The sequence below is a fragment of the Cololabis saira genome, chromosome 1 (genome assembly GCF_033807715.1).
Source record: "Cololabis saira isolate AMF1-May2022 chromosome 1, fColSai1.1, whole genome shotgun sequence".
Lineage (NCBI taxonomy): Eukaryota > Metazoa > Chordata > Actinopteri > Beloniformes > Belonidae > Cololabis > Cololabis saira.
The window spans coordinates 33213752-33285840 of NC_084587.1; the positions used below are offsets into that span (position 1 = coordinate 33213752).

Genomic DNA, 72089 nt, shown 5'->3' on the forward strand with positions numbered 1-72089 from the left:
GCCTGCAGGATATTGAAGTTTACCTTTGGATCTACCTTTGAATGCATAATCTAATATGTGTATGTGTATGTGTGGGTGTGTGTGCGCGCGTGTGTGTGTATGAGTGTGTGTGTTTGTATGTTCAAATTGCACTCAATAAATGTCATGCTCATCTGAAAGGTTGTTTCGAGCTCTTGCCGAGGCCACATCATAAATCTGCCTCCCAATAACTTTGGATACTCAAAAAATTCCCTCTGTAAGGCAAACCTCCCTCCGTGTGTGGCCGTGTGAGGAGGGGAATAACAAATGGAAAAGAGGACATATGCGTTACTTTCATTTAAATGATTGTTATTATGACCAGAATGTTAACTTACGTCAGCAGGTGGTCACTTTCAAAAGGTGTGTGCATCTTATTTGATATTTAGGTCACTTATAACCTGTGGGCCATGAAAATCATGCTATGATTAAAAATACATAATACAGTCCCTGAAAAAGGTTCAACTATAAACTAAAACCATGAACGTATGTTGTTACGATAACATGAAAGTAAAAAGTACCTTAATCGAATAGCCAAGTTCACTTTTTTAGTTTGTGTCCGAGGCTCCTGAGATGTGCTTATTCCTGTAAAACAGCAATAGAAATATTGTTTTCAACCTTTTAAAATAAATGAAAATAAGCCAGAAAACCTCCCCAAACATTCACAGCAGAATAGATCACCCTCTATCTGGAGATGTGAATAGATAAAGACTGATCACACTGAAGTGTTTTATAGAACCTGAACAAGGTTAAAAGGTGTTATATAAGCATGGCCCACTTATCACTCTGGTATATAGATCAGTATTAGTCAGTCTGTCATTGTGAATGTATCACTACTTATAGCACTTTAATCACATCCTTAAACTCTGGCAAAAGTTTTTAAAGAAAATAAATTACAAACCTCTCATATAAGAATGCTTTTGTAAAAATAATACACGATTGTGGCGAATGCTTTCTGAGATGCAGTGTATTCACCGGACTGTGTGATCAAGTAATACTCAGGGATAAATGGTGATGATGACACACTAAACATGTGTAACTTTGATAATCCAAATGTGGGGTTCTTGCAGCTGGGTCATTGGTTGGGTTGGTTTGACCAAACCACAAATTTCAATGATGTTGACCCAAGTAATTCAGTTCATGATGACACAAATTCAAATTCAATTAAAATATATATTTTTCTAATCCCTATTAAACTGTTGAAGTAGTTTTCATTTTCCTTTCATGATTTAAGAGGCATCCAAGTGTGCCTTCTGGAGTTTCTTATAGAGTGATGCAGGCTGGATGGCATTAAATGCACTGGAGAGATCAAAGAACGTGATCCTCACAGTATTACCTGCTTTGTCCAGATGACTGTGGGCCAAAAATAGTCTCTCTCCAGGACTTTCTGTGATGTGGGATGTTCGGGCTAGGCCTACAGTTATTAGGAAAAGAAGGATGAGATCTTATTGGCACTGGGACAAGGATGTCGTCCGGAGTACTGGAACCTTCTCCTGGCTCATGCTGAGGTTTAAAGGGTGCTGCAGAATCCCACATACAGTAGCTGTTCCACACAGCCTTTCAGGACTCTGGGGCTGATGTTATCTGGACCTGCAGCCTTGTTCTAGTCCAGCGTCTCCAGTTGCCTCTTTACCTGATTGCTGGAGACAGTAAGGCAGCTGGTGTCTCAGTGAAAGGCATAATTCTACATTGCTAAAACTCCAGGTTTGTCCTAGTCAGTGCTTCCGACTTGTCCATCTTATTTGCAAGTAGGGCTGTTCGATTTTGCCCAAAAATAAAATCTCGATTTTTTTCTCTCAAAATCCGATTTTCGATTACGATTACGATTATTTTGTGAATTGACAAAAGGCAAAGAAATTATTTCAAATATGCTGTTTTTTTATTGAACATTTGCCCCATTGGGCTTTAAGTGCAAACTTTGCTCTTATTAAACCAAAAATGAATGAATAAAGTGCAAAACTCTGTAAAATAAGTTGAAAAAAAGTTTTAAAAAATATAATAAAATATAAAGTTTTATCTCTGAAAAAAAAAATCAGCAAATCAGCACTTGCAAACATACAGTAAGTTATATTTCCAATTAAATAAAACAAGACATTTTCTAATTAAACTAAACTGGGTCTTTGCATGCTAAATAATAATGCAACCCATGAAGGGTTATCAAGTGACCTTAAAGCAGCACAATGTAACTTTCAGCTTTTGTTGAGTTTGGCGGCTCCTTTGGACAAAAGCGGTAGTGCTTTACCAGTAGTGTGGCAGGGTTCCTACCATGCACCTCCAAGTTACATAGTGCCAGTGAAGGCGATACAGACCCCTCAGACCATGACAGAGGTGTCATTAAACCTGTTGTAAGTTGATGTACCATCACAATGACTCTGGAAATATTATATTAAGGTGGAAAAGTTAAATTGTGCTGCTTTAAGTTGCCGGAAATCACATTTGGAAGGGCTGGTTTAAATTTCCATCTTTTCTCTCTCTCATCACATTGCTCCTGCTCCACATCCGCGATGTCTCCCCTTCAAATCAAATCAAACTTTATTTGTATAGCGCTACAGTAAAGTACAAGAAAATGCAGTACAAAGGGCTTAAAAGCAAAAACAGCCGCTCCCACTGGTTCCCCCTCCACCCTTAAATCCCTATACCAATGATAAAACATGCTCAAAGATAAAAGGAAATAATAACATGGATAACATGACTGCACACAGAAGAACCAGAGTGGGAATACAGGATCACAGGAAGCTGTCTGCTTCTGGAGGTGGCTGCTACACCCAGGGGCTTCCTGGCCATAACCCACCCCCAGGCAGGGTAGCACTGCCAAATACCGCTGTTGTAAGGATATGTGGACCCCACCACAACCCAGGGGAGAGCAGACCTGCGCTACCACAGTTAGAGTTAGAAACTAACTGAAATGACTAACATTAGAAAAATACTGGAATATACACTAACTAAAATAGGAAAATTAAAGCAAAGTAAAATATGAAATACTTCAGTATAAGATAATATATGAGAAGAAATAAAAAAAATACTTAGATAAATAAAAAATAAAAGATTATAATTGTAAATATGATTATATGCAACGCAATAGAAATAGATAAGCAAAAAATAAGATAGCCATTAAATTACAGCAGTGTTTCTCAATCCTGGTCCTCGAGTGCCACTTTCCTGCATGTCTTAGATGCTACCCTAGTTCAGCACACCGTGATAAAAGTACCTGTGTCATCAACAGAATTGTGCAGCCATGGATGACAAGCTGATGACGATGATTAATTAGAATCAGGTGTGTTAAAGCAGGGTAGCATCTAAGACAGGGGTCGGCAACCCGCGGCTCTAGAGCCGCATGCAGCTCTTTAACGCTGCCCTGGTGGCTCCTGGAGCTTTTTCAGAAATGTTTGACCTTTTTTTTCCTTTTTTTCTTCCTTTTTTAATTTTTTTACCATTTTTTCTCTTTTTTTCTTCTTTTTTTTCCTTTTTTCTTTATCTTCTTTTCTTTCTTTCTCGAAATTTTGACTTTTTTCTCGTCATTTCGACTTTTTTCTCAACATTTCGGCTTTTTTCTCGAAATTTTGACTTTTTCTTGACATTTCGACTTTTTTCTCGAGATTGTACTTCAACATTAATCTCGACATTTCAACTTTTTTCTCCAAATTTCAACTATTTCCTTGACATTTCGACTTTTTTCTCGAAATTTCAACTTTTTTCTCAACATTTCAACTTTTTTCTCAACATTTCGACTTTTTCTCGACATTTCACCTTTCGCCATTTGCCTTCATTCTAAGGCTTATACAAGACTTTTCATTTTCATTCATTTGCGGCTCCAGACATTTGTTTTTTGTGTTTTTGGTCCAATATGGCTCTTTCAACATTTTGGGTTGCCGATCCCTGATCTAAGACATGCAGGACAGTGGCACTCAAGGGCCAGGGTTGCCTACCCCTGTTTTAGATGCTACCCTGCTTCAACACACCGTGATAAAAGTACCTGTGTCATCAACAGAGCTGTGCAGACCTTGGTGACAAGCTAATGAGGACCTTTAATTAGAATCGGGTGTGTTGGTGCAGGGAAACATCTAAAACATGCAGGACAGGGGCCCACGAGGACCAGGATTGAGAAGCACTGCTTTACAGTAAAAATGTAAAAACTGGGCTCATGAAAAATAAACGTATTGCTTTATACGAATTCTTTTGACATGGTGAAAAAAAATTCCCCAGAACCATAGGTACTGTAAATATGTTTATTTCTGGTCTAAAGTTGGTCATTTTAAAATAGGAATCAAAAGAGATCGACTTGCCTTTGCAGCTAACCTTTAGTGGTTAGTCGAGGAACTGTAACACATTTTAGCTGCGGATCAGAATCAACCCGGCAGTTAGATGCTTGGCGCCTACGTTTAGCTTGGCTTCTTGAAATCTCGATTAGCATGCAAACAACTCATTCATTGCTATTGTTACTAATCAAAACACCTGGTAAAAAAAAAGGAAAAAAGGAAGGAAGGAAATTGCTTTACACAAAAAGTTACATGCAGTTGAACCTGCAGTCGTATTAACTACTCCCCTGAACTACAAAGAACTGCTAGAATTGTCTGAAGCATCTTCTTCCTCCTTTATTTAACAGTGATTTATGTCACCCCCCCCCCCTTTTTTTCAAGATCTGGTTTGCCTGTGTCACCCTTGCTGTGTTTTTTCTCTTAATGTGAAATTATTTTTGGGCTCTCAGGCTATTTTAATTAACCTTTTTAGATGCACAGCTCTGTGTATTTTTGTATTCTTTTTTTTCCCTGGATTGGACGATAAAACTTACTTCAGAAAACCTATTTGTTCACTTTTAATCAAGCTATTTGGTCCGCTTCATTCAATGTGTAACAGATGGTTACATGAATTGGCTTTGTTGTAAACTTATGACACTAATGAGCTACAGTAGATGTAGGCACATCAGAGAGTACATTTCCTGTGGTGGCTGAAAAGAGACACCTCAACCCTCCCATCCTTACTACCTTCAATAGGGGTATGTGTGCTAACCAGGAACCTTTCTCTTCGGTATGAGAACACTAACAACACAGACAGAAAAGGACTTTTCACAGTTGTGAGGGCAACAGGAAAAAAATTGGGGTTACACTGCCTTTGATGGAGGATCTCGCTAAAAAAAATGAATTTGTCAAGAGCATCCTGTATTGTGACGGACCCCACTCGTCCAGGTCACCAACTGCTCTCCCTCCTACCTTTGGGCAGGAGGTACTGCAGCCTGTCGTGCAGCATTGTCAGATTCATGAACAGCTTTTATCCTGCCGCAATCAGATGGCTCAACAATAAATAAATTATCGGGACTGTGTTTGTATCTTCTGGGCAGCTGCTAAAATGTGCAATAACATAGCACTTCATACGTTTTAGATATATCTATTTATCTATTTCAGGTTATTAAAAAAAGAAGACATTTACATTTTTTAAAGCTCTTTATCTGTATTTTTGTGTGGGTGCAAAATGGAATTTCGTTCTGCACTTCATCTGTGATGTTTTGCTGAATGACAATAAAGGAATCTTGAATCTAGATTATAACGCCATGGTGACATTTACTAATATAAAGGGGCCTGAAATAAAACTAAATACACAATAAAAATTGTTACATGTCCGTTAACACATATTCTGGGTTGTTCTTTTTAACCCATTCTTTGGTAGCTATAGTTCTAACCATTTATTTTAGGTGAAGACCAAGCCCAATGGCCTGATGAAAATCCATAACCTAACCTTGCTGCATTGAAACAACCTATGGCTTGAGTACATCCTTTTGTCCCAGCCCTTTGATAGGAAAATAAACCAGACTGTTTTTTAACAGGCAATATTTAGAAAGTACAAATTTAACAGTAGGCTACTGTGCAGGGTGCATTTAAAAAAAATAATAATTAAAAAAGCAATACATACAGTACATTAGTGACATATGATATGTATTCAGTGACTGGCCAGGCTTCAAAATAGTTCCACCTTAGCCTATATGTATAAATCAGCAACAGCTGATTGTAAATGTTAAAGGTAGATGTGACAGAAATTTCAAGACACTCTGTGAGTTCATTTCAGGTACACTCAGGTCAGACCAATATTGTGTCTGTGCAGTTTGCTTTCAGCTGCAAAGATGTTGTTTTGATTACTGCTTATTTTGTCAAAAGAGCAAAGAGCTCTGTACTGTGAAACTGCTGCACTGATGACTTTCTGTGTAATTCCTGCATTGAATCCTGAGATGTACATTTAGACCCTTTTGCATGCAAAATATAATTAAATAATTCACTAATCCGAACCATATTGCCAAGTCTTTATTTGAGATTGCTATTATATTATTTCAGTCTTGAGTCACCTTGAGTGGTTAAATGTGTTCATACGAAGGTATAAGATACTTTTCCCCCACAAGAGTAGATTTTCACATTTTTGATATATAGCAGTTTAGAATGTCACGATGATTGATAAACCTGTCATTATCATTTGTAAAGCGACAACAGGTGCTTGATATAGTAGAGTAACTGAATAGCGCAAGGGGGTCTCTAAAGCTTGAGAGACAGACGAGTGAAAAAGCCTCATATAAAGATACTCTTGTATTTTTGTGGTCACTGTCTCTCTCTTTCTCTCCCTCAACTACTCGCATGGATGTGCGGAGCGGAGGAGCTGCCTGCGCACAAAGTTGAACGAGAGGCGGCGGAGCCGCTGCTGACATGCGGCAGATCACAACACGGACAGCGAACGATCTCCGAGGCGAAATCCCATCGATATCTGTCAATTGATGGAAAATCCGAAGATTTAATTCAATACAGGGAAATAAATTCGCCGATCTGAACCATTTAAATGTGATTCTAAAAATACTGGGACTTTTCCAGCTTCCGTCAAAGTAAGCCTGTTCTTGTTTTGACCTCTGAATCATTTGTGTGCTGTAAAATGTGTGCAGTGTAGGTTAACTGTCTCTTTTCATTAAGTTAAAAGCTATGTCATGTTTTTGACACACATTTATAATATTTCTACTACAGACATTGCCTTTGTATTGTGATATACAATCATCCAAACAGAGTGTGAAGTCAAGCAGATCTCACGTGCGTAAAAGCGATGGCACCATTCCCAGCCTAGTCCCGTCTGACGCACGACAGGCTGCATGATTTAGCTGTGTTTTATTTGCAGAATCAGATCAAATACACAGTAATAATAAGTGGAAGTAAATAGGGAAGGAGCTGCAGCGCTTACAAGAAGATATATCATCATCAGTGCCTCACAGTTTGTGAAGTGTGTTTATTTGCAGGCTGCGACTCCACGAGGAGCTACGTGTGCTAGAATGTAGGACATGACAAGGCATTCCTGTTTGGATCTGGCTCATTGCGCACAGCGCTCAGGGAGACTTAGTGCCAGACAGAGCCCTTCCAAATTTAAGAGTTCTAAACTGTGGTTCAAGCCTTTTCTATTGCTCCTACAAGGTGTACAATTTTTTCTGTCAAACCACACATTCAGTTACAATGGTTAAATATATATTTGACAGATATGAACTGTGACTTCTAATTTTGTCTTAATTCAAAAGTCAGGAAGGGATGTAAGGTATTTTTTCCAAATCACAGGAATCTAATCTGCATGTGGACTGCACATAATGGAGCCACTTAATCAAAACTGGTCCTCCCCTTCAAACCTTAACTCCTCTGGAACCACTGCCTCGCCCTTCCTCTTTTCCTACCCTCGTCTCTTCAACATCTCCTCAAACATGTCCACTCAGAGTGTCCCCTTTCAGGGCAGCAGCACGCTGGTGACAGCAGTCATCTCCTTCACAGTCTTTGTGGTGGGTCTGACTGGCAACACTTTGGCCATCTATGTGGTGCTACGCTATGCCAAAATGAAAACTGTCACCAACATTTACATCCTGAACCTGGCTGTCGCTGATGAGCTCTACATCATCGGACTCCCCTTCCTCACCACACAGAATGTACTCTCCTATTGGCCGTTTGGTTCCTTCCTTTGTCGTCTTGTCATGACTGCAGACTCCATGAACCAATTCACATCCATCTTCTGCCTCACGGTCATGTCCATGGATCGTTACCTGGCTGTGGTTCATCCAATCCGCAGCACCAAGTGGAGACACCCTCGCGTGGCCAAAGTGGTGAGCGCAGCGGTGTGGGCCGTGTCCTTTGTTGTGGTCCTGCCAGTGTTCATCTTCTCTGATGTACAGGTACCTCAGCCTTTGTTACCAATGTTGTACCAGAAAAATGTGAGCTTAAACCTCTGAACAAAGTGAGCTAGTACATGTAAACCACTCTAAATCAAACTTTTAGTTTTGTATGAGAATTAGGGAGCTTCATAGGCAGAAATGCAATGCAGTGTCATGTTTTCATTGGTGTAAAATGGAATGAAAGCTGGTTGACAAGAACAAAAAGAGATTCATCCCACCCCACCCTCTGCCGTGCTACTGTGATAGTTCAAAGTGGCCATTGTAAATCAGAAAGGTGTATCCATTTTGTTGCAAAATGGATTTCCTGACACAAGATGCCAGTTCATCCTACGCAGATGCTGGACCTTTACTAAGATTGTTATTTTAAGTGTGCATAGATAGTGGAAGATAAAGAGGAACTAACTATTAAAAAAACAAAAAGGGATAAAAAAAACAACCAAAAGAACTTGTGTTAAAAGCTCAAATGCCTTTCAGCAAAACTGGACTGAAAACGTGCCAGACAGCAAGCAATGACATCTAGTCTGGCTGACAGCAAAAAGACAAAAAAAAAAAAAAATCTGTCCCCCAGCTGAAACAGTCTGTAATATTTAAGCAAAAATGTCTCAGATAAAAGCTACAATATTTTGGCCTTCAACTATTTAACATATTCTTTGGCAGAATCACAGACTGTATAAAACAAGGGATGGTTTGAAAAGACCAGTTTTGAAACACCTTTTTCTTTGTGTAGAGCACAGCCGTGTTGCTCGAGAAGCTGACAGGAGAACACTCACCGTACATTAATCAAAGTTGGCTTCGACCCCCGGGACCTTCAGCCGAAACCAGCAGTGATGATCCGCAGAACTGCTGCCAGACGTTTACAGCAAAATATATTGTTTAACGTGTTGACTCAACGGCTAGATCAAAAATGACAGTCATGTTTTACTGGTTAGCCATTGGCTGAGATGCCTGTCAATCGATCATATTAGAAATACATCCATTGCTTTTTTCTAAATTCTTCTGGCCCGGTAAATAAAATGTCATGGGTGTTGAATCAAACGATCCAAACCACATTGTCCTTTTGAACCAGGCTGAATCTATGTTTTTTTTTGTTCTAAAGTTTGACGTTTTAGGAATCAAAGGAGATTGACTCGCTTTTGCAGCCAGCCTTTATCGGTCAGTCGAGGAACTGAAACAAATCTTAGTCCCGCATGAGGCTCAACCCAGAAGTTAGATGGTTGGCACTTGGGTTGAATCTTGCAGCATGCTCCCATGTGTGGGAGCATGTCCTTTTCACAACCCCCTCTTCCCATAGCCCTGATAACCTAACCCTGCCATCTGATACCCTAACTCAGACTCTAACCTCTCATAAATAACAGCCATCTAAGCAACCACTGTGGATCAGTCAGCATTAAAGGATGTGGGAAGTAGGAACATGTAGGCTTTCTTCTCTGTTTCATTTTTTCAACACTGTGAAATAGAATCTTTTAAGGCACACGCTGATTTTTGTTTCCCCAACAAGTTTTTTTTGTTGTTGTGTCTGACCATGACACATTTTTTTCATTTTTTTGCCTAGATGGAATTAGGTGCTGTGTCTAAAGGTGTACAAATCACTAAGATGCAACACCAACAATCTTCCAGGGTACTCGCAAGGGACTGAAAGTGTTTTCTTCAAGCCTAAAGTAATGGGAAACAAAGGTTCCATAAGGGAGTAAAATCCAGATCTTCCTAAGGAAAGCCCCACAACTGTCCTCACTGTTAGCTCAAAAAATCCCTGCACGTATCTCCCATGCAGTCAGATCAGAATGGCAAAAAATCACACCTTTATGCACAAGGGCAAAGTGGTGGGTAGGAGTTTGATTGTGGGCACATGTATGTCTTTGAATATCAGTACTGTCAGTGAGTGAATGTGGGTTTGGGCTTGTCAGAAAATGTTGTTTTTTGATATCACCTTTTCTCCTATTATTTCTTAAAGTGGACCTATTATGAAAAACACATTTACGCTTGCTTCAACATATATAAAGTGGTCTCCCCTCAGCCTGGCAACTCAGAGAAGGAGGAAAGCAACCAAATTCTGCAGTGTCTGTACAGCCGCCCGGATGATCCATCCAGTGTGATGTGGCTTCTACGAACCGTTCAGATTCTGCTCCCTTTCGTTACGTAACGAAAATGCGATTTACATCGGTTGGCCTCTGATACGTGAAAACCCGCCCACAACTAACTCCGCCGGCCGGAGCTTCCGCCATTTTTCTGTAGCGGTGTATCGCGTCATTCAGGCAGCCAATCAGCACAGAGCCTCATTATCATAGCCCCGCCCACTCAGAATCCCACATAGATAATGAGGTTAGAGAATGGGAAGATAAAGACATGGCTCAGAGGCTGAATTTCTAATTTATTTAGCAAAAACAATCAAAAGCATGTTTTTAAGACATTCAAGGCCTGTTTAAAATAGGTATTAGATGCCATAATATGTCCCCTTTAAATGAGAACTTGCAATCAAGAGATCTTCATTCAAACATGTATGAACACTGTATGTTCATATTAATTATGTAATTGCTGAATTTTGGGTAAGGCTGTAAAAATAATATGTTTTAAAGCCTTGAACTACCTACAAAGCATTAAACAAGAAAGGGGCCAACAATTGGAAGGTAATGCTAACTGGTAAGGAACTAACATGTCAAACCTGCTTAAGGCTACATTGAGCAATATTTACAAAGTGATTTGACCCAATAGAACAGGGGTGTCGGACTCCAGTCCTCGAGGGCCGGTGTCCCTGCAGGTTTTAGATGTTTCCCTGCTTCATTGCACCATGATACAAGTGACTGTGTCATCAACAGAACTATCCAGACTTTGATGACAAGCTGGTGACGATGATTAATTAGAATCAGGTGTGTTAAAGCAGTGAAACATCTAAAACATGCAGGACACCGGCCCTTCTGGGATTCAGTTTGACACCTGTGCAATAGAACAATAATTTGATAAGCAACTGTTTGCCAACCTGTTGACTGTATGAGTTTAAGAGATCTGTGTTGTTTTTTTTATGTTCAAAGCTTGCTTCTGCGGCCATGAATGACTGTGATGGCATGAATGCACAATTGCTGATGAAATAAGAAACACAGGGAGTGATGCATAATGCATACTGGCTATTTGCACACAAAAAAGAAAAAAAAAGAATTGCAACAAGAGAGCACGGGTGAAAAAAAAGCTTTTTAGGAGAATGAACTCCCGAACAATGTTTCTGTTTTATAATAGCGCACATCTGCATTGTAATGCAGAGCCCCAATTGTTTAATAAATAACTTCCACCAACTGAAAAGGAGCTTCATTAGATTCACTACTCCATCAACTACACCCCTCAAGTAATGTCAACAAACATGATTCAAAGCGAGAGAAAAAAGTTTTGTTGTTAAAGGTTTCATGCGAGCCTTCTTGTGCTTTACTTTCTTCACTTTCTCACTACCTTCTGAACAATTGTGATTTAACTTTTACTTCTTTCCAAAACCATTTTATCTATCTGCATTTAGGACACCTTTAACTCCTGCAACATGATCTGGCCAGAGCCGAAGAATGTTTGGTCAACAGCCTTCATTATCTACACTGCTACAGTGGGCTTCTTTGGGCCGCTGCTCATCATTTGCCTTTGTTACCTGCTCATCGTTATCAAGGTAGGTGTGTATCTGTGTGAGTGTATTTATGAATAAGTGGTTAAAACAACTCATGAATAAATTCATACTGTACCGGAAATCTTAATCAATGTAATGATGATTAACATCCTTATTTTTAATACCAAGCATCCCCTTCACCATCATCGTGATGTTTTTACTGCAGGTGAAATCATCAGGGGCGCGAGTTGGCTTCACTAAACGTCGACGTTCAGAGCGCAAAGTTACACGTATGGTGGTGGTGATTGTGGTGGTGTTTGTGCTCTGCTGGCTGCCATTTTTCATCATCAACATGGTCAACCTGGTGGTCATCATCCCCGAGTCCAGTGTCACTGCTGGAATATATTTCTTCGCTGTCATCCTGTCCTACGCCAACTCCTGCGCAAACCCGCTGCTCTACGGCTTCTTGTCAGACAATTTCAAACAGAGCTTCAGAAAGGTTGGTTGGTTGGTTGAACATCTTTTGGCTGTAAAATCTGCACTGGCAAAGCATTCTCATGAATTGTTTGCAGAGTGATATTTATTTTGGCATATTTTTCTATGTCTTGAAAAACAGTGGTTAGAGAGGGCCAACCTCTACTGAAAAGCTGGGTTATTGGTACAATAAGCACAATTGCTTTCTTGGTCAATGTAAAAACTGTAAAAACACTTTAGCACAAAAACTGAAGCAAGAAGCAAAATAAATCCACAATGAAGTACCCTATAACACTTAAATAACAAAAATAAGTATAAAAACAGGTATAACAAAGATAAGTTCTGGTTTAAGAAAGTCAAATTTCATGAAGGCTAAACCAAAATGTCAAACCTTCTGTACAATGTTTCGCATTGTGAGTATGGAGATGAACCAAACAGGTTAAAACACAGGACGAGTTCAGTTAGTCACAATTCATTTTAATCGAACAAACCCAATTCATAACAAAATTATTCTTGAGACACTTAACATAGAAAGCAAATTGTTTAGTGCAGTCCATTAAATAAAGAACACATTCTGTATTAATATAATTCACTTTTATTACAATTAAAGGAGCTTGAGGCCGGATTGTGGCAGGATTTATGAAAAAAATCCGTATACATTTTAAGTTTTCTAGTAATAATGTCAGATGAAGCGTTCCAAACCCAAAAGAATGAGCCCTCTAGTGTATCTCTCCTTTGCCTTGAACAGGCTGTGTGCTGCAAAATGTGCTGCAATTCGGTCCCGAATTTCCCGCGCTGGGCTGCGGATGTGACGTCACATGACGCTGCATGTGCCTTCTCCCCGTTCTCCCGTGCAGGCTTCGCTGTTGGCTGCAGTACCCCCGACGGCCGTCGTGGTGAAGGGTGGCGCTAGAGAGTCTCATTTCTTAAAAGGAGCCTCATGCTCCTTTAAATGAAATTTGCTGTAATCATAGTGCGAATTAATTTTATTTTAATCCAACTTAAATTCAAATTAGGGTCCCCCAGTACTCTACTCCTATACCAGCAAAACTAAAGATGGATTTAAGCTCATCATAGACATCCCGACTATAAGTTTTTGTCAAAAATTTGAATTTTAAGACTAATCTTAAAGGTAGTGATAGTGTCTGTTATCCAAACACAAACTGGGATTATGTTCCCCGAGAGAGGAGCCTGATCACTGAAGACTCCTGCCTTTGATCTGCTTTTGGAAACTAGAAGAACCACAAGTAAACCTGCAGTCTGACAGCGACGTGGTCCATTGGGATAATATGACAATGAAATCTTTTAGATGAGGTGGAGACTGGCCCTTAAGGGTTTTATATGTGAAGGGAAGAAATTAAAATTCTAGCCTGGTTTTCAAAGAATGTGAATTAAGTGAAGCCAAGAGAAAAGAAGTATGATCTTTCCTGCCAATCCTAATCAGAATTTTTGGCACAGCATTTTGGAATATCTGAAAACTTTTCTAGTAGATAGTGGAAAGAAAAAAAACATTATTTATGTATTAGCTTAGAATATAAATGCTGTGAAACATTGAGATGAGATAACACTAAAGAAGCTGCAAAACTGCCTTTGGTAAACTACTATTCTTCAGTCGTGTCCAGAAAAAAGCTTTAAGTCTAATGAAGAAAGACAAGGAAAAAAAGCATTAGAAGGGACGTCAAAGAAGGTAGTTAGGTAAGATGGGGGGAGAAATGGATGCTCTTTTGGCCACTGAAGTGCTGTGACAGACAGCCATCTTGTCACCTTCATAACATAAGGACAAGCATGGTGGTGGCAGAATCGTACCGTGTGGATATCAGTCAACCTGCTTAAAAGCTTCTGGAATAGCCACATTAATACTCACACAACAGATCCTTTAAGCATTGGTATAGTAGTTCTACACCAGTGCATATTAGGGTTGGGCTGTATTCATTTTTTCCATACCCTGGTATATTCCTGACTAAATACCCTGATATGCTCGTATTTATGTTTTATGTGTTTTGTTTCTCAGGCCACTGTTCTTGTACCGTACTTTGTTGTCTATTACAATGGAATTGTTGAGACAAGTTGTATTGTAATAGACACTATATGAATTAAATTAAAAAATGGGTAGGTTATATTTCACATACCCTTTTGATTTGATTTGTTTATTTGCACAACATAAAAAAAAAAGGTACAAAAGTTGAAATGAACATAAAAGCATGAAAATATGTGCAGGTGAGAAAGGAAGCCCTAAATGGGCTTATTCAAAGTTCTCACCAAGAAAATACATTGTATTGAAATAATAGCAAGAACAAAAAACAAAAAACAAAAAAACAGCGTTCCAAAAAGATGGATATAAACAGACAATTTCTCAGTTGAGTGAGTGCGTGTGCTTGCATGTGAGCATGCACATGTGTGTTTGTGTGTGTGTGTGCGTGTGTATGTGCACGTGCAGAAGTGAGTCCACATTAAGTGGAAGCACTTCTAGACGCTTGATCAATAAGGCTGGTCTTCAATCTCTGTTTAAAACTATTAATAGACAGTGAAGATTTTGCGATAAGTACATGAGAATTCCAGAGTGAGGCACCTCTGTCTTTGATGGAGAACTGACTGCTATTGGTACGACTGAATGAAGAATGGAGATCCTCAAATTGTCTGGTATTATAGTTATGAATTTGTGAATTGGTCTTAAAAAAATCTTTGAAAGTACTTGGAAGCATATTTGCAAGATAAGTGCATTTGTAAATGAAAGCACATGATTGGAGTATGTTAATATCATAGATGGATAATAAATTAAATTTTTTAAACAAAGGGGCAGATGGGGCCAAATAGGAAGCAGAAGTAGCTATTCTTACAAATTTCTTTTGAGTAATGAGTAATTTGTGTAAATTTGATGAATATGTACTTGCCCAAACAATGTTGCCATAAATGAGATAAGGATAAATTAAACTATAATAAAGAGTAACGAGACAAGCCTGATGGACCAAACCTCTGATTCTTCTGATGATACCAAGGGATCTAGAAATTTTGTTAGTTACAGAATGTATACCCTTACCCTTCATATTCTATATTCTTCTACATTATTTTAGTTATATTTGCCAGATACTCTGTATTTGACCTCATAAAACAAAAATTTGAAGCATTTAAGAAATGTATTTAAACTCTAAAATGACTTGCTTTTGAGCATATTGCCAAGCAGACATGCAATAGCCTACGGTACATTAGTATATCAATGTTGGAAGAACCAAGGTCTAGTACCATCTTTGGGAAATCAAGTAAAAACAGCCCAGTTGAAGCAACAAATATAGACTACAATACTGCCAGTAGGCTGTACCCATTAGAGGAGAATTATGAATGTACTAAAAACCCTTATCTTTACAGTACATACAAATTCCTTATCAACCTTAACTGAGTGATTGCGGGGAGAACTCCAAACTTCTTCTGGCAATGTCATAGTGGAACGCTTGCTTTGCTACAATAATCCAAGCTAGAAACAACAACTTTGGGAAAAAAAATAAGAAGGGGCCTTTGCGCCCATTAATAGCCTAATAAATATATCTGACTCCATTCTTCTCTCACTCCTGAACGACACCCTGAGATAGTTGAACTCTTCTTGGGCCAGTATTTGATTCCTGACCTAGAGAGGGCACTTCCCCCTCTCCGGGTGCTTCACATTCAGCTGCAAACCACTCCAGCGAGAGTTGCAGGTCTTGGCCTGATGAAGCCAACAGAACCACATCATCTGCAAAAACCCAATTCTGGGCCCAATTCTGAGGTCACTAAAGTGGACCCCCTCCACTCCACCGCTGTGCCTAGAAATTCTGTCCATGAAAGTAATGAACAGAATCTGTGACAAAGGTCCAACCCCCATAGGAAATGAGTCTTACTTACAGCTAAACATGGGAACCAAGCTCTGACACCACAGGTAGAGGAAGCCGACAGCCCGTGCAAGGGATTCTAGCACCTCGTACTCCTGGAGAAATCCCCTCAGGAGTCCCAGAGGAACGGTCAAATAGCTTCTCCAAGTCCACAAAGCACATGTGGCTGATTGGGTAAACTCCCATGCCCCCTCCAGGACCATACTGTGTGTGTGTGTGTGTGTGTGTGTGTGTGTCTGTGTGTGTGTGTGTGTGTGTGTGTGTGTGTGTGTGTGTGTGTGTGTGTGTGTGTGTATATGTGTGTGTGTGTGTGTGCTTAAAATTCCACTATGACCCCAGCTCACCCTGTAGGCAAATAATATGGTTAAAGTTAATTATTTTATTTATGAAATGCACAATACTATAATATCTCACTGGTTCATTACATAATTATGGACGCTTATATTGTATGCTATGTTGTGCCTCAGTGCAATGCTTACATGCAACATTTTCTGACCTGTTGTCCAAATCTTTTTCAAGCGTTTGGTAAAAATTTCAGAATCCAGCTCAGTCTCAGATAAAGTGTCAGCAGTTTGATAAATAATTCTTCTGGGCTTTTATTACAGGATTTTATCACTGCATTGAATCATCTTGGAAAAGGAAATAACTAAATAAAACATTTGATGTCTTATTTGTTATCAAAGTAAAACAAACGAGAAACATCTCGTGGTGATTTTTGAAAATTGCTTGGTTTAACATGAAATGAGACTTAGAATCAAATCAACTTTTACATCCAGAGCAGTTTGGCTTTAGACGTAAACACTCAACAGAAACAGCAACTTGCTTTTTTGTTGAAAATCTGAAGTGTTCTATAGACAGGGGCTATGTCGTGGGGGCAGTGTTTCTTGACCTGAAGAAGGCGTTTGACACTGTCAGCCACGACATCCTTCTATATAAGTTGTCTAAATTTAATTTCTCCAAACAAGCTTCTAACTGGTTTGCTTCATATTTACAATCAAGAGAGCAATGTGTGAAAATCAACTTGGAAAAATCTGCCCTTCAACCAAATAACATGGGCATTCCACAGGGTTCAATCCTTGGGCCGTTGCTCTTCAGTCTTTACATTAATGACTTGCCTGAAAGCTGTGTGGGGGCTGGTTGTCAGCTTTACGCGGACGACACAGTCATATATGCATCCGCTAAGACACCAACTGAGGCATCTGAGATACTATCCTCATATATGAACAGGGTCTGTCACTGGCTTCACCAAAACAGGCTTACTCTGAATATGAAAAATGTGTGTTTTTCTATTAAAAAAACATCACAATCAGAAAATCTCAGATTGACAATGCAGGGAGAAGAAATTGAGAAGGTACTGTAAATGAATTTAAATTCTTGGGTGTGGTACTGGATTCAAAACTTACATTTAGTAAACATGTAAAAAAAATATCAAAAACAATAAAAAGTAATCTAAACTGTTTTAAATTGATCAGACATCAGATCTCATATAAAGCAGCACAGCTTTATATGCATGGAATGATTTTCTCCCATATGTCATATTGTGTTACAGTGTGGAGCCAAACTTGTGTAACTGTGATTAAGCCTATCTCATCTCTATATAATCAAGCCTTAAAAATAATGGATAAAAAACCGATGAGATGGCATCACTGTCACATATTGAAACAGTACAACATGCTTAGTTTTGCTAATTTCTTAAAGTTTTCTACACTCAAACTGGTTTTTAAGTGTCTACAGAACCTAGCACCAGATGTTTTATGTACGGTAAGTTAGTTAGCAGGCAGAATAGTGGTAGGATCACCAGGGGAACAACAAGTGGTAACTGTAAGGTTGAATGCCGTAAGACCTCCTTTGGGCAGTCAGCGTTCTCTATAAAGGGCTCTCAAATGTGGAACACACTGCCAACTGAGATAAAAACAACTCAAGATTTTAAGGTTTTTACTAAAAATGTCAAAGACTGGTTGAAGCAAAATCAGAAATGTACGCATTTTTAATCACCTGTAACCGCTAATAGGGTGCTCTCTTGCAAGCTGAGAATTGTAAATAGGATATAGCTTTGCATGTTGAAAATTGAATGTATTTTTGTATTCTTTTTCTCCTTTCTTTCGTTTTCTTTTACTAAAAGCCTAACTAGGGACAGGAGATGGAAACTAGCAATAGCTATAATCTCTGTATGCAGAACATCAGTCACATTGGCTTGTTTGTAATGAGTGAATGTGATCACATGTAAACCTGCATTGTCCCTATTAAATTAAATAAAATAAATTAAAAAAAAATTAAAATAGCCCCGATGTTATATTTTAGGAAGAATTGATGATATGAATTGAGGACATGAAACATCTCTTCTAAAACCTTGATTGTCTAATGAAAAAAGAAAAGCAAACTACGAATATAGACTTGATAACTCACAGAGCACTAATATTTTCTGACATTTCTAACAAGGTTTCCTAAAAAATCGTTTATAGATAATCCACATGTGGACATTGTGACCCTGCAGGTCCTGTGTGTAAGGAGTATGAGGTGCACTGCCAATGGCGTAGATGACGGTGACCCCAGTGCCCCTCGCACTGAGAAAACCACAGCTCAGGACTGCATCCTGCTCTCCCCTCGTAACGAGGTCTACCACGATCCCCAGAGCAGCCAGGTAACCTGCGTGTTGTGGGAATGCTGGGAAAACAAAAGGTGAGCACTTAAAGCTTCAGTTCTATAAAATTTGGGATACTGTGTGAAATTTGAATAAAAAACAATAATTGGCAAATCTTATAAAAATTTATTTTTGTATTCAGCTCAGAACACAGGAAACATGTCAGCTGTGTTTTGAGGAAATGTAGCATCTCCTGAGAAAAAAACTAACTTTGAATTAGATGACAGTTGGAAGTAGGCAATGTTTAGTTCTGTGTAGCATAGATCTATATATGACAGGGAACTGTGGAGACCAGTTGCTGGAGTTTCGGGAGAGAAATGTTCTCCCATTCTTGTCTCACATAGGATTTGAGCTGCTCAAAAGTTCTCTTTGATTAGGTTTTTGATTTTTCCTTTCATGTTGTGCTAAATATTTTCGGTTGGTGAAAGGTTTGCACTGGTGGCAGGCTATTCCAGAATCTGGGCTGACACTATGAATCCAAGCTGTTGTAGTAGATGTAGTATGTGATTTAGCATTCTCTTGCTGAAAGATGCAAAGCTTTTTCTGAAAATAATGCCACCCGTTGCTCTAAAATCTGTGCATACCTTTCATAAATGATGTTTCCATTCACTATTGCACCCCTATACATATATATGCTGGTAATAGTCCCCCATAGCCCCTCTACTCTTTAGCCCGGAGGGCTTGGTGTCTATGGTTAGTTACCAATAAGAATTTCACATTTTAATTTATCTGACCACAGGACAGTCCTCAATTTTCCTCCAATATTAAGTGAGTTTTGGCCTGCAGCTTTGCATGATAGAGGTTTGACGTGCATTTTTGTACGTCAAGGAGTATTTCAAAAGTGCTACTGAGTCCTGAGCCCATGCAGTTTTACCCATACCACCTGAAAGCCCGGAGATAACAAGCATCCCATATTGACTTTTGGCCTTGTCCCTTTGCACAGAGCTTTCTCCATATTCACAGAATCGTTTTATAATAATATGTAAGCTAGATGATGAAATATTCAAAGTCTTCATAATTTTACACTATGGAACATTGTTCTGAAATGGACTCACAAGTTGCGGGCACATTATTATCACAAATGTATGAACTTCTGCCCATCTTTACTTTTGAGACTCATCCTCTCTAGATGTTCTTTTTTATTGTCCATCATGTCACTCACTCTGATGCCAGTTAACCTAATTAGATGCTAAATGCTCCTCCAGTTTTCTTTTTAGTGTCACTTGCTCTTACAGCCTTTTGATGCCCATGTCCCAAATTCTTTGACGGATAAAATTCAAAATGAGCAAATATTTTTGAAATGGTAAGATGTTTCACTTCCATCATTTTATAAAAGGCTTTCTGTTTTCCATTCTGATTAACTTGTGGGTTTATAAGATTTGCAAATCATTGTTTTCTGTTTTTTATTTACATTTTACACAGCATCTCAATATTTTTGGAATTGGGTTAGTATATAAAAGGGAAGGTTGACAAGTATGCAAATTTAGTGGAGGTAACACAAGTTAAAAAAATATCATGAATTATTTTTATTGACTTACAGACAGAGATGATGTACATGTCTGAAAGCAGAAATCTTCATTTATCCACACGTTGACATGCATACGGTGACAGGACAGCTCCACATCATTATAGATTCACTTCTGTTTTAATCAGATGGCAGGTGTGTGAGTTCACGTGTGTGACAGCAGCTTATTGCTGGAGGAATCAATGAGGCTGTCGGAAAAACGATTTAAAGAATTTTGAAAGGTGGGTGAACGTTAATGACTGGGTTCAAAGAAAAGCAGCGAGGGAAGGAAAAAGCTTTGACCCTCTCTGTGTGGTGTGGTGTTTCATAATGTCACATTTGATAACCTGCACAAGTGCAATGGTGGCTCTGATGAGACTCTCCTTATCCTCTATCAGATGGTTCAAGGTTATCAAAACCCCAGATTTCTTAATAAGTCTGAATTGGAGAATATATTATATGTTCAATTGCTAATGCATAGATCTCTGGTTTATCTGACGGTCTACGTTTTGCTTCAAGGAAGTCTTGATCGGAATGTGAAAATGACTGTGGCAGAAGAAAAGACTTGAAAGAAGGAGCTAAAGTGAGAAGATAAACTCTGAGATTGACGGCTGAAGCATAAAATGAATACATACAAGCAGTATTTTATTAGGGGATCAGTTGTAGCAATTGCAAACTCCACTATCATCATTCACTTTCCATGAACACACGGCATTACTGAATTGAAAGATAGCTTTGTAGAAAAGGTTTGTACATTGTTTTTATTTGTACTGTACTGGACAGATTTTATATGCTCCTGAGAACTGGAAAAGGGTGATGATGGCCTGTAACATCCTCCATACAGGGAGAATAAAATCCTCTATAACTAGAGAAAGGCAGCAGAGAGCTTGCAGGTGGTTCTGCACACTGAAAAGCGTTTCATCCATAAGCTAATGTTTCCAGTATTTCTCTTGCCTTTAATGAGACGTGTCACATTTTCTATTTTCCATGTCAGTGTTAAAGGATAACCAGGAGCGCATTGTGCTAATGAGAATTAAAGCTTCTTTGTCCCTATCTTCACCCACAACTATCGCTCTGTGGTGCTGAAACAGCCACATTGGCCGTATTTCATATCTGCTGTCTGTACTAGTTATATATTCATGAGGTGTCTTATCTTTATCATATTGTAAAATCCCAGAGAACAAAGTAGGTGCTGTTCCACTGGGAGAGAGAGCATCAGCGTTCATTGTTCCAAGAATGGATAGGACACATCCAAACTATTCCAGATAGCCAAAATACTGTACAACATAAAACAGGAAACATCACATGCACTTGTGGGCTCAGACGATGACTTCTGGACAAGTTTAAACATTACACAGCAGGGTTTTTAAGTGGCATTCATAAATGTAGTTCCATGTTGCTTGACAAAGATATCCCACAGCGATCTCTTTTCCGTGTAATTACTTCAGCAACTTGTGAATGAGTAGCTGTCTAAAGGATCAGTGAGCACATCTTTCCAGCTTTGGCTTCCTCCCTTGCTGAATTTTTAATGAATTAGATGACAAGTCCTGCATTCTGATGCATTTTAACAGGTTGTTTGACACCTTTTTGTTTTAAACATGTGACGGTATATTGGATTTAAAGACTATTTTAGAGAGAGATTCAACAATAAGCCCTTATTCAACCAGTTTTTTAGACCCATTGCTATAACTAAGGTATTGCAAATTAAGTTGATTATTTAAAATACAATAAAGTTCAATTTAAGCATGTTCTACATTATGCATTTAAAACATAGTGACCTTCATTAAGTATATAAACTGTAGGCAGTGCACTCAAATAAAATGTTATTTATGTATACATTTTGGATTTGCAGTTTGAAAGTGAGTCAAGTCTAGAATGAAGTGCTATAATTAGAGAAATGTATTATATTTCTGAGTAAATTCACATCACATTTCATTGATAAGAACCCTTTACCTGTCACCTCAGCAGCAGAACTCTGTCGACCTGCCTCTGACTCACTCACAGCATCAACCTCCTTTGGGAGATGGATTAATCATTGTTTTTCTATTCACAAGTGAAATATGTGAAATTTAAAAAGACAAGAAATTGGCATTTAATAACATCAATAAATGACAAATTACATGTGTGCCCTAGTTTTGTTAATGGTGTGGTCACCTGGTATCCATTGGTCTTATCATCTGAATTTAAAAAATTCAAATTGTCGGTTTGTGACATCAGCACTGTTTTATGCAGAAAATACTAAAACACTAAAAACTCCAAATAAACTTTCTGGATGGCATTATTTTATTCTTGCTGATAAAAAGAATACCAGCTGTCTGTGTTTAAACTAGGCGTAGCTGACTAGTAAACAACCAATGTATTCAGATCATTTGGTCCCTATGTGTATTTTCACACGTCAACAGGCAATCAATAAATATCATCAGAGCGTTCTTGCCCGAACAAAAATAGTCTAACTGTCAAAAACAAATGTATGATCGTTTAATGCCATTGTTGAATTTAGATGAAATAGCTAACGTTAAACAATTTGATGGATCTCCTAACGTTGACTTTCCACAGAAATAAATAAATAAAAATCCTGTGACTTCCTTTCTGCAGCTTTTTAAAGAATATCTTTATGTCCATTGTCTCTGGAGAGGGAACAGGTATTATAAACAGTTGATAGCCAAGAAAACCCCATCTATATTACTAACCCGCCAAAGAAACAACTTAAAGCTTCCTACTAATTTTTAATTGTTTAATTTAATGTAACATCAATTCAGCTTGCCATAGAGCAAATCTTTGAGGACATGTAACTGAAGAATATGGTTTTAATTGGACATTGTGAGATGTCAATTTAGTTGACGTTACCTCCTCATTTTGAGCAGCATGCTTCACTTTGGTTGTAAACCTTATGCACAGTTGATGAACTGGGTTCTAAACTACCTTTGTTTATGTTTGCCTGATGTGAACTGTGGTAGGTAGCTATAGGAAAGCTGGACTCCACTTTCAAAGACATCGTTATCCTTGTCGATCAGGTGGAGTGGATTCTCTGGCCAAAATGCACTGTGCACAAATGCACAAAGCCTGGATTAAAAGCTGCCAAATGTGAGAGGCTGGAGGGGTGGGGTGAGGGTCCAAACCAATAGTTTTGAAATGTATCCCTCTCACATATAATGGTTGTGACGCCTATGGTTCAAGGACACTGGAAACATTTTAAGTTGATTTTCTTTCTTTCTTTCGCATTTCTTCTTTGTTGCTCAGTGACTGAGGTTATTTTCCAAACCACATACTTCATAAAGCACATACAGTATGTACTGCTTACTGGTGGTGATTGTTAGTACATAGTTTGTGACTGTAAAGATAGCTATGCTACAACATTGGTAGAACCTAGTCATGTAACCACTTTGATTAATTTACATTGTGGTGGCCCATTGCATTGTGGGATATATAATGCAAGGTACACTGGTCACTTGCTTATACTGTAAAAAAAACAACGGACAAAGCAATATGTCACATGACCTATTGGTTTTTGAAGAGTGGTTTTGAAAACCATTGTTCTTAGTATGGGACACAGCCATGTTGCTCCCAAAGCCAACAGGAACATGGCCACGTACTGTATGTCCATCAAAGTTAGCTTTGGCTACCAGTTCCCTTAGCGGATACCCCCCGAAATATCTTAGCTGCCGCCAGATGTTTACAGCAGAATATACTGTTAAAAATTACTGTTGCGTTTACCTGATGCTAGTTTAGTACAAATGGCTGGTTCCCTGCCTAAGCGTGGCAGCATGACGACTACCAATGAGGAAGTGACAGTGGTTAGCCATTGGCTCAGCCAACTGTCAATTAATCAAATCGTATCATGTAGAGTTTTCATGGGTGTGAAATGATTTAAAACAAAACAGGTTGTTGATCCAGGCTTTAAATATGTTTATTTCGGTTCTAAAGTGGGCCATTTTAACATGGAGGTCAATGGAGATTGACTTGCTTTTGCAGCCAGCCTCTATCGGTCAGTCGAGGAACTGCAACAAATCTTAGTTCCACATGAGACTCAACCCAAAAGTTAAATGGCAACTGGTCACTTGCACACACTAATAATTTTGCCCAAATAAACCATCAAAATACTTTTGGCATACTGCATTTCAATGTCATCTGGCGGACTAAAACTTTGACATATTATTATTCATAAATCTATTCTTCGTCTGCTCCCTTTTTTCTCTCCAGACCAACATCTGTAGAAATCATGCAGGCTGATCTAGCCTTTGGCCCCAAAATATATTTTTGACTGTGCCAAAGGTGTTGATCTCAATTTGAACCACCATTCAAATTTTGGAGCTCCATATGATTGAAAGAACCTGCAAAAGACCCTGACTTTGGGTGAAATGGTTTCATTGGATTTATTGTTGGTGGACTCAGTGAATAGAAGCTTTTTTAATTAACTTGTGCACAAATATCACACTATTATGTCATGTCTTTAATATTGTGTTAATGTTTTTATGGATGTTGTACGTTTGTCCCTGGTACTATGTTGTAGCTGCTGCCTCTTGGAAACAACACTCTCATAAAAGAGATTTTAAATGCAATTTTAAATTGAGATTGAATGCAGTATGCCAACATTTCCACAATAAGTATGCAATTGTGGTATAGTATATTGTTCTGAAAACAGTCAAAGCCTTTACTGCTTTTGTATAAAATCATCATGAAACTTTTTTCTGTCACCTCCAAACTAGCACTAAATTGTACCTGTATTAACTGTTTTTGGAATGCGTCCTGAAGTGAAAAATGTACTCCCTTGGGTTCATACTTTCTGTGAATAAATGAAAGTTACCTTGTTTTTCATAGTGCTCCAAACTTATTTCCTGTTTTAAGTTTGTAATAAGTGCAAAGACAGAATAGAAAATCCAATGGAGACATGGGAGACAGTGAGGAGAAAAGCTGCTATAAATATCTGTCAAGGAAAACAATGGATGCATTGCAAAAATACAATTTTGTTCATATTGTAGGTTTGCCACCCACAGTCGACTCCCTCCTGTTTTCAGGGAACTCGTGTCATGAATTAAAGATTTTTACAATGTCATTCGGGGTTAACGGCTGTTCAGGTTTGATGTTTTCAGTGGAGAGATTATCGTAAATATACAAACAAAATGTGGCTAAAAATGCACTTATTTTAGCATGTTCATGTTTTATGATACATTCTATTGAAACAAGGTTTGAACATAGCTTATAACTTTCACTTTAAACCTCATGTAAGGTAACAATTTTCTACTTGAACACATAACCTGCTCAAGCCAAATATTGAATGCTGATACCAGACAATTAATTATAAAAGTATTTTGAGTAGCTATGCAGCTATGATAGTACAAATACATGAATGGTGTTATCACAGGAACCCAGATTCATTTGGTGATATATGAACTGCATCAATTGTTCATTCAATTGTTTTGTTGCTCATATGTAAAGGACAGGAAGACTTATACTCTATAAAATGAGTTTTAGCTTAATTAAGTTAATAAATAATAAATAAATATGGGATTTCCACTTGCCCATCAATGTGTGACTTTTCTTAGCCCTATGATGCCAGATGTATCATATTTGATGCATGAAATCCCGAGACGTGTGTACCGACCCAATAATCAAAGACTAAAAAAAAGTTTTTATTCAAACCAAAAAAACTATAAAAAATAAAACAAATAAATAAGAAAATACATGAATGTATCAAGTTTAATATAATGATAAAAATTATTATTTATATGTTGTTTTCAGATTTCGATACATAATGTACATTTCAAATAAAAACAATATAAAAAAAGATTTTTCTGTATGTTATTTCATATTTCAGGTATTAAAGGGTTAAAGTGGTATAAGTGCTTGAAGACGACAGCTAGGATTAACAATAAAAGTTCAGAACTACCATCATGGTACCATCATGCCCGACTTGAGCTTCAGTGTTTCTCAAGGCAGCTAATGCAAAGAAAGTCTTACCTTTTAAACTATGGTAACCCAGACTTGGATTAACTTTCTTCTCTTTCTGTTTCCATTTTCAAACACATATGTTCTCATCGATGTATCATCTCTCTTTTTTTGTTTACTTTATTATATTCTTTTCCCCTTTTTCCTCTCTTTGTCTCACTGAAGATCTCTCCTCAACCTAGCGATTCACCCATCCCTCACGCAGCAGTAGATCTACATCCCTCCACTTTTACATGTCACCTTCCATCAATTTACCCAGGATCGGCCACTGCAGCGTTGAGCTCCTCAGTAGCTGTTTTTTGTGAAGCTCCAACCATCACGGCCCTGACCAACCCCTCCATCACTCCTGTGGTAGGTGGTCCACGGGAACAGTAGCCAAAAGACGCTGCATCTCAAGTTTTTGCAGGAAAGCACCGGGGACCTATGGAGTACAAACAACGAGAGCAACTACAGAACAGGAAGCAGAAGTTGGACTGGCTGAAAGAAATGTCATAAACATCAATTTTTTGGGCAATTTTTTTGACATAAAGAAACTTTTGAAATGAATTCTCCCATTTATGTTCCATATTGTGTGAAAAAGCCTTTCAAATATTTCTGCTCACTTGGCCTCATTTTTTCTCTCAAGCTCTCTGACATAAGTGCCTTGTCAGCTGCTCTCAGCAATCATCAAAAGTCCTAAAAGAACACAAACATTTCCACTTTCACTTTGTCGCTGTATGACAGTGACTCTTGCAGCATTTAATAATGTCTATACTTATCTCAACCCCCCCAAAAAAAGAAACCAGTCCAGACATAACAATTTCATCATCATTTGCAATCATATATTTTTTTAATGGCTTTCTTGCCAGATCTCAATAGATTTGGCTTTTTGGCTACCCAGTTCTTCTGTGTAAGCATGTAATCGGCATCAAACACAAAAACTGATCTGTTTCTACGCAGTCTGTTTACAGTAGTTATTTGCGCAATTTTGTGTCATGTGTGATGTGTGTACGTGTTGATTTGTAACTGTGTTGCACATATATAGTATCTGTATTTCTCTTTGCAAAAGGCGGGGTATTGGACCATCCAGGGTTTCTGGCAGCATATTGCTTCAAGTATTATTGTGTCTTTTTCTCAAGCCCTATTTGCTAAATTGTTAATGTACAGTATTGTCTGTTCAGAGTGGCAGCTTAATAACTTAGCTAGGCCTCTGGCCTTTTATATAGGCTTTTACATACCCCATGACTTTATAATGACACGATGAATGGAATCATACCACAGCTACTTGTTTATGATTTGTCAACAGGTACAATCTGACTTTGATTTAGGGTCTGCCTCATCAGTGACACACATAACATTAGCAACAGTGCTTTGAAAATGACAATTTATCGCTGGTGAAACAGACCTGAACTAAAGGAGTTATTGTGGATGTGAAAACCTAATCTTCATAACAGCAGCTCTGTCTGCAGGATTGCTGGATCATTGCCTATATTGCTTATGTTTACTTATTATCATATTTTGTGGCTACGTCCACATTAACATGTTTTCATTTTATACAAAAAAAATGTTCCTTGAAAACAGAAAACAGACCTTGTGGTCTACTGTGGATGGACAAAAAATGGAAAGCACGGGTAAATAATGACATAGTCACACAGATCTGCTTGCACGATGTACCCTTCCTTGATTTTCCAGAACAACATCATATGACAATCAGCAGAAGGTAAAGCGCAGACTTTAAAAACACTGCAACTCTCTACATGTGCTGGAGGAAAGCCATTACAAATTCAATTTTCAACACAAGTTACTTCCAGTGGAGTTTGTAGCTCATTTTCACTCTTGGGGGCATGTCTAGTATGCATGCCTGAATGATACACATCTACAGTGGAGCAGTTTGCGCCGACGTTTCTGATACAGGGTTGAAATGCTAATGTGGATTTGAATTGTATTTGTTCTAAATCAGTGTTTAAAAATGAAAATGGACTAATGTGGGCATAACCGTGGAACCAAATAATCAGTCCTTGTATATACAGAGCATCATAAAAATGAGATTGTATCTATTTATTTATTCATTCATTAATTCATTCATTTATGTAGCACAAATTAGAGTACGCAATTTAGAAAATCTCACTGAAGGACTGTTGTGCCTTTTTAGTCATTTTTATGTGTAAGAGGGAAGCAACTTAATTAGCAGCATCCAGAAGACAAATGGGTGAATATAATGGAGTGATGAAGATGACTAACTGCGCCAACAGGAGCAGTGGAAGAAAAAAAAATGCAAAGCTAATCATCATAAAGGTTTTTACATGCACAAGTGTTGAACTTTCAACTGGATGTTAATAGCTGTGAAAATTGTGTTTGTTTGGTTGCTTTGGAATAAAGTTATGTATTAATGACTTATGAACTGGGGTCTTTTTTTAATTACACAAACACATCTGCAGAAAGTGCCTGTTAATCTATGAAAACAAGAAGTCTGCTCTTTTAGCCATGCTTTGAAACAGATGGCTTCACCTGCATGCTTTGCCATTTCAGTTATTAACGCTGCTTTCAAGCCGTGGTCAAAGTCGACTCACATCCGGTGTGCCGTTTTAACACCTGAATACTCTTTTACAGAGTGAACAAAGACATGTAGTCTGGATTTTATTCTCCATACATCAAACAGATATAATGCAGTTAAAATCTTTAAAATGTATGGATCCCTCTCTATCTAATCCTATCTTTCCCTCCCTCACTCTGTCACACACATATTCACACACTTGACTTAATTAAAGTCTAATTACCTTGTTTACCTTTTCCTTAGGGATGTGGCAGTCTGAGTGTTAGCCATGATAGTTATCCAAATGCCAAGGAAATTATCTTAAATGCTTCTTTTATAATCTCTGATAGCGTAAGAAACACTCGACCAACCTTAATGACAAGGAGAGAGATAATGAATTTCTACATGTTCCTTTGGCTGCAAATGTAGTTATCATTATTGTGTGAGCAACACAGGCTGATTGTGTTTCGATTGTCATGTGTCATGCAGTCCTGTGTAATGATTATAATAAACTATATTTGTATAGCACTTTTCTAAACAATGTTTTAAAGTGCTTAACAGAGCAATTCAGCTTTAAAAGGCACCTAAAAAAGAAAATGTAATTCCAAATCAGTCCAATTAATATAAAGCCAATAAAAATGACATCAATAATAATTGCCTATAAGGAAACTAACAGATTGCATTAAAGCTTTCCTTTGATACAATCCCCCGTCCCGAGCAAGCACCGGGTGACTGTGGAAATGAAAAACTCCCCTTTAGATGTAAACCTCTGGCAGAGACAGCCATCTGCACTGACCGCTTCGGGTTGAGGGAACAGTAAAGAGGATTAATAAATAAAGTTGGAGTGAAAGACTGTTGTTGGAAAAAAGTATGTTATACTTATGTATAAACACATTTTAACCATGAGGTGACTGCAATATCTACTTAAATAATATGATAACACTCTAAAATACAGACTTAGCATTGGCTCGATTTAGTTCAGTGTTAAATATCTTTTGCATGTTAATGTTAATGTTAATGTGCTTTTTACCAGAGCAGAGGTGGTTTGTGTTACACAAAATAACATGCAGTTCTCAAAACAGCATCTTTGCAGCTGTGTAAGACAGCTAGACCCAAACTGCATAGACACAATACTGGTATGAACTGAATGTACTTATATTGAACTCGCAGAGTGACTGAAAATTGCTGTTTTAAAAAGAGATTTGAAAGAATCAAGTGATTTTGTGCACCTACAGTATGAGCAGCAGATAAAGAGTTTCGTGAGGTGGAGGCTCTAATGGGAAAAATCAAAAAGGGTGATCTGGGGGTAGTTAGAAGGGCACCATCTGTGGATCTCTGAGGCGAGGAGGGCACATACCAGGTAAACAGGTCCGATATGTAAGCTAGACCAAGACCATGTAAGGCCTTAAAGGTGATGAGAGGGATTTTGAAATCAATACATAATCTAACAGGAAGCAGAATGTGTATTATACCACACTGATAATGGTATTAATGGAATATGTTATATAAAGACATGATGTAGCTGTGCAGCTTGGTGTCATTGTGGCTGGAGTCTCATTGTTCATTTTAATGCAAGGTTTTCAATTACCAATTTTTGCAAAATAACACGTTTATGATTTTTGAATTTTTTTTCAAGGAAATGTTATTATTAATTCTTTATTGTTAATAACTGTCCCCTGATGTATTTGGCAAGAGTAAACATTCAGATATTGTTTGTGAAATGCCGTGCTGTGTGGCTGTGGTTATTAGGGCCCAAGCACTTACAGTGCGAAGGCCCTATTGTATCCGTAGGAGATGTTTTTCTTTTTCTTGTTTTTCTTCTGACGAAATTAGGGCCTTTTTGCCCCCCTAAACGTGCCCCAAAAGTCACCAAATTTTGCACGCAAGCCAGGCCTGGCGAAAAATTTCATATTTAATGGTTTGCATTAATGGGTGTGACCTAATGGCTCAACAGCGCCCCCTAGAAAACTTTGTGCCTCAAGCCACACAATATGGTTTGACGTACAGTACATGCACGAAAATCGCTACCCACCTGTATCATATCACAACTTAAAGAAGTCTCTTGGCACCATGTCCGAAACCGAACAGGAAGTCAGCCATTTTGAATTAATCGTGTAATTTTGGTGCAATTTATGCCATTTCTTCGGCCGCTTCTTCGCCCGAACCGTAACGTGCACCCAGGTGTGTCAAAATGTGCGTCTCGATCCTGCGATAATGCGCATTACTTTTCTCAGTCAAAAGCGTTACCGTGGCGATGATAGACGCCAAAAAGCGTGCCTCCCCTTCATCTGATTGGCCCTACTTTCCTACTTTCTGTCTTTTCCGACTTTCTAACTTTTGAATGGTTTGATAGACTGCAACGGACTATCAGGACTGCAGAGAGGATAGTTGGGACTAACCTCCCATCTATCGATGACCTGTACCGGTCCAGGACCAGGAAACTGGCAGGTTGAATCTCTGCGGATCCCTCACACCCGGGACACTGCCTGTTCCAACTCCTCCCCTCTGGACGGCGCTACAGAGCTCTGTGCGCTAAAACCTCCAGACACAGAGACAGTTTCTTCCCGCAAGCGGTTGCTCTGATGAACTCTCACAGATAACAGTCTCAGAGTAACCAAACATGTGCAATATATAAATCTCTTTAATATTCATGCTGCCTCACTCTGCTGCACCCTCTCACTTTTTATTTCTTTGTACAAATTGAATTTTTTATCTTGTATTCTCTGCATAATTCTTGTCTGTAGAAATTGTAAATAGGTCATACTTATTCTCACTACCTCAAACTGCTGCACCTTAAAATGTTTATAATTTTGTACATAGAAATTCCACTTTTGTCTATTGTTCATTTGTTTATTTATCACCTTAACACCATAGAGAGCGAAACTACCGGAGTCAAATTCCTTGTTGGACATTGTTCGAACCTGGCCAATAAAGCTGATTCCGATTCTGATTCTGATTCTGATATAAAGACTCGTGGGTGGTGTCATCGGACTCGGTTTTGAGTACTTGACCTTCATTGGTGCAAATTAGCCTCGCCCCTTCTTCTGATTGGTCGATAGTTGATAGTTCCTATTTTCTGCCATAACTTTTGAACAGGTTGTGATACAGCCATGTGGGTGGTGTCATTGGATTTGGTTTAGAGTCCTTAACCTTCATTGGTGCAAATTAGCCCCGCCCCTTCTTCTGATTGTCGATATTTGATAGTTCCTATTTTCTGCCATAACTTTTGAATGGTTTGACATAGAGAGTCGTGGGTGGTTTCATAGGACTCGGTTTTGAGTCCTTGACCTTTATTGGTGATTATTTCACGCGCGAGGGCCCGTTCATCGCTGCTTGCAGATTTAATTATGCTTATTATTCTAAAGAAATTTGTTTGGTTTCTCTAAGACTCTAGTCTAAATCAAGAAATACTCCCATGAGCCACAAGTTGCTGTGCTACCTCTTTAACGACCCACTAGGACAGGCTGAGACAGATGAGTTACACACCAGCGGTTTTCTAGTCAGTGTGTAAGCCAAAGGTCGAAGGCTCACCTATGGCTATGCATATGTGAAAGCATCATCACAGATTCCCTTACCAAGGCAAAAGGTATTTGTCAGGTGGCCTTCTTGAGTGAAATAAAACATGTGACTCGGATCTCCCCATAACATGTGGCAAAGTCTCCCCAAAGTTAGCCTGCAAGATCCAGTCGCTGCCCACACAGACATCTCCTCAGAAGAAATAATCAAATTAAAGAGTTGTAGTTTGAGTATTTATGAGAGAAGGATACAGGTGTTGATCACTCTTTTAAAAACTCAACCAAAAAAACATGTATTGCTGATGTGCCCTGTTTTGAAGGCTTATCTGCAAGCAGATTATTTCATTCAAAGGCAGCTTAGGTAACCATAGTTTATCTGTGAAAGTATTGGAGTTGTCATGCTGTGTTTAATTGTATATTTATTTATTGTTTTGGAATTGTGTTAAACATTTTACTTTCATGCATGTTTTTGTTGCTTTGTTTAGTTATTGTTTGAAATGTAACTTTTTCTGTGTTTTGAGTTTGACATGCAATTACTTTTTGAGTTGATTAGACACAGCTGAACACTATAAGGCAGGAACTGGATCTTGACTGACAGCTGCAGTGGCCAAAACTACTGCAGGCTGGCCCCTCTAGACCAATGGTGAACCAGGGGAGGGTTTCCTTCCACCTAGATATTCACAGAGAGACATTCAAGCAGAGGATGGACTGACGGACAGAGGCCCACGGGGGCCCAGGTTGTTGGGGAGCCCCCGGCGGACCCGGACGGACCGGAAAGCGGGCGCAGCAGTGTATTGGAGGCCTTTGGACGCTAGTGGCAGAAGTAGGAACTTCTGCCTAAAAGCTGTGAGTTTCTCCAAACAATACACTGGCTGTTGCAAGCAGAACCACTTCGTGATAGCCAAACGAAATATCCTGTGGTTGTAGGGCAGATTGCTGGCTATTCTTCTTTGCTCCAGGGTCAAAGAGTGTTGACTGGAGGTGTGTAGCAGAGGGATTCCTGTTGGCGTGGGCCTGACTGCTGTGGATTCAAGAGGGGGCGCTAGAGGACATTCTTTGAATAAGACAGTGAGCCCCTGAACGGATTGACTTTGACTGTTTGTTTTTAACCCTTGCCTTTTAAGGATTGGCTATTTTAAGAGACATTTTTCCCATTTTAAGAGACATTTTCCCCACCCTGGATTTTATGTTAACATTCTTTGCACAATAAATGTTTGTTGCTGCATCTGTGGGTTATTAAGTACTGCTCACCCTCGAAGGACTGAAGACTATTTCCTTGGGGTCTTTGGTTATTTTATCACCATAACTTTACAGAACTACCCCTTTGACAGAGTGGACTTCCAGGAGCAGTAACTGCATTAGTGAGAGCCATCGCTGCACCACAGCTGGGAAGAGAACCCGTACATGAATTATGGTTTGCAGCTGGAAGGAAATGACAGGATAAAACAACTATACACAAGATGAGAACCTCAGCCAAGTAGGTTTCCCTTTCCTCGTAAGCAATCAGAGTTCCGATGCAGGATCTCCTTATAAAGTTAACACTAGCCTAACAATTCTGACTTATTGCTTAGGGGGATTGCAATAGCAAGTAATCCACAAGCTACAGGACAAGTGTAGCACTCATGAATAGAATACTCATTCACAGACAGATAATGGCAAGTTTTAGTGTGGTTTAGATTGGCAGGCCTTGCACCATCATTTCAACTTTATTAATAATTTAACTCAGACAAGGAGAGGAATGGCAGAAACCATATTCTTATACTGTCTGTCTCACTCTGTGAGTGTGCTTTTTTTTTTCTAAAGGGCTTCAGAGACAGCTCATCTTTATAATGACCACAGACGTGATGTCAGGTTGACAGGCACCATGCTTTAAATTATATATTGGGCCGTCTAATTTAATAAGACTGACAACACATACACGAGTGCCTATGTAGTTCCAAAGCAGAGCATAGATATTTTCTTTATTTTAAAGTGTTCACACTTCATTACCTTAAACACATAGGTGTTAGAATATAATAGGCAAGAACTTATTTCCTGGTTTCATGTGTTTGTTTCACAATGTTAACAATGCTGGATGGATGGATGGATGGATGGATGGATGGATGGATGGATGGATGGATGGACAGACAGTGTGTCAACATATGTGTCCTCACACACACATGAATGAAAATGTTGAAAATGATGTCTTACTGGATTTGTACTGTTGGGGAAGTATGTCACTGTCGTGGTTGTCTTCTGTTGCTAACAGATAACAATTTCACATTTCCTCACTGTTTCCAGGTCCAGCGCAATGTGAATTTGATCATGGAGCACTTTTGGCTTTTAAACCTTTGTTGCACGATTAAAAGGTAATGCGGTCATTGTATCGGTCCGTCGTGGTGAAGAGGGAGCTGAGCCGAAAGGCAAAGCTCTCGGTTTACCGGTCGATCTACGTTCCCACCCTCACCTATGGTCATGAACTCTGGGTCATGACCGAAAGAACGGGATCCCGGATACAAGCGGCCGAAATGAGTTTCCTCTGCAGGGTGGCGGGGCGCTCCCTTAGAGATAGGGTGAGGAGCTCTGTCACCCGGGAGGAGCTCGGAGTCGAGCCGCTGCTCCTCCACATCGAGAGGAGCCAGCTGAGGTGGCTCGGGCACCTGTATAGGATGCCCCCTGGACGCCTCCCTCGTGAGGTGTTCCGGGCATGTCCCACCGGGAGGAGGCCCCGAGGAAGACCCAGGACACGCTGGAGTGACTACGTCACTCGGCTGGCCTGGGAACGCCTTGGAGTCCCCCTGGAAGAGCTGGAGGAAGTGTCCGGGGAGAGGGAAGTCTGGGGATCCCTGCTCCGACTGCTGCCCCCGCGACCCGGACTCGGATAATGCGGTGGACAATGGATGGATGATTAAAAGGTATTTTTAAAAAAATCTCTGCTCTACTGGATTCAGGGGCGCTTCCAAAAATTTTGGAGCCAGATGGGGCCACTTAAATTCTTGGGGTGGAACGAAAACTAAAAGCCATCATTACAGGATTTTATTATACTGTTGTAGTATACAGGCTCAGAAATGCTTAAAGAAATGCCTACTGATATGCATTTGGCCCAAATGATTTGGGACAAAACGCATAACTGACGATAGAATCTATGTGACCGGCAAGTGTTTTTTTTTTTTAACTTTTTTATTAAGGCAAGTGGGGTGGCCAGTGGGGTGGCCAGCAAATTTGTAGGGGGGGCCGTGGCCAACCCAGGCCACCCACTGGTGGCGCCACTGACTGGATTTTCTGTGGTTAAACTGATCCAGCAGACGTAATATTTTTGGATGTATTTCTGTATAAAAAAAGCAGCTCGTGAGCATTGTTGTAATTCCTTGCTCTAAGAGTTTTCAGTAACACTTATTACATTTTCTTTCCTAAATCAAAGCATGAGTCAGTAAAGCTAAAGTACCAACTAATATCCAGTGGCTCTTACAACTGTAGATTTTAACTAAAGCCTATACCGTTTCGTGAGCATGTGTATGATATTGTGTATACAGTAGCTTTTGAGCTTTTGGTGATGTTAATTTGAGCCCAATGATTATGTTGGGGTTTCTAATCTGTTATGACTCTTGGCTTTTTGTTAAACTCCAATGGGCCTATCTTTATGTGTCACTTAAAGTGTCAATAATTATGATTCAACCACAATCCAGACATGTTTGATTAGATACCTGAGATCCCAACATCAGCTTTCTTTCAACTGTTTTTATGATAGAGTTGGAGGATTTTGTTGCAGCTGCAGAGCGGCGGTATGAAGACCTGGAAGACTGCCTGTATTCAATTCAAGATGTCATTTATTTATTAGAGTAAACAAATTTGAATTTGGTGGATGTGAATCTTTTTTTTTCTTTCAAACCATTAATTTCGTCCAGGTTGTACTGACTCTGGGTTGGTGTTTACATTATTGTGCAGTTCTGATTATTCAAACTAGTTTATTTGTGATCCAGCAATAGTTCTCCTTGTTCCAGCACTGCAATCAGGTGCTTTTAAGTGCTTTTGCATCACATCATATAAAAATACGCAGAGCAATAAATTAATTTAAAATCAGTGCATAGCTTATACTTGGTTGGTGGCTAGCTGTCGTCACTTTCTCATCAGTTATTACTTTTGCTACAAAGCTTAGCAGAGCAGTCGACAGCTTGTGCTAACCCAGCACAGTGGTTATTTTTGATTCAGATGAGCCACCGAAACAACATTTTAAGCGTTTGCACCGCAGCACCTCTGGCAACGATTGACTCAAGGAGCTGGGGGCGATGGCTAAATTTGATTCATGGGCCTGTTTGTTTGCAACATAGCACTGTGCAGTACGAGGTAAAAGAAACTCCAAAACCACTCTTCAGAAACCTCTGTGTGATATCATGAAGAGTTTGTCCAGTGATTTCAAAGTCAATGGCCATGCTCTTTCAGCAAAAAATGCATGCATAATGGCAGACACCTAAGAAACTCCCTTCAGAAATTAATTAAAAAGTTTTGATAAGTGTTATAATCTGCACAGACAAACTTATTATAGTTTTTTGCCATCTTCAGAAGTTGCTTTTAGAGTACGGTGGAATGTGTGATTTATCTCACTAACAACTGAGTTATGTTTTCTGTTCATTCTCTGATTTCATCAGCATCCTGTTATTTTCTTGTTGTCCTTGCTCTGTTCTCGACCTCTTCCTTCAGCCAAAGCGACCTGATTATTTGTCTGCTTCAGCTGCATTGATTCCCCACACCTGTGACTAATTACTTCTCCTCAGCATTTAAGCTCTGCTCCACTCTCCCATCTGCTGCTTTCGGCTGTCTTTGTTGTGCTAGGGGTTATTCGTGTGCGTGCTGCCTGTGGTTTTGATCCTACCTGTTATACTGTTACCGCCTTTTGCTGAAATCTTGCCCGAGTTAGTTGGTAATGTTTATACATTTCCTTTTTGCTGGTTTGTAGGTGATGAGCCATGTCCAAGCACCAGCATCTGAGCTTCTGGATTGAAGCCAACACAGAAATAAAAACCTAGTTTGGTTCACTTTCTGTGGAGTGAAACCTTTGTATTAGACTTTGGGTTTGTTTGGAGTGATTACCTGTGTACATTATTTTCCTTCTGTGATTAAGGGTGCTTTCACACCTGTCTCATTTCGAGCAGTTGTTCTTTTTTTTTTTTTTTTCCCTTGTCTGCACACATATTAATGATTGATACCATGACGGTAGAAACCAAAAGTATATATATGTGCATTATTACTATATTTAATATATATACATACGCATACATATGCGTACATATACATAAATATACACATACAAACCCAGTGATTTTTTTTTTTTTTTTTTGGGGCGGGGGGGTGACGACATCCACTGCCAATCCAGGAAGCAGGAACACACGGAAACACACGTCAAGCACTGGAAATCTGCAACAAAAAACCACAAACAAAGCACGAAACCGGCACGGAGCCAACCAAAACAATAACAGCAATCGACCTAAATCTTGAGATCTGATCACAGTCTGAGCTAAGCTATCGCTACCGCTACCTAAACCCAAAAACTAGAGAGCCAGCATGCAGGTGAACAAGCCAGTGTGTATGTCTATGTGTGTGTGTGTGTGTATGTATATGATCATGCGTGTGTGTGTGTGTGTGTGTGTGTGTGTGTGTGTGTGTGTGTATATGCATGTGACTAAGTGACTGTGTGTGTGTGTGTGTGTGTGTGTGTGTGTGTGTGTGTGTGTGTGTGTGTGTGTAATAAACCAAACAAAGCTCCACCTGAAGTGTATCTATAGTGGGGGAGGGGGGGGGAGCAACCCCGCCACCCGCGAGACCAGAGGCCGACACGGAAGAGCCCGGAACCCAGGCCACTGGCAACCCCACAGAGGGGAGAAGTAGGAGGGAGGCAACCCACCGCCTGCGAGGCCCCCCCCCCCCCCGGCGGGGCCCCCACGGTGCGGGAAGAAGCAGCCAGGGATCCCGCGGCGGCGGACCGCGACCCAGGCAATCCCCGGCCACCCGGTCCGGGCCGGACACGCGGCCAGGAGGCCCTCACCCTTCAGGCCAACGACCCCCACCCGGCAGGGGGCCAGCCTGCCCGGAGAGACAGAGCCGCCCCGGCCGCCGACGCGGACGCGAAAGTGGCCCTCCAAGACCAGAGGGGCACCCCGCCGCAGAGGCAGCGGGGGGGACCGGAGACGGGCCCGGAGAGAGGGAACCCCCCAACAAGGCGACACCCGTGCAGGCCCGACACAGACACACAATCACGCACCGTTTCCCCCTCCCCGGGGGGGTCCAGCACCGCCAGAAGGCACCCCAGGCTGCACGGCGAGCCCCGCCAGGCCCGGGTATCCCGACCCACCTATCCCAGGCCGGTGAGGGAGCGCGGGTGATGTGGGACCCCCTCCCGCCCCTGGTGTTGAGTGCATGTGATTAATGCCATAAAAACAGGGAGGGGGAGGGCCAAGTATCGATTGACACCGACCCCCCCCCCCTCCCGAACTACGTGTCCTTGTCAAATGTATTTATAAAGTGTTGAATGTGCAGTGTCTATTTTGCTGTTAAAACCGTGAGGCGGAGAGAGCCGGGCCACGTGGGACAGTGCCCCCCACGACCCGGACTCCCCGCCCTTCGCCTATGTGCGTATGAATCGTGTAGGGGGGGAAGGAGGGGGAGCGGAGGCCAAAGCCAGGAAGCAGGACCAGCAAAGCCGGCCCTGATAAGACACCCGCGTCCCCCCACCGGCCATCCAGTAGACGGGGGCCGGCCCTCCGAGCCGGGCCAGGGCCCCACCGTACCTCCACGGGCGCCCCGGCGCCGCCGGAGCCCCCAGACAGTGGAAACAGCATGCGCCTTAGCTCAATTTTGAGCTTATTTTGAGCTTTATGGCAATGGCTGTGAATATTATGTGCATGTGATTTCTTAGTTTTTTATTTTTAATACATTTGATAAACTTTCGAAAAAACCTTGTTCACATTGTCAGTATGGGGTGTTGTGTGAAGAATTTTGAAACAAAATGTGGTAAAAGTGAAGCGCTGTGAATACTTTCCGGATGCACTGTATCACATTTGCAGTTTTCAACACAAATGGCACAATGGAGATCCCAGAAACTGACAGATGACAGTCTAAAATGGAAAAGATTTAGTTTGGTTTTTATTTAATATTTTAGAATAATTGTTTTCTAACCAAATGTTGACATGCATATGACAACTCTACAAACCTGGGGTTGGGTGGGCCAACAAAACCCACAGACCAGACAAGGAGGGCTATAATCAGAGAGGTAAAGATATGAACACTCAAGCTACAGATCCACAGCAGAGACTGGAGTGTCTTTCCATAGGAGTGAAAATGGGAATCAGTCAATTCTCAAAGTCAAAAACAAGTTTATATTTTTTTGCTCAAAAGACTTGAGGTCAGATACATAAAATTGTGTACGATCATGGCTAAAACTCTGAATAATTTATAAAGCCCTGATTTCTACTCCAACTTTTAGCCATAAAAGGATCCCACAGAGTCATTCTGCACATTAAATACTGCACCACAATTAGATAATCATGGCAATAAAAGCAAAAGATTTTTACCTGCATGTTAAATTTTCAAACTCAACATGCAGAACACTGGACGGAAAATATCTGTTTTTAATGTGGTGTCTCAATTATTGGAATAGAAAGTAACAGTGATCAAGTAATTTATGACCTGAGGAACCCACAGGGATAGAAAAAATAATTGGTGATATTACAAACAAAACACAATCACTAAATGATTTATCTGCAATTTATGCACACTAAACCTTTTTTATGTCATGCTGTCATACAATCTTTTGTGGATTTGATCAAGAGGGAGACACAGTTGCACAGATAGGACTTGGCATATTGCCTGCAGTGAACCAATTATCATCTTGTCTTCAAATCAGAACAATTTCTAAACACTCATTCTCTTAGCAAGGCTTCCCAACACAGATAGAGCATGCAAAAGGCTAAGATATAATATGTGCCTTGAAAAAGGTTTAGTTTTTTTTCTTCTCTATTGTATTCAGTTTTTCAATCTAGTTAGTTTTAAGATGTGTATTACAATTGTCTGTAGGTGCTTTTCAGGGACTCAGAACAAGACCCTTGTGTGTGTGTGTGTGCGTGTGCGTGTGCGTGTGCGTGTGCGCGTGCGTGCGTATGTATATATATATATATATATATATATATATATATATATATATATATAAATTGCCTCCCAATGATCTTGACTCCATCCTTTACACACAAAAAAAGAAATATGCTGTGTCAATGTCTCATTAATCTAGATGTAGATGTTGAGAAAATAGTCGGATGATGAAGGCAGCAGATGATCATTCAAATGATTATTTAGAGGCAAAGCCCTTATGCATTGCATAATAATTAAGAAGCACAACTACATATTAATGAGGTCAAAAACTAGATTAAGACTTAGATCGACTAACTACATCACTTCCAATGCTGCCGGAGACGTGCAAATGCATAAAAAGTGTTTCCATTACACCTTTGTGATAAACTTGATTATCCAATCACCTGAAAAACGACTTCCTCGAAGCATAAAAATGTTTATTCGCTATTTGAGAGTTTTTTGAAAAAATAAGAACAATTCCCATTACAGGATTTTGTTTTTGATATTTGGTTTTGCACAAATCTAGGGGCAATGGAAATGCAACTCATAATGGTAATGCTAGTTTTTAAGTTGTTTTGCTGCAGGATAAAATAGGTTGTAGCTATAAAAAACATGGTATTCAAACTTACTGCAGACAAACAGCCTACTGTAAAAGTGATCCATCACTTCACCCAATATGATCCCCATCAGTTCTACAGTAACTGCTGTTAAACTGTAAAAAAAAAAAAACTGCAGTCGTGTGTAAGAAAACAATTAGCCTGCAGAGCCTGTTATATTTTCATGCAAAGAATTTCGGTGACATACAGAAACTTTTCATTCAGCTGGCACTGAGTCATTTTTATTTATAATCCCATAGTTCATTGACAGTTATACTCATAATGGAACAAGAAATCTTCAAATCAAATCAAAACACTCAGAGCATGCGATTAATGTGAACTAAATTATGTTAATCCCTTATAACATGATAAAGGAAAGGAATTTCTGAAGTTGGTCCTTGATCGCTGGTGTCCTGCATGTTTTTAGACGTTTCCCTCCTTCAACACACACTGATACAAATAATTGTGTCATTGACAGACTTATGCAGACTTTGATGACAAGTGATGATCCATTAAACAGGAACAGGCTGGAAAAGCGGCACTCAAGGATCAACTTTGGACATCCCTGTAAAAAGGTGTTCATACATGTCTCCACCAATGACCAAAGCAAATATACAATGTTCATCTCTTACACTACAAAATTGAATTTCATACTGTCAAATCGCTCTCCGATCATCCAATCACTATCTTATTGGTTTTATATAGTGGTGGAGGGTAGTGTCTGATCAGCTGCAGAGAAGAGGATGGAGCACTGGTTCAAGGAAAGGCACCAGATGAGACTGAAACAAATATTTAATATTTAAACTTTGCTCTGAAAAGGAAAAAAAATACAATAAATCTTTCCTTACATTAATGTCACGCTCTGATTTAGGATCCAAATGCAGGAGAGACGCCAGGAGTTCCAAAAAGGGTGATTTATTATCTTAACCAAACCAAAAACGCTGCTGAGCAGGATTACACAAAAAAATTAAATAATTTAAACAGGATAAAAAAAAAAAACACAAAAACCTGACATGCCACATGGAGGGAGGAAACAGTCCAAAAGGAAGGAAGCGCAAGTACACAAGGTCCACAAAAATGTCCGGAGAGTGCAGGGCATTGGGGCATGGGAGGCACACAGTAGGTCTCTGAAAACCTGTGTAAGAAACAGGTTTGTTGTTTTGACTCAGCATGACCATTTACTTCTCCTTGATTTCATGAAATGCATCTTGTTGGGATGGTTGTGTGTTACCTTTGCTATGTGCTTGAACTGAACAAACTCATTTAATTTTAGTCTGGCATTGAGGAGTGCCTCAGCAGGCTTCAAGCAGGCATGTTGATTAGCGGAATGGGAGCAGGTGAGTCCAGCGGAGGAACTGGAGAGTTTGATGGAAACCGGGGTGGCAAGACAGCTTGGATGAGTGAGCAGTTGAAGGTGAAATATAAAAACATAGACAGGTAACCCATATGTGACAGGCTTGTTGCCACTCACTGACTGCGTTTACATGCACTCAATAACCCTTTTAAAACCTGAATATTGGCAATAACCCGAATTTGCACGGCCATGTAATCACCAGTAACCCCTTTGAATAACCCGAATTTGCTCATATTCCGGTTTTTAAAAACCCGAATATGACCCCTGGGTTACTCCTTTTAAAACCCGAATATTCGGTCATATAAACGCCAAACGGAATACCCCGATCAAACGGAACATGAATTTGTTTTCTGCGCATGCTCTGTTTGCAAGAAATCCTGGTCTTTTGAGTCCAGGAAGTTCTTATAAACACGGAGAAACGCAAGACCACGCCACACTTTTGGAGTGAGGAGGAGACTAATCACTTCATATGAAGGATATGAACATTTTGGCATTTGTAGACGGTAGAAAGTACGGGGATAGCGAGATTTACAAGAAGGTGACAGAAAAGTTGCGCGAAGCAGCATTTGTTTTGAATTTGGATACAGGAAGAAGAAGCGGAAATGACGCTAATTGCGTCATCACGTTCTCCGTGCATCGCTGGTTTGATTGGGATATCCCGAATGATTAATTACCATGTATACAGGGATAACCCTGTTTGCTCACGCATATAAACGAAATATTCCGAATGTTTCAGTTAACCAGAATATTAGCAATAACCCGAATTTTGACTGCATGTAAACGTAGTCACTGAAATAAGATAATAATTGAAATTACTTCAGTTGGAATATAGACACCAATAATCAGGGTGCGATTTGTGAAAAAACAGGAGGGGGGGATAATTTTGAGAAATATTTTTATCCCGAAAAATTACCAAACAACAGCGGGCCAACAGTATAGGCTGTATGAAAACTTGTTTCTAGTGTAAATCTTACACTTAAGCTACATAACGTAGGCGGTAGGCCTATTTTGAACATGAACTGAACCACTGCATTTGCAGGAATATTTTCTCCTAATATTGTTTTTAAATGTGCCAAATAAAAATAAATTAATATTTTTTTAATTCTTTCTTGATATCAGTTTAACAGAAAACATGGGAGCTCTCCTCAGCCGGGGAGATGCTGCTGTCCACCATCCGATCAGCAATGTCACATCTTGTTTCATCTTCTGTCGCATTTTTTCTCTGGATTTTTTGGTTGTGATCCTGTAAAATATGAGGATATGCTGCTCTGGATTCTTTTTATTTTTGCATTCATTTGACTGACTGTATCTTTTATTTTGGCGGGCCGGGAGTCGGACCTTTGGAATGCAAGAAATTCCGGTAGGTTTTCAAAATAAAACTGCTTTCTGTGGGCGCGATGCATGGATGTATTAAATAAACTGGATGGTACATCGAAAATGGCCGCCCATTCATTTCAATGCATTTTGCTCAGTCAGCGCATACGCTGAAAAAGTTCCTGACTTCCGGGTTTACTTCCGCATTATCGGGCCCATAGAGCATGCGCAGTTGAGTCACCTCCCATGATGCTCTGGGGCCTCCCATCATGCCCCGGGGCAATGACGCGAATATTAATATAATATGTATTAATATAATATATTAATTAATGTATATTATTACATGTATAGTATTACATATATTATTAATGCATTAATATAATATAATTACATAATATATATTAATATAATACATCCGTGGAATGCACGGACACGGCTGTGAGGTCAGCAAAAGACAAAGAAAGAGACTTTTCTGTGACTTTTCTGGCCGTTATAAAACATTTTTGACGGATATAAAGTCCATGACTTAAAAATATAGAATACAAAGATTAGTAATTGCCGGTGATTACAGCTGGAGGTGTCCTGTGAACAGTTTTAGAGGCTTCTCTTTTACTATTGTGGTCTATGGGAAAAAAGCTTTCTGGGCCCCATGGGATTTTTTGTTGCAGTACCGCGGCTGGCCACTGGAAAAAATCGGCGTGCCTTCTGAGCGCGAGATTCGGGGACTGGCGCGATGCCTCTGACTCGCTCCCGGTATCAAAATCAAAGCACAAGCAGAATGAACACGGACTCTGTGTATTTTGGTTTGTTATTACTTCTTAATAATTACGATGTAATGGTGAAAATACTTTGGGTGGGGGGGATACATTTTGTCCCCACCGAGGATAAAAATAATTCAGCAGAGGGTAGGACGTGTAAACCAGAGGGGAGGGAAATCCCCACCATCCCCACCGGCAAATCGCACCCTGCCAATAATAATCCTACAGGAGAACTGCTATACTCTCAGAGATGGTAGCAGAATGCTATTCTATACCAACAATGCTGTGTCATGTCTTTTTATAGGCTATCTGAAATCCTCTGAAATTGTCCAGCACTGCATACATTTTGGTTAATAGTCTATTGTTAAAGCATCCCAGTTTCTATGAAGAAAAATTAGCAATTAAATAAGTGACTAAACAAGTTATATCCAAAAGATAAAATAAAAATCCAAAGCACAACATTCCTCTCACAAAATGACCTCCTTGATCAAAATCAGACAAGCTTAATAAGTGGTCATTACACTGAAACCGCCCTATTGTCTATACCCCCTTTTACATTGGCGGATACCCCATGTTGCTGATGTAGGGATAATACGTCATCGTACTCGCCGACACAGCTTACATTATGTTACGCAGATAACGCCCCTTGATTCGCCTTCCCTCCTCTCAACTCACCTTCAGGCATGAGATGACAAATAACATGGCTTGCGTTTGTATTACCCAATGCGCGATAAACGTTCATCATCCAGCAATATTAGCAGCGTCCAATCTAAAAACGTCTAGTGACTGAAGTCCTCAAAACAGTAAAGGCTACCTATCAATCCACAGTTCTTATCTTAGTGGACCTTTATTCAGTTGCCTTTAACAACCACAATATTCTCATATTCATACCCTTAAAAAAGGTGTTTTTCAGGCAAGGTATACTCATTGTTTGAATCTTGTTTCACATTCAGCTCCATCAGCATGTCATGGCAAGGGCAAATTTCCATACCTCATTGCCTCTCCACATAAGTGCCCCAAGGTTTGGTGCTAGGTACCTTCCTCTTTGCTATATACACCTCAACTTAGGCCTTGTTATTGCCTGACATGGTTTTTCTGATCACTACTATGCAGATGATACCTAGTTATGCTGTAATTTCTAGCAAATGATTCTATGGGCATGATTCAGCTTGTCTCACGGATAAATCCACATGGATGAAAGACAATGACCTTCAACTAAACCTCTCCAAGACTGAACTGTTGGTGAGCCCAGTCTATCCAGATCAATATCTCCTCTTCACTCTTCTCTCCTGCCAAGGCTGTGAGAAGCCTGGGTGTCATGTTTAATAACATGTTGTCCTTCTCTGACCAATGGCATAAGAAAATTCAGTAATGGGCAATGCAACTCTTGATTCAAGCCGTGTTTAAATCTTACCTCAATTACCGTATTGGTTTTTCTTGTGGGTCTTCCCGCATCGCGGTTAAACCTCTAAACAGTCCACACACAGTCCAGAAAGCAGCAGCACGTCTAGTGTTCAACCAGCGAAATAGGCTCAAGTCACGCTGTTACTCACTAAGTTCCCCAGGCTACCCTTGGTTGCCAAAATAAAGTCCTTAATGCTTGCCTAAAAAGGGACTTATGGGTCTGCACCCTATTATTTATACTCCAAACTGATCATAAGGTTCCTTTATGTAACACTGTCTGGCACTGCCAGCCCTACACACAAGCCAATACAGACTGTTCCCTTGGGGTTGGTGGAACTGCCTACCAGTTGCTATCAAATTAGGGGTCTGTCTTCTTTCAATAAAATCTTGACACATCTCTTCTAACACCACCTGTCACAATCTTTCTTAGATGCTAACTTATCTAGCTTGTGTCTAACTGCAATTTTCTACTTTTCCTTTTCTACAGGTCTACCTTGTCTTTTTTTGGCGGCTAACATGCTTCTCTCTTCCTATAAATATAATTGACTTAGTACTTAATGCCAGGGTTTCTAATTGCACTGCAGCTTAACTTTTTGTTTCTCACTTGTAGGTCACTTCGGATAAAAGTGTCAGCCAAATTACTTAGTTGTTAAAAAACAGTAATGCTCAAACAAAAATCACCAAGGTTTACCAAAATATCTATTCAGAACCTTAATAATCATTCCCTGATGTAAAGGAGCTCCAACCTTACAAGTACGTTAGATGTTATTGTTCAGAACTCGCCAATGATAAGATTGTGTGTGTGTGTGTGTGTGTGTGTGTGTGTGTGTGTGTGTGTGTGTGTGTGTGTGTGTGTGTGTGTGATGACATCAAACCCATTTCAGCTTCATGAAGGGGGCGAGACAGAGGAACTTGAGCTTTGTTCCAGAAACTCTCTCTATACTAGGTTATATTCAGAGTAAGCTACCATAGTAACAGATTCCTGCTATTGCCTCAGTTTCTGTGACAGGTTTGAGTTTGCCCTGCAGCAAGATTAAGTTATCTTATTTCCTGAAAAAGAAAACCCTGAGTTTCCCCAGCTTGGGTTCAACAAACATTACGTTTCTCCAAGGATAATGCTGCATCTGCGGCCACCTCAACATCTCTCATCAACTTGGAAAAATTAATGACGACAGTTTAGCAGGTTGGTTTCAGAAGCTATTTATGTTTACAGGTGTTTTGGTGTCATTCCATCCTTATTAACAATTTACTTTTCTTTTTTTTTCACTTTAAAGGGAACATACTGTATTGGTCAAATGCTAGTAACACACATAATTTCAATTTTAATTCATGGGTGGACATACAGTATGAGGACTGCTTTATAGAGTTAATATATTTTCGAATGAATCACATAGAGTGCATACTGCAAAATATAATCTTTTAGCCCACATTTTTTGAAGACTGAAGAGTATAAAGCACTTTTCTACTTTTCTTTTTGACTAAGTGTTTTTGCTGTTTCTTCCTGAGGCTAAGACATTAAAGGCATGGTAATCCACTGGCCATGAGCCTTGAGCATAACATGCTTCCCTTTGACAGCTTTCTCTCAGGACAAGACCTTGAAATTAAATAACTTGGCTATGACTGTTACACATTTTATCTGTCCACAGATTTGCATTCTGTCTGACTGCTCAACTGGAGGACAGTTAAAAAACCAAAACAAAACTGCAATAGCAGAGCAGACATGGAAGCCAAAGAGAGGATTATGATGTTTACATAGACCATGGTTCTATAAATGTAGAAAAGGAATTAAAAATGTAACTTTTAATCTTAAAGCTTCTGTAGATTAGTAATCTTTAACCGTTTTTTGAAACCATATAATAGTAGTCTGTAGCTCCACATAATGCAGCACGCAGTCTGATCAATCATGAAAAAATAATTAATTGGGGGGGGATTTAATTATCCTCTTCTGGAAACTGGCAGATGATTTGAGCAAAGTGATGTTTCTTTTTTGTTTTTAGGTTGTGATAAGATTATTTAGTTGGCTATATTTTTGGTGAAATAATGTCTATTACTGCTAGTCCTTACTTAAAATATCTTTAATTTATCGTGTGTGAGTGCATGTAAAAATGATTTGATTTGTAACAATATTATATTGATAAAACTGTGCTTAGAATATCTGACAGTGGTTGTCATTAATTGGTGGACAATCCAAATATAGTAGGAATTAAATGTTTTGTTTCAGTGTACATGTAAGGACAACTTTGGGCTGGTGTAACTGTGAAGAACTTTGTCATATAGAAACAAGAGTTTCCATCATCACACTACATGTTGATGGGAAACTTTTCAAATTGACATCAACATGATGAGTTCTCAGCAAGTCTCAGTCATACTTTTGAATTTCTGAGGTGCACCTTGTCAAACCTAAGTTAATGTGATTTATTACCTAAAAATATGCATCTTTTTTTCTTCTTTTTATTCCAACTTTTGTGAGACTGTTTTTCAGTCGTCAAATTTTGTGTTTTTGCATCCGCACTTACTATTCACTTCATCACTTGTTTGGCCTTTGAGTGATGACACCCTGCTGCAGCTTTCTGGTAACAATTTTTTCAGTCCCACACTACAGATCAGGAGGGAGGCTTGGTGCCTTGCTGGATAGCAATCGAGCTCCACTGGAGCATGTTTCCATCAGGACTGCATTAAGCAGATCTGTAGCGTCACTTTTTGAAAACACAAAAATGGTTATGTATTTTCAAGAAGAGGTTATGTTCCAAAAATTCAAAAAAAAAACACATTACTTATATTTGAAGCTTACTCTGTAAAAATTATGTAAAACTACTGACAACTTAATTTACACAAAGAAAACAGTGACAAGTAACTTGAAATCTTCGCAGCAGAGCAATGTAGTATTAAAGATTTATTTTGTTGAAAAATACCTAAAGGTATTATCTGCCTGTGAGCCCCATCCGTGCCTTTTGGTTACTGCTGTATACTGTGACCACAGATCACCTGCAGCTGAACCGACATTTACCATTTGGGAATAACAATAATTTTAAACAAAGTACTTTGGCCATGTGGTCCATACCCCCATTTGGTGGCTGTTTGACCAACTGGAAGTCCAAGGAGATCTCAATGCAAGTGAAGTAATCATTTGGCTGAAATAAACAAAAATAATGTATAAGTGTGATAGCAACAATCTTAGCACGGGTGAACTCAACAATGTCAAAAGGCCTTGAAGAGCAAGGAACACAACTAATATGAATTATGACAGTGTGTGAAGAAAGAGAGAGTATTGAGCAGCCCGTGATCTGAAGCATAACACATCATGCGTCAGACATGGTAGGGCATACATGGCTGCCAATGATACAAACTTAATGGTGTTTATTGATTATAGACAGCTGACAGAAGTTAATTAATTCAGAGGCGTAAAGGGCCATACACTCTGTTTAAGTTGAATTAAATGCTATAAAACCGATAAGGTGGCACTTTACAGTGTGGCTGGATAAGTATGGTCTCATTATCCAGTACATGCTGCACAAGCTACTCAAAAGTTGTTTTTTAAAGCAATTAAATTAAACAAGCTTCAGTGGTCAAGTCAACTGCCTGATCTCAAATGATTAGAGCACATTTTTCAGGCACTGAAGCTAGAAAGGCTCACAAAAAAGCAAGGTTATCTCCAGGGAAGAAAATGTGATATAATATGATATTCATGGCTCCAAACGTCAGGCAGTCATTTAAGAACTCTAATCCAAGTATAACAAAATATGATCATTTTAACGATTATTTGACGTTGTTCTAATACTTTTGATCCTCAGAAAATCGCAAAATGAGTGAGGTTTAAATATTGTTTTTTTTTTGTCATTTTCGATTGGTACTTTCAGTTTTTGTACTTTGTGCACATCAATAGTAAAATGTAAAATAGTAAAATGTGATCTAATTTACTTGGACTCGTAAAACAATAAAAAATATTTCATTTGTATAAGGTTCTGATTGAAATGTGTGCTATTGTCCATAAAGAAATGTACTTTACCTGACACAATCAGTGCAATGCATTAGCAGGAGAAAATGTAATGTATGTCAGTCAGCGAGTTTCATAAAAAGATGCCAAGTCTGATGGACAGAGGAATGAAAAAAAAACCAAGGGACTAAGTTCAAGGGAAGTAGTCTGACAAACATGGGGCTACTCCCAGCTTGCTAGTCTAACTCGATCAGGGAAATAGGAAAACGTAATCTTCGTCCTCTGACCACTAGAAGCTGGCTCCAAAAGAGAATTAATCTTCGCTGACCACATGTCAAAAGAAATATACATATTCACAGACTGGTACAGAAATGTTTCAGTGTCCATTGCTGGATTTCCCATCAGTGAAAAATTTAGTAAGAGGATATATTTTTGCTTACTTTGTCGTTTTAAAATTGTAGATCATGACTTTATAAACCCTTCGAAGTACGTTTTGCCACAGCAGCAGGCACATAACACAAGAATCACAGGTATAAGAGATGCATCAAACAGAGAAAAAAGAAAATGTATGAACATTTTGTGCAATGGTAAATTAAACTTAAATAGTCAATGTTACATTGGGTTGTGCAAATTGTTTGATTAGATGGGTGAATCACCGAGTTATTGTACATGGGAAGAATGATTTCCTGAATCATTGTTTGTAACAGCAGAGCTCGTCGTCTATTGGAAAAAGAGCTTTTCTGTTCCTCCGGTGTGTTATATTATATATGGTGAATGGGATGGGTTGTCCATGATGGAGAGCAGTTTATGCACAGATCTCCTGTCTGACTTTCTCCAGATTGTGCCAGATGATTTTTTCAGCCTTGTGGATCAGTTTGTTGATCCCGCTGGAATCTCTGAAGCTGACGCTGTGCACCACAGCATACGTGATGGCACTGGCTACAGCAGACCGGTATACACTGAAGGATCAGAGCTTCCTCAGGAAGGACTGTCTGGTAATCCCTTTCTTGTACACGGCCTCTGTACTTGTCAGTCCAGGGTGCTGTTCAAGTGCACACTTAAGTAATCTGTAACCGACAACTGCATCCACCTCCTCCCCTCAGATCCTGATGGGGCTGGTGTGCAGGCTAATTCTCCTGAAAGTCTCTTTTGCCTTCATGTTTAAGAGGAGATGGTTCCTGCTGCTCCAGTCCATGAAGTTGTCCACCAGCTGTCTGAACTCTTGTCCACATCTGATACACCCAACCCCTGCAGAATCAGATCATTTCCGGCAGGTGGTACAACTCAAAGTTGTACTGGAAATCAGAGGTCTATGGAGTGAAGAGAAAATGAGACGGAACAGTCTCTTATGGGGTTCCAGTATCACTGACCACAAATCAAAGAGCATTTTCCTCAGCTGAACAAACTGGGGCCTCCCAGGCAGTTTGTGATGTACAAGACAGTGGGCACACTGACACCTACCTGCTAAAGTTTTCGACATAGGCACTGATGAATGTAGAATTAAGGTGCATTGTTTTTGAAAGAGTGCTGCATTGCTTTCTGTGATGATAACAGCTAGCCAGCCATCATCTTAGCTACTCAACACTTTGGGTGAATTTGACTTCAGAGGTGTGAATGAACACTCAACTGAACAAAATCTTTATTATTTCAAAGATAATATTGTTTCTTTTTACACAATCCCCCCTTCCAACAAGTGACAGATTTAAAAAACAGAAAACTGGGGACAAAGCAGACAGATGAGCAGGAATAAAATATGTCTGTCAGAGTATATTAGCAATAAAATGGTTTTGCACGGCCATGTAAACACCAATAACCCCTTTGAATAACCGGAATTTGCTCATATTCCGGTTTTTAAAAACCCAAATATGCCCCCTGGTTTACTCCTTTTCTAATCAGAATATTTGGTCATGTATACGCCTAACGGGATATCCCCATCAAAAGGAACATTAATTTGTTTTCTGCGCAGGCTCTGTTCGCAAGGAATCTTGGTCTTTTGAGTCCTGGAAATACTTATAAACATGGTGAAACGCAAGACCAGGAAGAGACTAATCACTTCATAAATGTAATGAAAGATATGAACATTTTGTCATTTGTAGACGGTAGAAAGTACCGCGATAGTGAGATTTACAAAAAGGTGAGCGAAAAGTTGCACAAAGCAGGATTTGTACGAGCGCCAGACCAGATCAAGTACCGCTGGAAGACGCTGAAAAAGGCGAACTACAGGGCCAAGAAACAAAACGGTACCAGCGGGTCAGATTATCCGCTGTGCTGCTGTTATTGTGGTTGTTTTGAATTTGGATACAGGAAGAAGAAGTGGAAATGACGGGAATTGCGTCATGACGTTCTCCGTGTGTCGTTGTTTTGATGGAGATATCCCAAATGATTAATTACCATGTATACAGGGATAACCCTGTTTGCTCACGCATGTAAACGGAATATTTTAACTTTTTAAAGGAGAGATTTTAAAAGCACCAAGAGATGTTGTGTGTGTGAGTGCAGCAGGCAAACAGATCCATAAGGTGGAGGCTTTAATGGAAAAAGCCTGATCTCCCTTTGTCACAACCTTTGACCTAGGAATAGTTAGAGGGGCACTATCTGTTGATCTCAAGAGTTGGGTGGGCACATACCAGGTCTGAGATTCTTACTGCTGCATTTTGAATAAACTGGAGGAAACTGTAGGCGTGCTGACTGATACCAGAGTACAATGCATTGCATAGACCAGGTTGGAGACGAAAGCATGTCTAACGTTTTGTAAGTCACCTGTTGAGAGAAGTTGTTTGATTTTAGCTATCATCTATCCATCCATCCATCCATTGTCCACCGCATTATCCGAGTCCGGGTCGCGGGGGCAGCAGTCGGAGCAGGGATCCCCAGACTTCCCTTTCCCCGCACACTTCCTCCAGCTCTTCCGGGGGGACCCCAAGGCGTTCCCAGGCCAGCCGAGTGACGTAGTCACTCCAGCGTGTCCTGGGTCTTCCCCGGGGCCTCCTCCCGGTGGGACATGCCCGGAACACCTCACAAGGGAGGCGTCCAGGGGGCATCCTATACAGGTGCCCGAGCCACCTCAGCTGACATCTTAAGCTGGAAAAAAACCAACCTGAACTATATATTTGACCTGAGCATCAAAACTAAAGTTAGAATCAGATATTACGCCTAGATTTCTAGCAGTTTGTTTGATATTATCTGAGAGATCGACAATACTAGAAACAATAGAACTGGCACAGTTTGGGGTACCAAAGAGAGTGATCTGATTCTTTTTATTGAACTTGAAGGAAATTCTGTGCCATCCAGGATGTCTAGCTATGAGAAATGTGTTGAAACTTTGTAAAAGTGGCCGAATTACTATGAGGAAGAGAAATCAAGCTGGATTTGAGTTCTGATATTTTCCTTGTTTATAAAATGAAATTTGAGCATCAGATTTTTGAAAAATGATAGGAAACCATTACTGGTAGTAAATAGTTATTAAATGAATTTAAACAGTTTTTCTAGAATTATTTGACATCAGTTGTGAGAAATGAGCAGATAACATCACTACCTGCTTTCTGATACTTTAGCATTTGATTAATCTTAATTGTGTATTCTCAGATTTGTTGCCCCTCAATTGATTGATTTGATAAAAATGTTCTAGTATTTTAAGGACTTTAATTTGATTATTGACCCAAGGGGCATTATTAGGCCCCGTTTACATGTAGCAAAAACGGTGGTGTTTTCATGCGTTTTAGCCGTTCGTTTACACAGAAATGAATCTCAAAGTCGCCAAAAACGATCGTTTCTGAAAACTCCGGCCAAAGTGGAGATTTGCAAAAACTCTGTCTTCACGTTTGCTTGTAAACAGAGGGACATTTAGCCTTCAGAACGTCACATTATGCAAATGAAACGTCACCAGCGTCATGTGTGCGACCTGTGTTTACAATTTGTTTGGCCACCGTCAATATTTTCTTGTATTTTACCTGTTTTATATTCTAAAGTCACACTTAAAAGTAACTCCACTTCTCTGTCACTCCAAACGAAAGACTCTTGTTCCATCTTGGAAGTAACTGGAAGTTACACGTGTGATTTATTGATGTTTTTTTCCAGGAACCCAATTGGCTAGCATGACTTTATGCTTCTCGTTACACTGCCCCCTGTAGGTTTGGCTGCTCATAGCACCTTAACAGCGTATTTATGCGGGTTCGTGTAAATGATGGTATTTTTCAAAACGTAGAGGGGGAAATATCCGTTTTTGTAAATACCCGGCTATGTGTAAACGTGGCCTTGGATTCCTGTTTCCTCATTTTTAAATGGGGCAATGCCTCTGCAATGGTTTAAAGCGGTTTGAGGATATAAGATATATAAGACTGGGTAAGGTTGAAGGAGTTTATGTGATCTAAGTGTTCAGAAGCATGGGAATGAGAGGGACTACGCACATTGATAATAACATGACTAATAACAAGCTGGTCTTAAAATGAATAAAAGTTCAGAAAACATAAATAAAAGTTGAGGACTAAAGGTGGGTGGTTCTGTGATTAAAGAACTTGGAGCATCAATGCTGAGACGGATTGATTCAGTTTCACCTCAATGTTAATTAAGTAGCTGCTTTCCTCAGTTCTCATACAAATGGAAAATGGTTTGTTGTTACTGATGTAGATGAGATTTTTCAGTTCTTGCACATTCAGGTCTGCACATGAAAAGCATAAAAGGCAGAGAGAAAAAAAAGACACCAATGTCCTTCTACACTATCTCTATATATCACAGACACATACTTTTTCAGCTGTGATTATGTGCCAGGAGGTTGTACGTGGCATAAAATGACAATGAAGGAAGGAAGAAAAATATAAATGTTAAGGAGGCAATATATGATTTTCAAGTAATGGCATTAATTGGGTGTTATAGCGCTGATCAGCTGTTCTTGGCCCTTCACTCTCTGTTAAAACATAGATTTATTTATTTTCACAAGATTAACAAGGTGCACATGCACAACAAAACGGCGTGTAATCAGGAATATTTAAACCACTGTTGTACTGCTATTTTTAAAAAAACCTCTTTAGTTTGGATTATCAGGAGCATTTCTCTTCGTCATCTCCTCAGCACACCTCTGTTGCATCTTGCTCTATCTCGTGCTTCCTTCAGTTCCTTTATCAAAACGTATGTGTCATTTTTCAACTCATATTTGTCTGCTGCTCTAAAGCTGTTTTTATTTTCCCTCTCTGAATTTCTCATCCATTTTTTTTCTTGACAGGGACGCTCAAGCAGGACAGTGAAGGAATAATCACGTGAGAAAATGGAGACGGTCTGTAAAGAGTGAAACAAAGGTTTTACCACAACTCAGAGTTGTCAGAGATGAAGCAACCCGATGATGGCGTGTGAGTCATCTCCTGTGTGGCCTTCTGTGTTCTCTATGATTGTGTAGGCTGAAAGACTGTTCAAACCCAATCAATAATGGCTATTTTCACTTTCAAAGGATCACCACAAGCGTGTGACAGACTCACACTCTTATTTTCTGTTATTTTATTTTATTTTTTCCTCATATAGGCTCCACCACACAAGGTGAGGCAAGGCAGGTTTGTCTGTATAGCATATTTAATGTACAAGAGAAGTCAAAGGGATTTACATTTAAAAATGAAAAAATTGAAATGAATCAAAAAGTAAGTGTTTAAAATCAGAAATTAAGTACAGACAGACATCAGACAAAATAATAAAACAAAAGAGATGCAAGAAATAAAGATTGTAGTGCATTATGGTGAATTACTGAAATGCAGCAGTAAATAAAAAGGTTTTCAACCTTGACTTAAAGGAGACCTATTATGGCATTTAATGTATATTTTAAACAGGCCTTGAATGTCATACATAAATCAGAAATCCAGCCTGTGGGCCCTGTCACTAGTTTTACCGCTTCTAACCTCTTTTTCTGCGCCTCATTTTTAGGGAAGGGGGGGGTATGATAATGAGGCTCTGTGCTGATTGGCTCCCTGAATGACGTGTAGCAGGGGAGGAGCATAAACCCTCGCTCCGCCAGAGCAGCCGAGCCTGTAAATAAATACAACACTGAATTTTCACAAATGGCAACTTTATTGTTAAAAAAATAAAATATGAGTTGTATATATAACATTTATGCACTATTTCATCCGGATCTGCCCGGCGGATGCTGAACGCTGGGCCACGCCGGGCGCCCAGCGTGGCTCCGGGGCGCAGCGCGGCTTTAACCGGGAAATCTGACCGGTTCCGACCGGCCGGGACCGCAGGAACCGGCCTGGACTGGTAGCAGGGACTCCCGGGGACCGACCAGCGGAATTTCAGCCGGATCTGCCCGGCGGATGCTGCGCGACGGGCGCTGCATCCCCACGGCGGGCGCACAGATCGGCTCCGGAGCGCATCGCCCGTTACCGGGGTTCAAACCGACAGATTTGGCTGAAAATCTTTGAGGGTGAAGCTGGTCCGACCTGGGACGGACCTCCGAGGACCCAGCTCCCAAACCACCCGGGAACCTGGATGATTTAACCCGGATCCGCGACGCCGCGACTGGCTCAATGAAAGGACCGCTCCAGCCAGAGCCAGAGAGCTGGTTGTGGGCGTGGTTTCAGCAGCGGAGGCTGAACCTATGGAAATGAGCGCCTATGGTGACGTCACCATAGGCGCTGATTCAGAATGGCTCAAAAAAAACCACGTGACACTGGGGGACTCTGTCCGGCGGGGGTCAGAGACCCTGCAGAATTTCATGGTATTTTGTCTCCCCTGTGCTGGCAGGGTGAGGGGAGACCACTTTATATATGTTAAAACAAGAAAAAACGTGTTTTTCATAATAGGTCCCCTTTAAAGCAACTGAGAGTTTCAGCAGCCCTGATCCATCCTGGGAGTTTGTTCCACAGGTGACGAGCATAAAAGCTGAACGCTGCCTCACCGTGTTCTAACTATGGGTACAGAAAGTAGGTGTTACCCTGATGACTTGAGGGTTCTGGTTCGTTTATAATGGACCAGGTAATCAGAGATGTATTTTGGCTCTTGACCATTCAGAGAACCAACAGTAGGATTTTAAATTATATTCTGTGACAGACAGGAAGCCAGTGTGATGATCTAAGAACTGTAGTTATATGGTCCACTCTCTTGGTCTTAGGACTCAGGCAGCAGGTCTGGACTAACTCTAGCTGTTTGATGAACGTTTTACGGAGACCCGTGAGAACAGATTTACAGTAGTCCAGCCTACTGAAGATAAAAGCATGGACACGTTTTTCTAAGTCCTTTAATCCTCAATATGTTAGATGATAATAGGCTGACTTCACTATTGTCTTAATGCGGCTGTTAGAATTCAGGTCTGAGTGTCAGGGTTTGACACTTCCCCCCCAGTTTTTGACTTTCAGTTTCTGTCTTGCCCCGCCTGTGTCCCATCTGCCCTGATTGTTTCTGCACCTGTGTCTCATTATCCCTTCAGTATATCTTGTCTTGTCATTCCTTGGTTCCCTGTCGGTCCGTACTGTTCTCTCCTCCATGTCTCCTCGTGGTTTTTGTTCCTGTTCCTGGTTTTTGTATTTTATCCTGCTCTGCAGCGCTTTGCTTTTGCCCTTTTGGATTAAACCCCTTTGTTTTTGAGAACTCCTGCCTCCAGCCTCCCTCTGTCTCCTGCACTTGGGTCCTTAAAGAACCAAACCATGACAGAACGGACCGACCATATGGACCCAGCGGGAGACTACCTCACCCTCATGGAGTTTTTGCGCCAGGAGGAGTACTGGGACCCCTTTTGGGGAACACGCCTGGCTCTGGGTGGGCCCAGGAGCCTGCAGGCCCAGGGGAAGCGACGGCGTCAGCGCCAGCCCCAGCCCCAGCCCCAGCCCCAGCCTGTTCTGGTGGGGGCCCTGGACGCACCTCTTCCTGTTTCCGAGGTGGTCCTGGACGCATCCCAGCCTGTTTCCCCCTTCTGGGGAACACGCCTGGCTCGAGGCGGGCCCAGGGGTTCTCAGCCCCAGGGGAAGCGACGGCGTCAGCGCCAGCCCCAGCCTGTTCCTGTTCCGGCGCTGGTCCTCGACGCATCGCCCTCTGTTCTGGCTCCAGCGGTGGTCCTGGACGCCTCAGCTCCTGCTGGAGTTCCTCCTCCGGTGATGGTTTCGGACCCCCCTCAGCCAGCTCCGAGGACCCGTGTCCCCCCTCGGCCAGCTCCGAGGACCCGTGCCCCCCCCTCGGTCGGCTCCGAGGGCCCGTGCCCCCCCTCAGCCAGCTCCGAGGACCCGTGCCCCCCCTCAGCCAGCTCCGAGGACCCGTGCCCCCCCTCAGCCGGCTCCGAGGACCCGTGCCCCCCCTCAGCCGGCTCCGAGGACCCGTGCCCCCCCTCAGCCAGCTCCGAGGACCTGTGTTCCCCCCCAGCCCGCCCTAGATGTGGACTGTGGGGACATCTGGGATCCGTCCCTTGAGGGGGGGCCAGCACCTCGGACCCGGGTACTCCCGCAGCCAGCGCCACGGACCCGGGTCCCCACTCGGGCAGCTCCGGGGATCCTCTGCCCCCCGACTCCGGCTCCACGCATCCTGTCTGCTCCTGTTCCGGTTCCCCCGCATCCTGTCTGCTCCTGTTCCGGCTCCCCGCATCCTGTCTGCTCCTGTTCCGGTTCCCCGCATCCTGTCTGCTCCTGTTCCGGTTCCCCGCATCCTGTCTGCTCCTGTTCCGGTTCCCCGCATCCTGTCTGCTCCTGTTCCGGTTCCCCGCATCCTGTCTGCTCCTGTTCCGGTTCCCCGCATCCTGTCTGCTCCTGTTCCGGTTCCCCGCATCCTGTCTGCTCCTGTTCCGGTTCCCCGCATCCTGTCTGCTCCTGTTCCGGTTCCCCGCATCCTGTCTGCTCCTGTTCCGGTTCCCCGCATCCTGTCTGCTCCTGTTCCGGCTCCCCGCATCCTGTCTGCTCCTGTTCCGGCTCCCCGCATCCTGTCAGCCCCGACTCCGGCTCCTCGCCTCCTGTCAGCCCCGACTCCGGCTCCCCGCCTCCTGTCAGCCCCGACTCCGGATCCTGAGGCGGTCCCGCAGTCCTCTGTTCCTGAGGCGGTCCCGCAGCCCTCTGTTCCTGAGGCGGTCCCGCAGCCCTCTGTTCCTGAGGCGGTCCCCGTTCCTGAGGCGGTCCCGCAGCCCTCTGTTCCTGAGGCGGTCCCGCAGCCCCGTCAGGTTGCCGAGTCCCGTCAGGTTCCCGAGTCCCGTCCAGTTCCCGAGTCCCGTCCAGTTCCCGAGTCCCGCCAGGAATCCTCGTCACGCCCCCCGCCAAGACCCAGGACTAGGCCTCGGGGACGCCCCCCCGAGCTCTCTCGCTGGTCTGCTCGGTCCCGAGGGCGGCCCCCGGAGCTTTGGCCGTGTGTGGCCTGGGCCCTCCTCCAGGCCCCCTCCGCCCACCCTGGGTTAGGACTCTGGGGACATCTGGGATCTGTCCCTTGAGGGCGGGGTACTGTCAGGGTTTGACACTTCCCCCCCAGTTTTTGACTTTCAGTTTCTGTCTTGCCCCGCCTGTGTCCCATCTGCCCTGATTGTGTCTGCACCTGTGTCTCGTTATCCCTTCAGTATATCTTGTCTTGTCATTCCTTGGTTCCCTGTCGGTCCGTACTGTTCTCTCCTCCATGTCTCCTCGTGGTTTTTGTTCCTGTTCCTGGTTTTTGTATTTTATCCTGCTCTGCAGCGCTTTGCTTTTGCCCTTTTGGATTAAACCCCTTTGTTTTTGAGAACTCCTGCCTCCAGCCTCCCTCTGTCTCCTGCACTTGGGTCCTTAAAGAACCAAACCATGACACTGAGTCCAGAATCACTCCCTGATTTTTGACTTTATTCGATTTTAGCCTTACTGCTTGAAGCGGAGTGCTGAAATTTGATCTGTCTTCCTTGGCCCCAAACACTATTATATCTGTTGTCTTTATTTAACTGAAGGAAATGGAAAATGAAATGTCACATCCACTCTTTTAATGTGGTCAATGCATTTTATCAATGTTTGAATTGGATAAGTCTCCTGGCAAGATGGTTATATAGATTTGTGTGTCATCTCTGTAGTTATGGTTAGATAGTTTGGTTTATTTATTTATTTTTTTCATAATTTGAGCGAGTGGGAGCAAATAGATACAAACAGAGGCCCAGAATTGAACCTTGAGGAACTCCAGATGTTGTTTTTGTTTGCTCCGATTTGCAGTTACCTAAAGACACAAAATAGTCCCTGTCTTTTAGATAGGACGAGGTACGAGGTAAGTGCTTTGCCAGAAAGTCCCACCCAGTTCTTTTATCGGTTTATCAGGATGTTATGGTCGAGCGTGTCGAAAGCAGCACTGAGATCCAGTAATGTTGCCACTATCCGTATAGGAGCAGATGTCATTAAGGACCAGTCATTTAAATAGCTGCATGCAGTTGCAAAAATCAGTGTATTTCTCTGTGATCAAGAAAGTTGTTTGCATTAGTATCCATGAAACCATCCCACATACTTTGTGTCAAGGTAAATTTTAACATACCACTGAAAAGCAGTAAAACAAACAAAAGGCATTCTGTTTTTCTGTGTCAGGAACAGTTCTGCTTCAGAAATGTGGAAACATAATTTAATGTCCCAGCGTAACGTGTCAAAAAGGAAAATAATCATCAAGCCTTAAGGAAGATTTCTCTACAATATCTTGTGTGAAGAGGAAGCCAGGAGAGCATCATCCTTTTCTAAATTGTGAAATTAAATCAAGTTAAAGTGATACTGACATTATGAACCTATTAAAACATTTGCAATAACTATAGATCTTTCAACATTGCAGCAACAAAAATAAAGCCCTATAAATAGTGCCTTTATTTTTGACATACAGTAGCAGTCCAAACCTCTGTTCCCTATTCTGGTCCTCGAAAGCCACTGTCCTTCATGTTGTAAATGTTTCCCTGCTTCAGCACACCCTGATACAAATGGCGGTGTCATTAACAGACTTGTGCAGACCTTGGTGGCATGCTGATGACGACCATGAATTTTAATCAGGTGTGTAGATGTAAGGAGACATCTAAAACATGGAGGACAGTGGCCCTTGAGGACTGGAGTCTATTACCTGTTTGTTTTAGATGTGTTCCTGCTCCAGCACAGTTGGTTCAAGCTAAATGATCACAATCAGCTTGTCATCAAGGTCTGCACAAGTGTTATGACCCATCCGTTCGGTTCTGGTGTGCCGGAGCAGGGACACATCTAAAGCATGTAGGGTGGTGGAACTGCTATAAACCTTCAGAAAAAGGGCTTGGTTACATTTTACACAAAGCTAAGCCAAACTAAAATCAGAAGGCTCACCTGAGAAAGAAGTTCAAAGAAGTATGTCTTAAAAATGTTGGGTTTTTTCCGATTTCGGAAGTCTAAGAGAGACCAGAGGAACACCCATTTAACTGGATGATACTCAAAACTGATAATCCCCCGGATAACTCAGCATCATATCCACTGGCATGGTGCCCTTTCTTCAAATAAATGTTTTCTCCCCATTTCTTTTTTTAAGAATGTTCTGACCTTTAAATCCCTGATAACACTAGATGATAAAATCCACCTTGATATAATCCCACATATCCATAGGGACAGGCTGGAGGAATTTGAAACCAATCATTTCTTATCTGAAAGGAGGAAGATGCACAGCCCAAACATTTTTATCACCTTTATGCAGCAACACTCAGTGTGTTTATGGTTTATGGGTCCCGAAGGTTTCTATTCCTTTTATAAAATTAGTCTCTGTGATTTTTGTGTTTGTTTCTCTTTAAAGCTCATCTACTGGGTTCAGTATTTGCCTTATTTAAATGTTCTGTATTCTAGTCAGCTTGATTTTTGCAATCAGCTTTTCTTTTCCACTTCATTTACTTTCAGAGTCACTTTCTGTTTTCGTTTTTACAGAACTTGCTTTCTTTATTCAGTTTTCCTGCCTCTCCTTCCTTCACAGCAGGTTTTAGATACTGCTTTCTAGTCTATTCTGTCTTTTTCAGTTCCTCTGTTTGATTGGCTTCCTTGGGATTCTTATTATTTACAGAATTATGCACTTCCGGAGTTACTGCCCCACAGCACCTTTGCTTTCCTACTCTCACTAAGTTCACCTTTTTCTTCAACTTCTACAGCAGTTGTTTTTTTGTCTGTGTTTGGATTTTCTGCACTTAGGTCCTCACTTCAAACTGAATCCCCACAAAAGAATGTTCTTGCCAGACCTGGGCCCAGCGTGCCTGCGTGACTTTGATGAGGTACAGCCGGTTACAAGGATTTTTACTGATTGTGTGGCCGCTCCCTCAGGCTTTGTCAGAGAGAATTTTGTGTGTAAACACTGCATTCGTCCCTCCAAGTAGAATTGTATTTGTTCCTTTTAAAAATTAATGACCTCCAGGTGAGATGAAAAGACTTTTGGACCAGAAAATTAGGCATGCCAGGAATAGAAGTGTGGGGAGAAGGTGTATCACAGTATTAAAGGCCACACTGTTGGCGGTCTTCATTTTTCACAGCTTCACAGCACAAGTTCTTCTTGCTCTCTTTTCTGACTGACCTCAATACTCTGCAGGTCCTCTCTGATCTCTTCTCTTAGACATCTGTACTATGCTCAGCATCAAGCTGTTGCTCCCGTGGTTTACTTTCCACATGATATTCTCAGTCAAAAAAAGAAGAGTCCATTGTCCATTTCTACCAACATCTTCAATAACTTCAGTTTCTTTCTCACTTTCTCTTATAAGCCTGGAACAGAAAAAAATTTCGACTCATAATTAGTTAGTTCCAAAAACTTTAGTCCTTGACGTGTCGTGCATGTGGAAATGCTCTCACTTAAAATCATTGCACTGGGCTCTTTTGTTGATATTCTTTAGTTATATTTATCCAAACGTCTCAGTTGACTCCAACAATAATTCATTGTTTTGTTTCCATCCAGATTTCTGCTTTAAAGATGATGGTTCTCCTCTGTTCTGGCAGGTTTTTAATAATACATTGCTTTATTGAATCCAGGTCTCTCTTTTTTTGTGTGTTTTTCTTTCCTTTTTCGACAGGTAGTGCAGGCAGTTTGTGTAGACCTTTTAGCATTTGATGTTTGCATGTGCTCTTCATACAGTAGCCAGATATTCTCCTCTGATGATGTGAAGGCCAGGATACAATCAACACACCTCTAGAAGTGCCAATAATCAGAACCTGATGCAAGAAGTGCATCATGGAAACTATCGTATTTTCGGCATGTCCTTGATGAATGATAATTTTTATTGTGCTTGTGATTGCATGACATGGTGTTCATATGGAAAGAGAAAGATGCAGCAGCAGCAGCTCTTTCCTTAATTCATCCATTCTTTTTGTGTATATGCTTCAATAAATCTTCTCTAAAGACACCATAGGTGGCTCCATGAAGGCTATTATGTAAAAATTGAACTTTCATCTATGAACTCATCTTCTTTACCTTCTTCATCCTGTTTACTGTCACAAAGGGGCTGCTGGAAGCTCTTCCAGCTGTCGCTGGGCAACAGGACCATTCACCAGTCCTTCACATAAACACACGGTTACAAATTCCAATGCATATTCACTCTTGCTTACATCGACAGATTACACTCTCCAGTCAATCTCACATCTATGATTTTTTTGATTGTTGAAGAAAGCCGGAGTACCCGCAGAAAAACCCACGCAGACATGGGGTGAAAATGACACTCCACGCAGAAAGAATCCAGCTGACGTTAAGATGTAGAACCTTCCAGCTGTGAGATAAAAGTTCAAATTTAGTGTCTCTTAATTTTTACATTCATTTCATGCACATTATTCTTTAATTTGCTGATTCTTTTCGTCGGACAAGAATATTTTGTTTTTTTAAATACCTGACATGTTTCAGCGATTACTTCCGCTTCATCAGTCACGTAACACATTACATAACACGTTATTCTTCCATGTGTTCTTTCATAACTCCATACTTTCTCTCCCCAGAGTATCTGTCTGTATGTATCTGATGGGCTACAAATGTTCTTCCTTCTGACCCCAACATTAGTTATAGAAATCGTTTTACATATCCAATATATAAATGTATATAATTATTGTGTGCAAAAAAATCCCCAAAAAACAGAACACTTTTGTTGGTTTGTTACTATATTTTTCCAAATACTTTTTTCCTTGTATCTAGAAAGCATTTGGATTCACATTTGTTGACAAGAACTAGGGCTCCTGTGATTCATATATTCAGATGTTCACTGCATCCGCACTGCCATTACGCTACTTAGAAATCACATCCTCATTCACATCTCACACACCATTATTTCTCAAAACATTTCTCTTCAGTCCTGTTACTGCAGACTTGCTGTGCTATTTGTTTAGCGAACACTGCACATCAGTTGTAATCAGTGTAATTACATGGCAAGACTGAATGCCAGGAAGTTTTGTCTTGAGAACCAATGCAACAAGTTTTGAAACATAAACTTAAAAGTAAGTGCGCAGATTTGGAATTTTGTTAAAATGCAGCTGAAAACAATCTGGATTGCACTTTTTTAAAGAATATAGTTAGTCCTGAAAGCAATAATGGCATACTTTTGCTTTCAGGAAGTGAAAGTCTTGTTAAATAGTTTACACTAGTACATCCATCCATCCATAATCTCTACCCTCTTATTCCTATTTAGGGTCACGGGGGTGTGTTGGACCTTATTCCAGCTCTGTCTGGATGAAAGATTGAGCTGCAACCTGGACAGGTAACCAGTCCATCTCAGTGTTACAAATTCAGTTAAAATTGAAAAATACTCCAATAATATCCGAAGGGAAAATAATTGAATTGTAGATGTAGTCACTTGTAGACAAACAACCAGGCATGTTCACACTCACTGGTATGAACAATTTACACCCACCAATTAACCTGACATGCTTGATTTAAGACTGTGGGAGGAAGCTGGAGGAGGAATGTTCTTGCTTTGAGACAACTGCTAACCACCAAAACACTGTGCTAGGATATGCTACCTCTAAATAGAGTAGCCCGGAATAGTCCTGATTTACAGTATATATATATATATATATATATATATATTTATATATGTTTCCACACCGCTCAATCTAATATGATTTAATTGACAATAAATGTTTTTAATTATTATTTATTTACATGATTTTCATTGGACTTGCTTGATACTGGTGTATAAATGAGTTTAGCACTTTCTAGTCCCGATGGTTTACAATAGCCAAGATTCTGTTATGAAGGAAGTAAGCGTGCCCATCACAGTACTGTACATAATTTAATCTGCATTTTTCATTTTCAAATTACTTTTTGGTGAAAGATGCTCAAAATGATTGATAAATCTCCTATATCAGATCCATAGGGAATTATTTATGAAATTACAACCACTTTTACAGTCGTTTGGGAAACAGATTTACCTTCTTTAATTTTCCCCAACTCTATTTTGTTTTTATTGAAGGAAAGACCTACTGGCTGCTATACACACGGCTGCCACAGGATTTGTTGGCTTGATAAAACATCAATGAGCTCTCTGTTCAATGCAAACATTAGAGAGTGGTGAAACTTTTAACGATATGAGAGACTATACCTTGTTGTCTTTCCAAATGAGTCTCATAGAGTATACACGTCAGACCTATTCAAATGTATTTATATACTCAAGGCAGCATCAATGGCTAAAATTATCCTACGAGAATTCCTCCAGCTCCATGTTTTTGTATGCCATGAGCAGCTTTACCGCACATGATGTGAGAGATGTTACTGTATGTTTTGTACTTCATTTCTACACCCATACACAGTGGCAGGCCTGAGCCATCTCCTGGTCCATGTCAGTGGGGGGTTAGAAAGTTTGTACCTATATAAAAATAAATAAATAAAAATTAACTGAGTTGCTGCTACCCACCTTGTCTGGGGATGTTTTAGACTGAGCATTTTTTTTATTTTAGCATTGACTATATTCTTTGTAAAAATTTGATTCAGCCTTCTGATCTGATGAATGAATCCAATGTCAAGTGCATTATCTAACAACCAGCAGCAGCCAATAAAAATAAATAAAAAAGCCCATTTGCACAGAAGTAATTGGAATGGGACTTATTGATCCGTTACTGAGTAACAGATCCACTAATACCTCAGGAAAACTATTTTTAATGAGTTCACAGTTTCACTTATTTTTTAAGTATTCCTTAGTAAAGCACAGCATTCATTTTTGGAGATCTTGTCCCACTTGAAAGTAGAATAAATGATGACGCAGGTTTTGCGCTCTTATTCATAAGAAAAGGAACAAAATATGAGGAAATGTTCTGGGACGCAAGACATACAAGGCAATGCTGCTGTAGTAACGCTAAACAATGAAAATGTGGAAATTTGCACTCACTGACAAATTTGTAGATACTCGTACACCTCATTTAAACTATGATTAATTGAAAATCAATTTAAAATTAAAGCTGCAAGCAGCGATGAACGGGCCCTCGCACTCACGGCCACCGCCCCCATAAGCATATCAGAAATGACACCACCCACGACTTCCTATGTCAAACCATTCAAAAGATATAGCAGAAAAAAGGGACAACCAATCAGAAGAAGGGGCGGGGCTAATTCAGGCCAATGAAGGTCAAGGACTCCATACAGAATCTGATGACACCACCCACGACTCTCTATGTCAAACCATTCAAAAGATATAGCAGAAAATCGGGACAACCAATCCGAAGAAGGGGCGGGGCTAATTTTCACCAATTATGGTCAAGGACTCAATACCGAGTCCCATGACACCACCCACGACTCTTTATGTCAAACCTTTCAAAAGTTATGGCAGAGAAAAGTATTCTAGGGGGCGCTGTTGAGCCGTTAGGCCACGCCCATTAATGCAAACCATGAAATATCAAATTTATCGCCAGGCCTGGCTTGCATGCAAAATTTGGTGACTTTTGGAGAACTATCAAATATGGACCAATCAGATGAAGGGGGGCACGCTTTTTGGCGTCTAACGTCGCCACGGTAACACTTTTGAAAGAGAAAAGTAATGTGCATAGTCGCAAGATGAAGATGCACATTTTGATGTATAACACACCTGGGTGGACGTTACGGTTCGGGCCGTATTAATTGCAGAAAGAATGGCATAAATTGCACCAAAATTACACAATTAATTCAAAATGGCCGACTTCCTGTTCGGTTTCGGCCATGGCGCCAAGAGACTTTTCTTTAAGTTGCGACATGATACAGGTGTGTACCGAATTTCGTGCATGTACGTCAAACCGTATTGTGGGGCTTGAGGCACAAAGTTTTCCGGGGGGCGCTGTTGAGCCATTTTGCCACGCCCATTAATACAAACCATGAAATATCAAATTTATCGCCAGGCCTGCCTTGCATGCAAAATTTGGTGACTTTTGGGGAACTATCAAATATGGACCAATCAGATGAAGGGGGGCGCGCTTTTTGGCGTCTAGTGTCGCCACGGTAACACTTTTGAAAGAGAAAAGTAATGCGCGTAGTCGCAGGATGGAGACGCACATTTTGATGTATAACACACCTGGGTGCACGTTACGGTTCGGGCCGTATTAATTCTCGAAGGAATGGCTCATATTGCTCCAAAATTACGCGATTAATTCAGAATGTTCAAAATGGCCGACTTCCTGATCGGTTTCGGCCATGGCGCCAAGAGACTTTTCTTTAAGTTGCGACATGATACAGGTGTGTACCGATTTTCGTTCATGTACTTCAAACCGTATTATGGGGCTTGAGGCGCAAAGTTTTTTCTGTCTGAACCAACCAGATGAAGGGTGGGCGCGCTTTTTGGCGTGTAGCGTCGCCACCGTAATACTTTTGAAAGAGAAAAGTAATGCGTGTTGTCGCAGGATGGAGACGCACGTTTTGATGTATAACACACTTGGGGGCACGTTACGGTTCGGGCCGTATTAACTGCCGAAGGAATGGCATAAATTGCGCCAAAGTGACACGATTAATTCAAAATGGCTGACTTCCTGTTCGGTTTCGGCCATGTCGCCAAGAGACTTTTCTTTAAGTTGTGTACTGATACAGGTGTGTAGCGATTTTCGTGCATGTACGTCAAACCGTATTGTGGGGCTTGAGGCACAAAGTTTTCCGGGGGGCGCTGTTGAGCCGTTAGGCCACGCCCATTAATGTAAACCATTAAATATCAAATTTTTCGCCAGGCCTGACTTGCATGCAAAATTTGGTGACTTTTTGGGCACGTTTAGGGGGGCAAAAAGGCCCTCCTTTCGTCAGAAGAAAGAAAGAAAGAAAGAAAAAAGAAAAATTCCTACGGATACAATAGGGCCTTCGCACTGAAGGTGCTCGGGCCCTAATTAATTGGCATGTTTATCTGCACGTGTTTCAGATACATTTTATAAATATGTATATTTAAGATAAGAGAGATAAGATAATCCTTTATTTTCTCCCTCAGTGGGGAAACTTACTTTGTGGGCAGCAGTACACTTAGCACACACATGCAGGGGAGGGGTAAAAAAAGAGACTAAAAAGTAAAAAATTGAAAATATATATAAAATATATATAATTACAAAAATATGAGCAGTATATACAGTAGATTGAAAGAAAAGAAACAGTGCAAAAAAAAGCAGGTAGAGTGTGAGGTAGACAGGCAGATATTGCACATATGATATTGTACATCTTGTAATGTTATTGCACAAGTTATTGTCCGTTGGCTACTGAGAGCAGGCCTGGTTGTACAGTCTGATGGCAGCGGGGAGGAAGGACCTGCGATGCCTCTCAGTGGTGCATCGCGGGTGACGAAGCCGGTCACTAATGGAGCTCTCCAGGGTTCTGACAGTCTCATGAAGGGGGTGGGAGACATTGTCCATGATGGAGGACAGCTTAGCCACCATCCTCCTCTCCCCCACAGGACAGAGCCGGCTTTCCTCACCACCTTGTCCAGTCTCTTCCTCTCAGCTGCTGTGATGCTGCTGCTCCAGCAGGCCACACCATAGAAGATGCCAACGCCACCACAGAGTCGTAGAAGGTCCTCAGGAGGCCGTCCCTCACTCCAAAGGACCTCAGTCTGCGCAGCAGGTGGAGGTGGCTTTGGCCCTTCTTGTAGAGATCCTGGGTGTTAACAGTCCAGTCCAGTTTATTGTTCAGGTGAACACCCAGGTACTTGTAAGAGTCCACAATCTCTATGTCCGTTCCCTGGATGTTCAGCGGCAAAGGGGGGACTTTGCGCCACCAGCTCCTTCGTTTTCCCAGCATTAATCTGGAGGCGGTTCCGCTGGCACCAGTCCACAAATCTGTTGTTCAGTTCTCGGTACTCCGTCTCGTCTCCGTTGTTGATGAGACCGACGATGGCGGAGTCGTCCGAGAACTTCTGGAGGTGGCAGGTTGGTGTGTGGTGGGTGAAGTCGGCCATGTACACGGTGAAGAGGACGGGGGCCAGGACAGTCCCCTGTGGAGCTCCTGTGCTGCAGAGGAAGTGTTTGTGAGGAAGTCCAGGACCCATGATGTCAGCGGCTGGCAGACTCCAGCATGGTGCAGTTTGTCCCTCAGCAGTTCTGGCTGGATGGTGTTGAAGGCACTGGAGAAATCATAAAACATGATCCTCACAGAGCTTCCAGTCCGCTCCAGGTGGGCCAGGGACCTCTGCATCAGGAAGATGACGGCGTCTTCAACCCCAATGCTCGGCCGTTAGGCGAACTGCAGCGGGTCTGCAGCGGGTTATAAAATATTTTTGGAAACAAATAAATATTTCAGTCAATAAACAAAGGATTTACTGCTTATTTTACAAGGATATTGTATAATAGCCTGATAGACTTGTTGATACCCCTACAAATGATCACAAATAACAACATTATAGTTATGTTTCAAACGGTTTGCTTAATCTTTATTAGTATCACAGGTGTCAACAATACCTTTTCAGTCATTCAGCCCATTCAAAGGTTGGAAACTGTTTTTGGTTTAATTGTCTTTATGTTCCTATGACACCAGTTGCAAATACAGATAAAAAGGAAGTTATATGCTCCATGGGACTATAAACAACCTGGGAGGATGCATCAGTACATCAGTAATTGCATACGTTTCTGGGAGAATGTCCTTAAAACCAATGAGACAGAAGTGGAGTTGTTTGGCAAGCTACATCGGCTCAATATTTACAGATGGAAAATTGAAGCTGTCAAAGGAAAGATCACTATGCCTGCTGTGAAACATTAAAAATAATTATTTATGTTTTGCTGCATCTGGCTCAAAAGTGCTTGAATCTTAGCGGGGGGCAGTGAATTCCCCAACTCTATCAAGGCATCCTGTAGTTTTACATACTGTTTATTGTCAGCAACATCAGCCTTAGCCACAAGCCTCTTACAGGATAATAAGGGGAAAAAACACTAAAAACTATATCTCCGTATGAGCTGTGATCTTTATCCTTGAACACTCTCAGAAATATCTACAACATTGACATGTAACTGTATCACTGGTATTAAGTGCTGCAAAATATCAAAGCCTGGGATCTTTCTTTTCCATTTTGGTACAATCCTCTTAAGTGGAGAGGTCGGTCGGTCGGTCCATACAACAATTTTGCACGTTTACACCAGATGCCCTTTCTGACCCCCCCAGACAATTACGCAACCCTTCACACCTACAGACAATTCAGAATCATCTATTAATCAACATACATGTTTTTGGTCTGTCAGAGGACCCGGAGAGGGAACCCATGCAAGCGCGAAAGAGCATGCAAACTCCCCCCGGAGTTAAAGGGGACCTATTATGAAAAAACAAATTTTTTCTTGCTCATATATAAAGTGGTCTCCCCTCACCCTGCCAACTCAGAGAAGGAGGAAAGCAACTCAATTCTGCAGTGCCTGTCGACCCCGCGCGGAGGATCCTTCCAGTGTCATGTGACTTTTACGAGCCGTTCAGATTTGTGCATTTTTGTTACGTCACCAAAATGCAAACCACGCCTCGGTCTCCTCCGCTGCTGAAACCACGCCCACAACTAAATCCGCCGGCCAGAGCGTCCGCCATTGTTTGGAAGCGGTGGCTGTTTGAACAGCGAGGGAAAGTAGAGATTAGGTTTTGCATCGACACTTACCCTCATAAAAGGATTAGTGCCCACAGTACGGACCCGGCAACTGCACACGAGTCAGCGGTAAGTGACGTTATTTTTTTATGTTATTTATATTTGTCTACAAGTATGATCTTTGCATTGGCTAAGTATTTAGCTTAGCTCCGGTGTTACTCCGTGTTACGGAGCTCTATTAGTACCGTAATACAGTTATTTCTGTTTATGGTTTCAGATCTTCCAAGCAATGCACCTGAAGCTGTTCAACGACACCTTCAGAAGATGCACGGCCCTTCATTGAGCCAGCAATAGTGCATACATGTTATTTATATACAACTTATGTTCTTTTATTTTTTTTAACAATAAAGTTGCCATTTGTGAACCTTCTTGTAACATAAGAAATGAAATGATGAGGAATCAGAGTAACTGTGGTGTACCTGTTTAGAATTCAATTAAATCTTCCTGTGTGAATTAGTGTGAAGACGAGGTGACTAAAGGCTGATTTATGGTTCCGCGTTACACCAACGCAGAGCCTACGGCGTAGGGTACGCGTCGATTTAACGCAGAACCGCTTCATTAGCTTCATTATCATAGCCTCCCCTCCCTTCAGAATCCCTCATAGAAAAGGAGGTTAGAAGCGGTAAAACTAGAGACATGGCCCAGAGGCTGAATTTCTGATTTATGTAGAAAAAACAAGCTTTTGATTGTTTTTATGACATTCAAGGCCTGTTTAAAATATACATTAAATGCCATAATAGGTCTCCTTTAAATCAGGAAACATCTTGCTGTAAACCAACAGTGCGACTAAGCTACCGCGCTCAAGACAAGTCAGCCTTACAGTATATGACATTTCCACCAGTACCTACTTGACTTGGCTTCGCTCAATCCTACTCTGTTTTAAGCGTTTTCCACTAGGTGATAGCACCGGTTAGTACCTCCTTCTTTTCACACCTATTTGGCCAGGGCTCTGACCTGGCTGAGTCGGCTGAAAATGCAACGTCACCAGGCTGCAGGCCACTGATTGGCCAGAGAGTAATGTCTTTGATGAGTCTTGAGAGCAACTCCTTCACATCTGTCGTATTTAAAACCCGGAAACAGCTGCCGCGATATTTACTTTACCATTAAACTTTAGTACTTCGAAAAATGGCAAGCAAACCCACTCTGTGGTGCAATGAGGAGGTCCGCACATTTCCACACGCACCTCATCACTGGCATTTCGGGCCACCTTGTCAGGAAGATCCCACCCACGTTGACGTAATACTGAACTGTAATGGAAAATGACTGAGACTAAGGCGAGGTGAGGCGAGAACTGTGTGATGGAAAAGCACCATAAAGTGGTACTACAAGATGTACTGGACCAATTCGTCTCATGATAATGTTGGCATTGGCAGCATATCTACTATCTATCCCCCGTGTGGTCAGAAGTCACATGTAAGTGGGTCAACATGGCTCAAGCCTGCATGATACCATTTTCATGCTACATAATGGCACTATTTATTTATCATCAGAATGAGTTTATTCTCAGTTAAACAAAGTTTTTACTTCCTGG

The 72089-nt window shown here is 40.9% G+C and overlaps 1 protein-coding gene across 1 annotated transcript; it reads left to right on the forward strand.

Moving 5' to 3' along the window:
• The first annotated feature begins 6689 nt into the window (after positions 1-6689).
• LOC133452487 (somatostatin-like receptor F_48D10.1) lies at positions 6690-28491 on the forward strand. The gene is made up of 6 exons (XM_061731835.1): positions 6690-6871; positions 7584-8185; positions 11685-11825; positions 11989-12261; positions 18591-18737; positions 26353-28491. Exons 2-6 carry the CDS (start codon positions 7613-7615, stop codon positions 26560-26562), a joined length of 1344 nt encoding a protein of 447 aa, XP_061587819.1. The 5' UTR covers positions 6690-6871; positions 7584-7612; the 3' UTR covers positions 26563-28491.
• The last annotated feature ends 43598 nt before the right edge of the window (positions 28492-72089 follow it).

Bases quoted from the DNA above. Each gene is read 5' to 3' on its own strand.
- LOC133452487 (XM_061731835.1), top strand. From the start codon at position 7,613: ATGGAGCCACTTAATCAAAACTGGTCCTCCCCTTCAAACCTTAACTCC. The intron at 11,826-11,988 runs GTAGGTGTGTAT...TTTTTACTGCAG, and splicing joins ACCTGCTCATCGTTATCAAG to GTGAAATCATCAGGGGCGCG. The intron at 12,262-18,590 runs GTTGGTTGGTTG...GTGACCCTGCAG, and splicing joins TCAAACAGAGCTTCAGAAAG to GTCCTGTGTGTAAGGAGTAT.